Source organism: Octopus sinensis, linkage group LG5, assembly GCF_006345805.1.
Source record: "Octopus sinensis linkage group LG5, ASM634580v1, whole genome shotgun sequence".
NCBI lineage: Eukaryota > Metazoa > Mollusca > Cephalopoda > Octopoda > Octopodidae > Octopus > Octopus sinensis.
In genome coordinates this window covers 66,308,267-66,380,355 of record NC_043001.1, presented here as the reverse complement: position 1 = coordinate 66,380,355, position 72,089 = coordinate 66,308,267, and the positions used below count along the sequence as shown (strand labels likewise).

General features: G+C 36.9%; 1 protein-coding gene across 3 annotated transcripts; it reads right to left on the bottom strand.

The window, feature by feature from the left end:
- Nucleotides 1–24,637: 24,637 nt before the first annotated feature.
- On the bottom strand, nt 24,638–46,884 carry LOC115211952 (zinc finger protein 492-like). 3 transcript variants are annotated; one of them, XM_036502716.1, is made up of 3 exons: nt 46,872–46,884; nt 43,269–43,278; nt 24,638–26,135 (listed from the first exon to the last, which is right to left on the bottom strand). In XM_036502716.1, the coding sequence occupies exon 3, from the start codon at nt 26,110–26,112 to the stop codon at nt 25,180–25,182; it is 933 nt and encodes a 310-aa protein (XP_036358609.1). In that variant the 5' UTR covers nt 26,113–26,135; nt 43,269–43,278; nt 46,872–46,884; the 3' UTR covers nt 24,638–25,179. The 3 variants fall into 3 exon arrangements, with proteins under 3 accessions (XP_036358609.1, XP_036358610.1, XP_029636577.1); XM_036502717.1 differs by lacking the exon at nt 46,872–46,884 and adding an exon at nt 36,364–36,366; XM_029780717.2 differs by lacking the exons at nt 43,269–43,278; nt 46,872–46,884 and adding an exon at nt 35,380–35,441 and having other exon boundaries at nt 24,638–26,466.
- Nucleotides 46,885–72,089: the final 25,205 nt, after the last annotated feature.

Here is a 72,089-nt window from a genome sequence, read left to right as displayed (position 1 = left end):
GAATGTTTTGTTTTTGAAGGTACCTTTATACTGTTGTTGTTGTTGTTGTTGTTTAACACCAGATCTAACTGTAACCACCCTGTCTTATCTCCTTCATAGTGTACGTGGGACTACATTATCCAACGTATCCATTTCTCTTTCTCTTTTTAGTTGATTTGAGGGAAATTTGGTTGCTGTTTCTAGCTGGTCGCACAATCACGTACTTGTGTAGTCTTGTTATTATTGATATTAGACATGTTTAATAAAACTTACTTTGAAGGAATAAATTGAAAGGAAAAACGAGAACAAAAAAAAACAAAAAACATTTCCTCAGGTGTGAAGTTGGAATATAAGGAATTTTTAATCCATGATACTTCTAAACACTACTATTTTTGCTGATAATATGTATGTACACACACACGAGAGAGTGAGAGAGAGAGAGAGAGAGAGAGAGAGAGAGAGAGAGAGAGAGAGAGATAAAGCGTGTGTGCAATTATTATTACAATTTAAGTTTATATATATATATATATATATATATATATATATATGTATATATGTATATATATATATATATATGTATATATGTATATATATATGTATATATGTATATATATATATATGTATATATGTATATATATATATATATGTATATATGTATATATATATATGTATATATATGTATATATATATATATATATATATATGTATATATATGTATATATATGTATATATATGTATATACATATATATATATATATATATATATATATATATATGTATATATATATATATATATATATATATATATATATATATATATGTATATATATATGTATATATATATATATATATATATATATATATATATATATATATACTTTATTTAAAGCAGCAGAAAATTCAACAAATTGTTGAATTTTCTGCTGCTTTAAATAAAGCATATTACTCTACCACTGGTATTTGAGTACTCTTTTTTCCACCTTGTTTCACATTTATGTGTTTACTCCGGTATATATATATAACGTAAGGTGTACTAGCCATCTGAATGTGGCTAGCCACTGGGGGTGGGGTGTTACTGATGCTTTTAGCCCCAGGCGATCTGGGGCTAAAAGCATCAATAACACCCCACCCCCAGTGGCTAGCCACATTCAGATGGCTAGTACACCTTACGTTGTCGAGCGGTTACTGTTTATATCTCGTTCAGAGATTTATTATTGCTTTATATATATATATATATATATATATATATATATATATATATATATATATATATATATATATATAAAATCGAGTGATTTCAGAAACTCGGCTGGTTCGCCGTCATCAAACTTCGAAGTAGCTGTCAACTTTTTACTTGCTAAAATTAATCTGTACTCTCTTTAAAAAATCAATCTTTCAGTTTAATGTTGTTTTTACATATATTACATCACATAAAAATGAACATGTATGTATGCATGTATGTATGCATGCATGCATGTCTGTATATATGTATGTTGTTAGAAAAGCATTTAAAAATGTATTTTTCTTATTAGTAGTTTGAAATAACTTTTATACTTTTTTATTTCGTAAGATTTAGGACAACCATGTTGGAACCAGTTGTAATAATAATAATAATAATAATAATAATGATGATTTCAAATTTTGGTATAAAAGCAGTAAGTTTGGGGGATTACTAATAATGGATTTATTGTGATTCAATATTTGCGTGCACTGTATTGCAGTAAACCTTATAATAAGGCAAGCACCTTTACTTTTGGGTTACATTAAGCACAAATGGTGATTGTTCAATTTAATAAATAGAACAAAAACTTCTCACAAATGTTTGTTATAAATATTATAGTTAGTCTTTGGAAAAATGTTGTTGTTTAACCCCAGATGAAATACCAAGCCAGCAGAACTTCTATTAGAAAAAAATGTTCCAATTATAATCAACCCATGTTTTTCTTTTCTGTATTTTTTTTTGTCAAAGATTACATTATTTTAGGTATCCTTCCATTTTTTAAACTGTTAAGGTGTGGTTTGAGAAATATTTGGCTGCTACTTTTAGAAGGTGGTGAGACCATTTTTGAGTAAACACATAGGTCTCAGAGGCCAAGTAAAAACTACCTTTGTTAGTTTGGTCCCCTATCTTGATAACTATCCTTTGATCATTTCGAGCTCAATACTTCCACATCAACTAGTTTTCTTCCATGTTTACTAACCCTAATATCTATATAAAGTTGATAAGTTTAGCTGTGATGTCAGCTATACAGATTTGTGGGCATTGCTTCACTAAACCACACTGCTCACTTTACTGCTATCTTAGTCTGCATTCAGCTACACTGCTACTCTAGCTCGTGCCTATTTTATCGATCACAGTTATCTATTCACAAAGTCCATTGCTTTTTATGTACTGACTTTAAGTTGCGCACAAATTGACTGTCTTTTATCTCTCCAAGGTCTTCTCTTTCAATCCTTTTCGCATCTGGAATCCCTTGTAGAAATATACTAGACTATGTAATGTGCGTCTTATGTCTTCTAGACTTACAGTGTTTATGTTCTGAGTTAAAACCCCATTAATGCCAATTTACTTTTCTTCCTCCTGGGGTTGACAGAATATGCATCTCCCAAGTAGTGGGGTGATTAAATTGTTTATACGGCCCCTCTCTAAATTTCGTTCTAAAACAGCTTCAAAGTTTGAGTAACAAGATATTTTGAAGAGGCCTGAATTAGTAAACATAATAAATATGCTCTATATCAAGAGGTGAGTTCTTTTTAATTTGTTAGTAAAATTATTTTGTAAATAGAACTACTGTAAATGTATGTGTGTGTGAATCAACAGACATACATATGTATATATGTACGTGATTATGTGTATATATATAGATGCAAACACACGCACACACACACACACACACACACACACACATATATATATATATATATATATATATATATATATATATATATATATATATATATATATATATATATATATATATATACAGACATGTATAGAATGTATGTATGTATATATACAGACATGCATACATGCATATGTATACATGCATATGTATACATGCACACAAATGCATGCACATGTATAGAGAATGTGTATAATAGATAAATACATACATTTACCTGCACATATGTAGTATATCTTGTGTGTACAAATAGCTATATGACTGCTACTGTTGAGTTTAGAACTTCACAAAGATTACCACCATTCTGTCTGCTTCAAGTATAGTGGTTTGGGTACTACTATATTTTGTAGTATTATTAGTTATGATATACTGAGCAACTGTAGCAAACATTGCAATCAAAATAAATTTATATAATTTGTTCCTACATATGCTTCCTCGTTGTGGTTGTTTACAACTTTGTATTTGATGTTGCAGTTGCACTTGGGACATCCAATGCAGAATTCCAAACTACCACAGTGATGAGACATATGTAGGAACAAATGACATAAACTTATGTTTATCATAATTTCTTCTACATGTTCACATATATACATGTACATGTGTGTATGTGTGTATACATGCATGTGTGTATGTGCATTGAACTGGACAAATATTTGTCAATCCATTATTCAGTTTTAAAAAATAACAGTCGCAAAAAAAAAATCTATTCTTTTCAGATGAAAACTCCTCTTTCTCACCCCATTCCTGCAACATATCCAAACTCACACACTTCACTCAACAAATATTACTGACACACAACACCATCATCACCGTTTCCAGTGTTCTTGCACTTTTATTATAGCCAGTTTTGTACCACAGAACCAGTGGTAGTCTTCATTAGATTTCTATTAAAAGGTTTAATGAGATGTATCAGAAAGTTTTGATATATTTTAAATATTTTTAGACTTTAAATATCTTGTTACTGTATTGTTAGTCGTCACCATTATATTTTAACCGTGTTTTGCTCCAACATTGGTAAGAAGGTTATTCCAACAGCTAGATCATCATGATCCAGTCCTGAAGAAATAAGTTAACATCTAATTAGTTGCTAATGTTTTAATTTCACTTCTTCATCCACTGTTTAATTAATAGTAAAGTGTCATTGAAGTAATTACATTAATGAAATAGTAGAAGATGTGAGTAAATTTCTATAAATATTGGCCAATCTATGTAGGAGAGATGACTGGTATAGGCATGTGGCAGAAAATAGAAGTTGAGACAATTGGGTGAAAAATTGTTGTTTACTTGAGTGTGAAGGTTGTCTATCGTTGAAGTTGGGAAAGGAAAAAAATTGGATTAAATAGTTAAATCAGACATTGAGACTCTTGAAGTTAAAAGGAATGCTAAGAGAGGGATATTATACCTAATCAAATGTTTAATCATACTAAGTTTTATCATTTTCCATTCTTGCTCAATTTCAGGAAGGGTTTGTCCTTCCAAAATCAATAAGGTAAATACCAGTAAGACTGGCTTAATTCATACCATATCCTGCCTCTTCTACAAATACCATCTCTTTCAGCTACATTGTATTGAAACATGTAGATCAAGCCAACCATACTTACTGATAATGATTGAAATGGTGATCATAATTATGTTAATAATTATTATGATAATTATAATTGTGATGATACATATAATAGTGATTACTATGATGTTCATTACGTTCATTGTTAAGATATGATATTGATTATGATCATAATTAAGATATGATGTTGATTATTATGATGATGATCTGTAAAAAATTCTGTTGACTGTTGAAACTGATTATATTATCTTATTTAACAGTTTTGTAGAGTTTGGGTTTGAGGTTTTCTTTCTTCTGTTAAGCAATAATTTGTGTGATTTCACCCCAGTCTTTTCTCTTTTTATTATTATTTTGTTCCTTTTGTAAGATTGTTATCAGTGCCACAACTTCCCACCACCACCACCACCGTTATCATCACCACCACCATCATCATTATCATTACAACCATCATTACAATCATCATCTACACTACCATTATTGTCATCACCACCACAGATATAAACTCTTTTTTTTCTACTGTTTTTAATTAATGCACCATTAATCAAAATACAATCATTAATTACTCCAATCTTCACCTTGTTTACTTTCACATTATTCTAATTTTTATTCTTTGACATTTTTATCTTCAAAGTAACTATAATTACAGTATCTTTGTTTAGAGTCACACTTTCTTAGAAAATATTGCATGTAACTTTATCTAGAGATGATGCTAACAGCAACAACAAAATAATTCCTTTTTTGGGGACTTCAGAATTAAGAGGAAGAGACTGTCATGTTTATATCTTTCAGAAAGTATTTGTATTGTCAATGAAGTTTCAGATGTGACTTGAAACCTGGTTGTGGGTTTCATTCATCAAACAACTCACCATTACCACAATTCTTTATACATTCATTGATATAGAATGGACTAAGGCTGGTTATTCGATAACAACAACAACAACAACAACAAAATAATAATAATAATCCAAAGATATCTTATCGTTGGAATTTTTCTAATTGCAAATACTTTTTTAAGTACAGATTTAAAAAATTTTCTTTTGGTACATATTTTGGTTTCTTTGCTTTAGTTGCTGCCTTAAATCTGTGATTGTGTGTTTGTTTACCAATTAGAATAACATGCTACAATTATCTTTACATTAAACACTTAGACTATGTCTGATGGAATAAAAATACTGTTTTAAAAGTGCATTGGTTGTGACAAATTTAGGCAAAGGATTTTGATAGCATTATCAAAGCTTTGTTTAATGATAAGAAAAAAAAATAATTTAAAATACTGGAAATGATTTAAAATACTTTTAATGTGATAATGGATTTGGTGTTGATTGGACCAAATTGAAAATTCAGTATTTACTTTATTTGTTGTGTATACAACCAGTTCATACTTAGATTAATTTGTGTCTTAGTTTTACACACACACACATAGCCCTTCATCTCCTTCTACAGAATTAATAATGATAAAATATATCGTCATCATACAATACTAGTTACATTATAGTAGTTGTACTATTGTATTTAGTTCAGTTGATAATTCTAACCTTGGACATGTTCTTGTAGTTTGTTATTCTATGTTGTGTGAAAGCATATTTGTTGAGTTACACAATATATGTGATTGCATTATGTTGTGTGCATGCATGTAGTGTGTTTGAAATATCTCAGAGTAGCATCAAACCATTTTATATAGAGTGAAAGAGGATGGCTAACCAATGGTAATCTAACATAGATATCCTATGTCTCCTGCATTTAGCTTGCTATATAGTTTTCATTCTGTTACTGGTGTGTCCTAATGTCTCAAGCAGGGTTATTTAACTGACAACGACACAGTTCACCTTGAAGTAAATATGTAGCCTGAAGAGCATTTTGTTTAGCTTGCAATTCTGAATTGTAATCTGTCCATTGTCTTGATGAAGTGAACCATAGTGGAGTAGCTAAATATTTCCTTTCTGAAATCACTTCAAGAGGGAGGAGTGTTTAATACTTCAGTGGTACTTCATCTATTCCAATGTAATATAAACATTGCTGTAAGGCTTGAGGGCCATGTGACTAAGTGTGTGTTTAATGTTACAATGTATATTCTAAGTCACAGAGAATTTACATATATATTGCTATGAAGAGCTTGGAATAAAAATAATTTGAGAGCTTTTAATAACATTTTTTTAAAGAGTAAAATAAACTAACCAATAATTTTATTAAGAGTGTGTTGTGGCCTTCCAAGATTTCTTTTTATTTTTATATTAGATACAAATGTACTAAACCATTTCATATGTTATATTTGTAAATAAATGTACAGATAAAAAGTCTCTGTTTTTGAGTATTTCTTCTATTTTTTAACTTTATTTTCTTTTGCATTGTTTTCTTATTAACACACCTGAAACTTCTAATGTTCCAGTCATGGTATTTATAAAAGAAATTTCATATCCTGAAGAATCAAATATAAACTTTTAATAAATTTCATTACAAAAGAAGGCATCAAAGTTATGCTTGTGTATGTGTAGGTTATATCTAATTATTGCCCATAAAATTTAGTTACATGTCAATATTTTTCTCTGAATTTTCTAGATAATAAACTACCATGTTCTTTTTATTTTACATATATATCAATCTGTTTAAAAATTATTTTCAGGTGCTATATTTAAACGCGCGCATACACACACATGCACGCACACATATGCACATGTGTGTGTGTAAAAGTTATAGCTTAATTAATTCAGAAGACAGTTAACCACTTAACCAAGATGTGATGTAGTTTGGTTTCATGCTGGGGAGAAGCACTACTGATGCTGCCTTCATAATTCATCCACTGCAAGAGAATTATTTAACAAAAAATAAACCACTGTACTTGGCATTCATCAACTTGGAGAATGCATTTGACAGGGTGCCTTGCTCTCTCATCTGGTGGTTGCTACAGAAGCTAGGAATAGATGAACGGCTAGTAAGAGCCATTCAAGGCATGTACTGGTATGTAGTCAGAAAAGTGAGATTTATCTATGAGTACAGTGATGAATTAAGTGTAGGAGTTTATCAGAGTTTGGTTATTAGTCCCCTCTTATTTATCATAGTCCCCTAGTCCATAACAGAAGAATTTAAGCCAGGCTCCTCATGGGAACTACTCCATGCTAATGAACTTGTGCTTATAGCTTTGATTTCCCTTTATGATGAAACCATTAAGAACAATAGGAAGATGACCTCAATGCACCCATTCTTTTATTTCTTATGCATTTCTCCAAGACTGCCATCATTTCTATGTTACCTTGTCTTTGCGCATGTTGAACAGGTGTGCCTTGTTTGTACCCACCAACCTGCTGATACCTGGTGGTGGTGTCTTCTCTTAGAGTTTTCTTTGCCACTTCTTAGCCTTTTCCATTTCTGATGTCTTCTTTCTTCCTTTATCCTTTACTATTCTTGAGTTCCTTTTGTATCCATAGTATATATATGTGTAGACAAAACCACAGCTTGTCTGTTTGTCTGTCTATATAAGCAAGTACTGTGTAATACCATAATTGTTTCTAATTTAGGCACTATGCCAGTAATTATGATAAGTGGGTGTTAGTTGAAATCATCGATCCTAATATTTAACTGGTACTTTATACCATCCAAACGGTTTAATGGCAAAGTTGAACACTGTAATAGTGAAATAAAACAAAGTTGCCTCCCTTACCTGCTGTGATCTAGATATGGCTACATCATTTTATGTGAAAAAAGTTTTATGGAGAACAAAAACTACACAAATAAAAGAGAATTTTTTAATAACGATACTGATTAATGTATGTATTACTATTTCTCACAGGAAAAATTATTACTGGTGGTGTTGATGATATTGGTGGTGGTGGGTTAGAGACGACAATAAATAAAAAAAATAATAAAAGCTTGCAGTTAGTTGAGTTACAGGTGACCATTATTACTCCAAAAGCTACTCAAACTGCTTTCCAAAATACTACTACTGAATCTTTCCTCTCTGTGACTCTTTTAATGTTCACTTTTCTCTATTTTTGTATTTCATTCTATGCACTGTGCATATACTTCGAGCTACCATTGCTGTCTTTCTATATTTTACTTATATATCTGCTGCCCTTTTAAAATTTTTCTGATGAGGTTTTGTTACATGAGCCATGTATACATTAAGCTCGTTATTATTGTTATTATTTCAGTTGGAAGATGTAATCATGGAACGGCAGATAAAGGTATTTTTCAAGGTCAAATATGAACATGACAAAACAATATTATTTTAGTGTTACTCTCCATTCACACTTTTAAAAACTTAACTAACCAACCAACCTTCCTGCTCCTCTGTCCATATTTTTTCTTACACAAGTCGAACTGCAAGGAGACCTGGAGTAGAGAGGTTGGGTCATTGATGAGGTTGCAAATGGTGATGAAAGGTATAGCAGATTGATTGATTAATTGAACAATTCATCAAACGATAAAACTAGTGTGTGCATTTATTATTGGCATAAAGATCCACTTGAGACACAACAAAATCTGTTTCAGTTCAAAAGTTCACTTCAAGAATCTTGCAAACCAAATACAAAAACTCTTTATAGACCGGTTGGTGTGTTGTGTTCTTGAGTAAATTACTTCTCACATTACTCTGTAATCACTTTGATGCCTGATGTGTGATACACCATGCACCTGTTCAGGCAATGTCAATTTGAGGGAAGGTCTTCTGCTTCATAAATTCTTTACTTTATTTCCTACATGTTTACCCTTTTTTAATGGTAGTACTTTCTGTATGTGTGTGTGTATATATATATATAAACGATGATGATGATGTCATCTATCTCAAAAATAAGCACATTCTAAAGCATAGAGCAGTAATATATTTATAAATAGTTCAGTCTATGTCTAGTCATAGAGTGACCAATGGTGACAAATGTAACTCTTCACCTCTGGGAGGCAGGAATCTGTTACAGTCATTTGGTCAGCAGGAGGAGGCCAGTTGCTGTTGCAAAGTGTATAATGACTGTTCAGTTTGAGGCTGAGAGAGTCATCTATGAGACTGTGGTAATACCCAGACCTAGAGACCATAGTAACAGCAGCAATGGATCATCTAACAATATTGGCAGCAATGACAGTGGCAGAAACACCAGCACTGATGCCAATGACTCCAGCACCAGCATTATGGCCAGAGAGGATGACCACACCAACACCAGCAGCACTAGCAAGGCTACTGGTCCCTCACTCAACATTACCAACTACAGCACCCTCATCACCATCAGCAACAGTAGTGCCAGTGCCATGACCAGGGATGACTACCACAATGACAACAGCCAGCCACAGCAATAACACTCATCATCATCATTGTTCGACCGTGGTCGAGACAATGGAATTTACCATGTTGCGCCAGACTTCACGGTCCATCATAGCATTACGGAGGTCCTGTTGCTGGATGCCTGTATCCCTGGAGATTACATCAGGGCAGGAGAGTGTGCGCCCTCTGGTGTTGCGAGTAGATGGCTTCCAGAGGAGAAGAGTAGAAATTACTTCTTTTTCAGCTCTACAACAATGTCCAGCAAACTGGACTCTCCTACCCTTCACAAGAGATGACACAGGTGGTAATTTCCCATATATTTGCATTTTAGTTGGATGGCGCCTCCACGAGAGATTTTGAGCTCTCATAAGGAGGCGAGTGTAGGTTCCATCCAACCGCCTCTCAAGCTTCTTTGATAACGTCCAGGTTTCTGAGCCATATAGTAGGATTGGTTCGACTGTGGCTTTGAATATTTCAAGTTTGAAGTCTCTACTTAGATTTGATGACCAGATCTTATGCATGTCATTACAGGCTGACCAGGCCATACCCTTTCTAGTTAGAAAGTCTTTTCCAGATGATGATATGTATGACCCAAGATATTTATAATCAGAAACCATATTTAAAGGTGCACTGTTGAGAGTGTGGATGATGCAATCACTGTTGGACAGGCACTTGTTTATGTATTCAGTTTTGGTCTCATTAAGGTAAAGACCTACACAATTTGAGGCTTGTTCAAGAGATTGTAAAAGAGACTGGGCATTGGAGAGAGAATCACTGATAAGAGCGATGTCGTCAGCAAAGTCAGTGTCTGTCAAGTACTCAGCTGGGTGTCTGGACCCACACCTTGTAATGATAACAGCTACACTGGTGGCAATAAAACTTCTCCAAGCCTGGAGCCAACTGAAGATGCACCAGTAATGTGAGCACAACCAATACTCAAGCCTAGAAATATATTGGGTCAGCCAGGACAGCCTTCAAGCAATGCCTGTACAACCACAGGTCCTCTTTCAAGATTTTTGAAAGATGGTTTGTCACATCTCTATCCAGCTGTGTGTGGTGCCTTAAAGATGAAGGGAGCCCATATGATATCAAATGGAGGATCTTAGAGTAGCCGGAATCTTACATTCACAGGAGCAAACACTGTAAGCTTTGTATAGCTTAGCAAGCAAAGATACTCAAAGAATCCCCGAAACCTGATCACTGAACACTCACTAGGAAATTTACAGTCCTTGTATCCATTTCAAACACTACCTGCTACAAGCATAGGATTCCCTGTTCTCTGATTAGATCCAGAAGGGTCCTTATGATCCAAAAGCATCTTTGTTCCCCCTCTTTTGGCTCACAAAACACTGGTCTAAGGGAGATAGCCCATCCTCACTGATCCCAGACTGTTTAATCTTTGGTAACTAACTGACCAAATGACTGTAACAGATTCCTGCCTCCCAAAGCTGAAGAGTTACATTTGTCTCTGGCTTGCCAGAGTGGCTATCTGGCCTCTATGCCGGTGGCACGTAAAAAACACCATTTGAGTGGGATCGTTACCAGCATCGCCTTACTGGCACTCGTACCGGTGGCATGTGTAAAAGATTCGAGCGAGGTCATTGCCAGTGCTGCCTGACTGGCCCCGTGCTGGTGGCACGTAAAAACACCCACTACACTCTCAGAGTGGTTGGCATTAGGAAGGGCATCCAGCTGTAGAAACTCAGCCAGGTCAAGATTGAAGCCTGGTGCAGCCATCTGGTTTGCCAGCCCTCAGTCATATGTCCAACCCATGCTAGCATGGAAAGCGGACATTAAACGATGATGATATATATCATCATCTTCGATTAACATCCTCTTTCCATACTGGCATGGGTTGAATGGTTTGACAGGAGCTGGCCATGCCGGAGCCTGCACCATGCTTCTCTGTGTGTTTTGGCATGGTTTTTATGGCTGGATGCCAACCAACCATTCTGTAGTGTGGGCTGACTGCCTTTCATGTGGCACTCACACAGGTGGGGGTCAGTTTGGGCGTGGTTTTTACAGCTGGATGGCTTTCCTAAAGCCAACCACTCTACAGTGTGTACTGGGTTTTTTTCTTAGTGTGTGTGACTTCAGCACTGAGGTCATCAGAGTAAAGGTTAAGAAAAAACTTTGCATCTGAGTAGGAGTGTATTTGAGAGAGGGTGAGATAGGTTTATGTGAAATATTGAAGGCTAAAGTACACCCACCCACCCACACAAAGGTATACACTCACACATATATAAGATAATAAAATAAATGGTTGATACCTTGTAGCTTACTGGTAAAGCATGACACTTTCTCAGTGTTCATTGGTTAATGAGAGATGAAAGACAGAAGGTAAAAGAATTTTTATTAATCACTACAATTGTTTCAACTCATCTAGCATCGATCCCCCACAGGTGGGATACTTAACAACTGGTTCAGGAGCATCTGACAATGCAGACGTATCTCTTTGGATGATAAATAAATATAACTTGTTAAAATAACAGCTCCACAATGTATCTTCTCAGGTCACTTAAGGAAAAGCAGCAAATTAATTATCCCAACCATGAGGGATCGATGTTAGATGGGTCAAAACAGTTGTAATGATTAACAAAAATTCTCATATCTTCCATCTTCTGTCTTTCATTAACCATATGTGTGTGTGTGTGTGTGTGTGTACATATATTTATAGAGAGAGAGAGAAATTAAAAAGAAAGATAGTAAGAGAGAAAGAGAGCAGTGTGACATCCCATTCACCCAAATACTACTACAAAACATCAAACTGAAGAGATCATTGCTAACTATAGTTTTATTAGGGCAAGCTAAACTATCTAACCATATATTACATTACAAATAAGTATCTAAAAGTCTATTAAAATACCAATCTTCATGCATTCAGCTGTGTGCCAGAATTTTAACTTTCATGACAGACATCATGGTGATTAATGATCTTCAGAAGTATAACTAGTCAGGTATGACATGACTCACTTGTAAAACCTGTTCCATAAGTAAGGTGCATAGGTAATTACTAGATGTCTTATGTCTATTTATATTCTAGCAATGACAACATTAAAATAAAAGAACATACAGGGTTGGCCAAAAGTCACCTGACAGTAAATCAAAACCATTTAATTCCAAGATTTATTTATGTTTAACAACTGAATGAATTTAATAAAAGCTTCTAAATATGAAACATCATGAACATTGTTCAAACTGAAATCCTTCTTGAATGACACACTTTTCCATTCGAGTATAGATAGTATTTATGGAATTTTGATTTGCTGTCAGGTAATTTTTGGTCAACCCTGTATATTTGCATGAGGGATTCACAGTGTCTAGTCATGGGGGTGTCATTATATAAGTAAACTAAGGTTTGACACTTCAAATCATCCAGTCAGCAGTGGTGTGTTGCATTCTTGATAAATAAACTTAATTCTAGCTTCTTCAGTTCCTTTAGCTGTAAATAGGTACCTGGAGGAGGTACTCCTCTTTATTGCAACTACCTATTGCTTTATACAATAGGTTTCATAGTTTTTGATGATCTTTCCTGGTAATTTCACAGATGTTATACAGTAAGAAAATACACCCCCAAAGCCAGTCTTCCTCTTCAGAACCAGAGTACTTCAGTTCTTATTAATTGGCCTTTTACAAAGTTACATTGCTCAGATATCTGGGCTAGTGGTACCTCCCCACACACATTCTGGACCACATTCCAAGGAAGGCAAATTCCAATGAATGGCAAGAGCATACCAACAAATTTTAACCTCTGATCCACAGATGTGCATCTTGCCTTCCAGGAACCACATTAATCCAGATAGAATACTTAGACTAAATAGAACAAATCAATTAGAGCTGTAGGACAAATAGTTAGACAGCTGACTAAATAGATAGACCTCTAGTCTAAATACAATACAGTAATCATGTCATTTTGAGTTCACTTCTAACTGCTATCCACTTTGATTTTCAGTATTTTTATTATCAATAATACACTAATGTTGATTAAGTTGGTTACAGTCATTTTCCTAAAAATATTTTCTGCTTAAGGAATAACTCCTTGTAATCTATCACATACAGAAGATGTTATTTAAAAACTTTTGGAGTTATAGGAACATTAAATTAATATCTGGTTTTCTGAAAAATAAAATATGTAAATAAATATTTGTTAAATTAACAAAAATAAGATAAATTAATTTCAATGAAACTATGAAATACTACTAAAGATACATTTTATTATAATAATTCCTTGTTTTAATTGGCTACAGGAACGATATTCTGAGTGGTTGACATTCTGATGAAGAAGGACTTAATCTGGAGTAAGGGTCACAATATGAAAAAGTGAGTGTGATTTGAGAAGGCCTGAGGAGTTATGTAGAAGTTATGAGAACAGCTAGCTCTGAGGAGCAGAGGCCATTGTTGTAGTGATAGAAAAGGTAGAGGTGAAATACAGCTCATCTAAGTACTAGAGAGTGGAATGCCAGTTAGGTGGACCATCTTTGGATGTGGTCAAGAATATTCATGTGTGTAGCAGCAGCACTTTTTCACAGCTTTGTAATGGATTAGTAGTTGATGGATTATGAAGTACCTTCTGGTCCTGAAGGAGAAAGATCACTCTTTGTACTGCAGTTTTGACTATGTTTGAGGATGTGTTTTACCAGAAGAGAACCTGAATAATAATGAGACATAAGTATATGAAGTGACCTTGAGTGGGTTTTAATTGTGTGTTATTTATATTTGTAGAAGGTCATTAATGTTTTCTTGATACATGTTGTGGTTGTGTTTAAGTTGTTGAGAGAGACAATATGGGCATGACATCCCTGGAGGATGTTTCCAACATCTCTGTGTATGAAGTCAGTAAGGTTTGGTGTCAATTGTTATGTTGCCTGTGGATGATACTTGTGGGTGGAAAGTTAAAGACGAGTGATGGATGGGCTCATCTTCATAGAAGAAGGCATTCTTGGAAGGATAACAAAACCAATCATTGCATAACACCAGAATTAATAAAGTGTATATCAGAGAGAGTTTCATGAGTATATGCCATGGATAGTTTGATTCAACAGAAAGCCACTGATCCAAAAGACAATGGAATCCATAAATGGGAAATTTTACTTGGAGATTTGTGTGTGGCAGACTATCAAAATGTTTTAGTTGTCATGAATATTGTTTACACTAAATTTTTCAAGGACAAGAACCTATTAATGGGTAACAAAGGTGAATATGCGTCCAATAGGTTAGACTTTTGAGAAGCTGTATAGGTGGGGGTGGGGCATTAAAGAAGGAGAGATTTGTATTATCAGGGTGTTGATGGTACAGATCTCAAAATAAATAGAAATTCAACAAGAACAAAAGAAAAAAATTTCAAAATACCACAAATTCTAAGATTATAAATTTTCAAATCCTGGCTAGTACTATATAGGCCTACATGAATAAGACACCTATTGATAATTGGAGATCAAAGTGATTAAAATGTTGTCTAGATGATGTAAATATTGAACATTTTTTAATTTGTGAAGATGAGGTTAATTGTCCAAAAGATTATTCATGTCAGATATTCAACCATTTAAAACAAATTTATTAAACAAAGATTATTAAAATAACTAAAAAAAATTTTTCGAAGTAGATAAACAATATTTAAGTTACAAAAATCAATATTTTTACCGTTATACTTCAAAATTACAAAGAAAATTATTTGACTTTTTTTTATGTTAATCCAAATGCAGATAAATTAAGTATAGAGGAATGACAAGTTTTGGTATATTTTCCCAAAATTACAACAAAGAAGTAGAGATGGAGCAAATAATTTGTGAAACAAAAAAAGATTTATCTCATGAGAATTAACAATAATTTAAACAAACAGAAACAGTGACTTATAAACAAAGAGATACAAGGGACAGGAAAAGTGAAATGAAATGCTACAAAAAACGCAGAAATCTTAATACAATAAGAGATAATATAGCAAAATAATTGGTCTTTTGAAGACACCAGGTAGGTACAGCTTATAAGTACATGTCATAATCACAATTGTTATCTTTTCGTGTTTGCTTTTCCATACTGGCTTGGTGTTCAACAGATAATCAATGTTCAGGTTGGCTTTTATTTGAAATAAGTCCCTGATGCATCAGAAGCTACATCTCCCTTCCCTCCACCTTTCTCTCTCTCTCTCTCTCTCATACATTTCATTTTTTGGCATGGCTTCTGACCAGATGCTCTTTCTAACATGAACCATTTCACAGGGTGTACTGGATACATTTTATCATGGCACCTCACCATGAGAGAGATTGTCCTGTCTCTAGCAAGACTGAAGAATCCCATCTGTCTTACCATGTCTCTGTTAATTTATTGATGCCAGAAAGTTTGTCTTGTCCTCAACAAAACTAAAAAAAAAAACACTCCCTTCCTTGTCTTGTTCCTTTCTTTTCCACATATCTGCATGTGGCTTTATGTCATAGGGAAGTTAAACTATCAGGAAGTAGTAAAGAAAAGTGGCTGCCTCTATTTTTGTGTATAGGGGTAGTCTGGTATGGTAGGAAATTTTGTTGAGAGATAACTCCGAGCCCCTTCTGACACCATACTTTAGTTGTATGGGTTGGCCTAGAGCTAATCAACAACAACAAAGAAAATATAAATTCTAAATTCTCATCCTTTTAACCTTTTGTTTGGCACAGTTCATGATTTCCATAAAGTAATTCAAAATAAATAAAAACATTAAACATCCTCATGAATTTTTTAATTGTTACACATCATATTTTCTCCCAGCTAACTAAATAACAACAAACACAAAGTGATGACATTGAAACTTTGGACAATGAATTAGTAATAGTCGTAACTAAAACAGCTGAAGACAACAGGGAAAACATGTGATAGAAATAACAACAAACAAATTGTTTCAGGAAACCCTGGCTATGACTGAAAAAGAAAAAAAAAAAAACTGGAAATAAAGTGAACTAGACATAAGATAGAAATAGCAGTATAAAAAGAAAACAATGTGATGACATAAAAAACTATAACATGAACATCTAAGAAACAATAATTCAAGAAGGATGGAGTGAACTTAATTTTGTAAAATCGAAAATAAACCAATTTGATCCAGGGCTGTACTTTGAGTTGCTAATATAACTCCATATCTAGATTCCAATCCTTTATTTTTCCCTGGTAAAAGACTGGTACACCAAACTTCCTGTCTTAGATAAAACTGCATGTATCAGGTGTCCATCTTGTATTTGATTACCAATTATTTTTTTCAATAAAATACTTAAAGGAAAAGTGACCATAACTTTTACAGAACTACTTTCATTGGTGAGGATAGTACACTTGTTCTTGTGATGTCTATTGAGAAAGCGTGGGTTGGATTGTTTTGAGATTGATGAAGAGAAAAGTGATGTATGAGGGTTGGTTGAAAAGTTCATTGGCTGACCATGATACTCTCATGGAATGTGAGCAAATGAGGTTTATTTTTCAACATAGACCCCCTTGGCAGTCTACACTCTTCTTCCATTGGTGTTGAAGTACTTGGATCCAATTAGTAAAAAAGTCAACAGCATATATGACATCATCATTGCTGTGATGCTGGTTCCCAGCCAAGTGTTATTTCATGTTGGGGAACAAATGATACTCAGATGGGGCCAAGGAAGTGTGATAAACCAATTCAAAGACACAGTCAAGCACAGCAGCCACTGAAACCAAGGATTTGTGTGCTGGAGCATTTTCCTGATGAAACAAAACCCCTTTCATCAGTTTTCCTCGGGGTTTTATCTTAACTGTTTGTAACTGCCTTGGCAAGTTAACATAGTACTATCCATTGATAGTGTGGCCCTTTTGAAGATAATAAACACAATTACTTTTGTATCCTAATAAACTGAAGCCATCACCTTCCCTGCTGAAGAAACGACCTTGGTCTTCCTTGGAGCAGGTGTGCAAAATATTCTCAACTCTTTCACAGGATACACTAATAGCATTGGCTATTTCATTATCTGTTATCCATCACCAAGTGGTGAACACAATCAATGCTTTCCTCAGTGGTGGCAGTTGCAGGACGTCCAGACCTTGGGTCAGCTTCAAGACTCTCCCTTTGTCTCCTAAATTCAGCTACCCACTTTTGCACTGTTGATAAAGTTGAAGCATTATCCCTTAATGTTGCAACCATATCAGCATAAATATCCTTGGAGGCTAAATCCTTTTTCTGCAGGTACATGATAAAACCACCATGCTAAATTTTGTCCATTTTCAAGAGAAGTCACTACTAGTTACATTTGAAGTGTTCTTTGAACAGTCAGATGTCAGTTTACCTGGAAAGAAACAATGCTGTTATCATTGAGAAGGGAGTTGAAATGAATGTGCAAGGTTTCACAGCTCTAGTATTACTCCTTCATAGTCAGCCTATGAACTTTTCAGTCCATGGATGGACTTGCTTCAGAATGTTAATGAGTGAAAGGCTTTCAAGCTGACAGGAAAATTTTGTTTTTATGTAAGCTAAAATATTTATGCAAGTAGCAGCTGTTCTGTTTCAGCTAATGCAAACAATATTCTAATACACGTCAAACTGGGTGTGATACTAGTAAGTCAGTAACTATGTCAGTGCATAAATAATTTCTAACCTTACTGAACAAGTGTCTGATCTTTCAGGTGCAGTTTTAGATACTATTAATGCATGTGGTTGCTGTGAAAGATTATCAGAGGAGGTCCAGGCTTTGTTTCAATGTTGTAATACTTGCAGGTTATTTGTAAACAAGGACAGTGTAGATTTGTTGATGTGTTTCATTAACATGTCTAACGACTGTGACATGTTGCAGAATGAGGAGGTCACCAATATGCTGTAAAATTATATGGCTTACAATGCTGTCTTCTAATATGCAGTAAAGTTATATGGTTTACAATATCTTCTTATGGGCAATATGGTCAAATGGGTTACAAATTACATTCTAATAGGTGGTATCCTTATATATGGTTCTGAATGACACCTTCTGATGGGTACTGTTGTTAGATATGTTAAAATGCTATCCTCATCAGAAACTGTTAATTACTGAATTATTTGAACCCATTTTATTTCAGCTATGGTAACTAATGCCCTGAAAAAAGACAAGAGTTTCACAAGGTTATGTTTTGTCACTCCTTTCTTTGACTTTGTAAAAATAAATTTGCAAAATAAAGTCAAGGAATAATCTAGGCTAACTTTCATTGGAAGGGAAGTGTAGGTTTATAAACTACAAAGAATTTGGTGCTTAATACAATTAAGAGGACTTTGGCAAAATAACCTCTTGTTATAAAGCTTTTGAGCTTCTAGGCCCTAATTATAACATTGCAAAACATTTTAGAAGTGACCCTCAGGTTTTGGATATGAAATTTTATCACACTCAAATATCTCAATATATTGACATATTCAAGTTATCTTGACACTTATAGGAGGGTCCATCTTATTTTAGGAATATATTTTTTAGAGCTTCCAATATGCTGACACATCTGTGGCAGAGTGGGGCTCAATGATACAGATCATTATGTTGTGGAGTCATCAATGATCAACTGTGATCACTTAATAGAGGATTTCCTTTTACCAGTTCCTGGAAGTAGTGTGTGTGTGTGTGTGTGTGTGTATGTATGATGTATGTATGTGTGTGTGTGTGTGTGTGTGTGTGTGTATTTATGTATGTTTACAAGCACATGTTGTCATTGCTATCTCTTTTATTAAGAATAGTGGTCTTTTTTATTTTATTTTTCATAGTTATTGATAGATTCTGTGGTGACTGATGAGACCAGTTCTTGCTCAGAAGTTCGTTCTTTCCACAAGTGAAGCAGGTGGTTTCTGGATGGAAGGTTCCTTCTTGGTTGTTCTTGTCTATCTTTTCTGCACTTCGTTTTTTTTTTCTTCTCGTTTGACAGTCCTACTGGTCTCAAAATATTTTAATCTCTCTCTGATGATGGATTTCAAGCATTTTTGATCCCGAGCATTTCTCTTCCTGTTCTGTATCATTACATTTCTTGAAAGGTGGCAAGCTGCAGAATCATTAGCATGCCAGGCAAAATGCTTAGGGGCATCTTGTCTACCTTTACATTCTGAGTTCAAATTCTGCTGAGGTTGACTTTGCCTTTCATCCTTCCAGGGATGATAAAATAAGTACTAGTTGAACACTGGGGTCAATATAATCAACTAACCACCTCTCCCAAAATTGCTGGCCTTGTACAAAATTTGAAATCAGTATTACATTTCTTGAAGCTGGCTTTCAGAAAATCTTCCAATCATTTCTTTAACCCTCCTCTTCTTCATTTTCCTTCTTTTAGTTGAGAGTAGAGAAGCTACTTTGTATTTTGGGTTGTCTCAAACATTTTTAGAGAACACCAGTTTTCTCTGCTGTGGTGTGTAATTGAGGAAGTGTATATACCTCTTTTGTGTTTCTTTATTTTCTGATGTTCGTTTTTTTTCCCCTTATTTTTCCTTTCTGCCTTTGTAAATCATGTTGTTTTTCACTGCATTATTATATTTTTCTATTGTGAAGGTGAGCGACTTAATGGTTAGGGTATTTGGCTCATGATCTGAAGGTCGTGAGTTTGATTCCTGCTACTGCATTGTGTCCTTGAGCAAGACACTTTCTTAAATTTTGCTCCAGTCCACTCAGCTAGCAAAAATGTATCTGATATTCAAAGGTTTAACCTTGTCACATTCTGTTTCAAACTGAATCTCCCTGAGAACTACGTTAAGGGTATGCATGTCTGTGGAGTGCTCAGCCACTTGCACTTTAATTTCATGAGCATGCTGTTTCATTGATCAGATAAATCGGAACACTTGCCATTGTAACTGGTGGAGCACCAGTTAATTCTTCTCTGCAACTTGTAAGCTGGCATGTTAGCACTGAATTTTCTTTTATAAATTTTTTATTTTTGTTTCAAGAAATTAATATAGATAAAACGTTTTCAAAAAATTTCTTGGAAGTTATTTTCACATACAAAACTATGTTGTTCATACTTCTTTGATTAGCTTATAATAATTATTTTGGAATTAATTTAAATAAAGGTCTGATGTTTTTGCTTTTCATTTATTACAGACAGTGTAATATGAATGCCAGAATAGGGCTATGACCTATCAGTTCCGAAGTTCCTTTATTTGTTTCTTTTAGGCAGGTAACCACCATCCACTACTTGTCAGGTCTGTTGTGATGTCATCATATTTACTGCTAGCAACATGAAATAAAGAATTTTGCTCAAGAACACAATGCATCACATGGTCCAGAAATCAAAACCACAATTTTATGAGCAGGAGTCCAACACCCAAACTACTATGCCACACACTTTCACAACAGTCAGTGGCGATGAAAAAATAAATGTGTTTCTTTATTTAATAATCTAAATCGAATCTTTTAAATTAAAATTACTACTTTTTTGGGACAAGAAAATAAAATAGAAGCCAGTGAAAATTATTTGCAACTTACAACAAAAAGGTTGGGTGGTATTTCAAGAATTTAAGATTCTGTTTCATGAAATGAAATTACTGTAATTACTGGCACATAAGATGTACTCTGATTTTACAAATCTATATATTTGAAAAACCAACATAGTATGTTTCATCATACACTTATGAAAGATATTTTAAAGTGGTTTTGTAGGGGGAATGTTTGATTCTATGCATATAAATACAAAATTGTTACAATATACTGAAATAAAGTATGGGAGCATCGGCCCTGCTCGAGCTGTAGAAAAGGCGTCGGTAGAAACTCTATAAGATGTACCCAGTGTAAGCTATGGAGACATAAGAGGTGCAGCAATATCAAAGGAAGACTAACTGGGAAAATAGTTTTTGTATGTAGCAGATGCTCAGGAGCAATAAATAACACTGAAAATGTGCAGAGAACAACTTCTGTCACATTCCAGGGAGAAAAACTAGAAGTAGTTGATAGCTTCTGTTACCTAGGTGACCAAGTCAGCAGCGGGGAGGGTGCGCTGAAAGTGTAGCTGCTAGAATAAGAATAGCCTGGGCAAAGTTCAAAGAGCTCTTACCTCTGCTGGTGACAAAGGGCCTCTCGCACAGAGTAAAAGGTAGACTGTATGACGCATGTGTACGAACAGCCATGCTACATGGAAGTGAAACATGGGCCGTGACTGCTGACGACATGTGTAAGCTCGCAAGGAATGAAGCCAGTATGCTCCGATGGATGTGTAATGTCAGTGTGCATACTCAACAGATTGTAAGTACCTTGAGAGAAAAGTTGGACCTAAGAAGCATCAGATGTGGTGTGCAAGAGAGACGACTGCACTGGTATGGTCATGTGGCGAGAATGGATGAGGATAGCTGTGTGAAAAAGTGCCACACCCTAGCGGTTGAGGGAACCTGTGGAAGAGGTAGACACAGGAAGACCTAGGTTGAGGTGGTGAAGCACGACCTTCAAACATTAGGCCTCACCGAGACCTTTGGAAATATGCTGTGCTTGAGAAGACCCGGCAAGGCAAGTGAGATCATAACCTCGTAACCAGCCCACTTATGCATACCTTTCCTTCACTGGACACTAGAATCTGCTTGCGAAGACCTGTTGAGGCAAGTGAAATCAAAATCAAATTCGATGACTGGCATCCATACTAGTGGAGTGCTAAGAGCACCATCTGAGCGTGATCATTGCCAGCGTCGCATTAGTGGCACATGAAAAAACATTCAAGCAAGGTCATTGCCATTGCTGCTGGACTGGCTCCTGTGCAGGTGGCATGTAAAAAACACCATTTGAGCGTGGCCATTGCCAGTACCGCCTGACTGGCCCTTATGCCAGTGGCACGTAAATGCACCCACTACACTCTCGGAGTGGTTGGCGTTAGGAAGGGCATCAAACTATAGAAACTCTGCCAGATCAGATTGGAGCCTGGTGCAGCCATCTGGTTTGCCAGTCCTCAGTCAAATCATCCAACCCATGCTAGCATGGAAAGCGGACATTAAACGATGATGATGTTGATGATGACGATGATACTGAAATGGTTGGTCAGAGGCCATAAACCTTGTAGTCCAGTCCATATTTCAAATTTAACCTCTTGCAGATCACTTGTAACAATTGTTATATCCTGGTCAAGGGAATTGCCATACAAGATGTAAAACTTGTATTTTTGGCCATGATGTTTTATATTACTGCAATCAGTCACTAGAATGGTGCACTAGCACTCACTGCAAATAGTTAACAAACAGATGGAAATTTGACTTCCTTTTCATTTTTCTAGGAAAATAGAATTCATTTAGATAATAAACAAATTTTCTTAAAGGTAACACACACATTAAATAATGTAAGTTATGAAAAGTAGTCAGTACAATAATGTGATCTAACAGGACATTTTCTTTTCAAAAGTTGAAAGATGAATGGTCAGCTAAGTTACATGATTCTTATACCAGACATTATCACAGGTTTGGCTAATGTTAGCTGTAACAAAGTCTCAAGTGGGAGCACTACTGGGTGACATAGGAAAGCAGTTCTGTAGCAGGTCAGTGTGTACAAAAGATGCACTGGTAGTCAATTAGGTGGGAGAGAAGGACTTAAGATATTGGAAAAGGTGGTTGATGACAATTGTTATCATCACTCTCCAGATGTTCGAGGTAACAATAAGATACATATTGTAGCTTGCATCCAAAGATCATGATAGATCCCTGAATGGAGGGTGGGGGGAGAGAGAGAGAGAGAGAGAGAGAAGAGTTTTGTATGGATATAGGATAGAGCTGGAGTGTAGAGTTTGTGGGGTAATTGAAAATACATTGCCATAGCCATTAGTTTCTAGTGAATAGAAGTGTTTCCATACTTGGTGTGTATGTTTGGGTTGGAAAAGGTAAGAGTGTCACAGAGAGAGAGAGAGCGAGAGAAAATGAGGACGGAAACAGGTGTGCAGCTGTAAAGTAGACACATGATTACCCAGCCAGAGGAAAGAGCAAGAAAAAGACTGTGAAAGACAGCAAGAGTGCAAGAGAGAGCTGGTGGCCAAGTGCCAAGGCATACTCACAAGGGACAAGGATCAGAACATAGATGAGATAGTAGAGAAAAGGAAGAGAGAGATAAATGGTGGAAAGTGCCAAGGCGTACCTTCAAGGTACAGAGATAATAATATAAATGGCAGGGTATTGCCAAAGAAACACGAGTAGTGAGTGGGGATGGAGAATGCAGTGACTGGTGAGGACCTGGATATATAGAGGGGGTGAGGGACTACAGGTAAGCAATGATACATTGAGCAGGGAAGTGAGAACAGGATTGCGGAGTGGGAGATAATCATAGTGTATGACAGAGGAAATATGAAGAAGAGAAGAGATCCAGTTCGGTTTGAGTGAAAAGTTTTATTATTATGTGTGGATAGGACACACAGTGCTTCTAGAACTCAGTATAACTGACATGGGCAGGTCTTCTCAAGAACCTCATATCACCAGACATCTCAGTCCATTGTCATTTCCTCTGTGAGCCCCAACATCTCGAGATTGGTCTTCACCACTTCATCTCATGACGTCCTGGGTCTCCCTGTTCACAAATACTATCCACTTCCATTGACTGGCACTTCTTTGTACAGCTGTCTTCTTTAATAAGCACCAAGTCCAAAGCAACATAGTTTTCTCTTTTGCATGCTGCTTCCTGAGCATTTGAAAGAGTCTAAATCCCATGTGCTCTTAGTGTTTATTGTTCCTACATATCTGCTACATGCAAAGTTAACTTTATCTGTTAATCTACCTGTGATTCCACTGCACCTCTTATGTGTCCATAACTTACACTGGGTGAAGCAAATGGAATTACTTCCAAATTCTTTCCCTACATATTGAGCAGCGCCATTTACCCGAAAGAGAGTCTTGTCTGATTTCTTAGCAACTTTGGTCTTTGCTAGGTTAACTTTAAGGCCCTTGGTTCCAGGTTTTGCTTCTATATCTGGAATTTCTTCTCCAATTTTGCAATAAATTCTACAATAAGAGTGAAGTTATCAGCATATAGTAGTTCCCACGGGTATATATATATAAAATTTGAACAAACAAAGAAATGCAGATTACATCATTACCTTTATTAATCAGTTGCAACTGTCTTGAAAATTGCTAGAATTATTAGGTCAATCATCAATATAATGGGTTATAGAAATAAAAAAATTCATGTAAAACTACATAATTTTAAATGAAATTTCCCAAGTCATTTCGTTGGACTTAGTATAATAATAACACCAAGATGTGTGTGTGTGTGTGTGTGTGTATATATATATATATATATATATATATATATATATATATATGAGAATGCTCCAATCAAATATATCATAGTGGTCAGTTATCTAACCAGTTTAGAAATAGTTGTGATAAGATTGTTATTGGAGTGTTATCCTTTCCTGTGTGTATACATATATTATGGTTACACATGTTGGCATTAGGAAGGGCATCCAGCTGTAGAAACACAGCCAGATCAGATTGGGGCCTGGTGCAGCCTCCTGGCTTCCCAGACCCCAGTCGAACTGTCCAACCCATGTCAGCATGGAAAACGGACGTTAAACGATGATGGTGATATTTTTTCATAAAACTTTTGACATCAATTCAGTTACCGTTCAGTATAAATACATAAATGTGTAGTTAAACGATGTTTTTGAGAAAATGACTTCCCACAGATATCATAGCGATGTGGTTTTTCTCCTGTATGAATGCGTTTGTGTTTAGTTAAGGGACTACTGACAGAGAATGATTTACCACAGATATCACAGCGATAGGGTTTCTCCCCTGTATGAATGCGTTTGTGTATAGTTAAGTGACTTCCTGCAGAAAATGATTTATCACAGACATCACAGGGGTATGGTCTCTCTTCTGTGTGTATGCTTTTGTGTGTAGTCAAATGATCATTTGGAGAAAATGATTTACCACAGACATCACAGTGAAATGGTTTCTCTCCTGAATGAATGCGTTTGTGTCTAGTTAGGTGATCATTTTTAAAGAATAACTTATCACAGTGATATGTTTTCTCTCCAGTATGAACATGTTTGTGGTCGTTTAAGTGACCTTTATGAGAGAAAGATTGACCACAGATATCACAGTGATATGGCTTCTCCCCTGTATGAACGCGTTTGTGAGGAGTTACACTACTTCTATCAGAGAATGATTTACCATAGATATCACAGTGATAGGGTTTCTCTCCGGTATGAATACGTATGTGTATAGTTAAGCCATTACTTCGACTGAATAATTTACCACAGATTTCACAGCGATATCGTTTCTCTCCTTTATGAATGTGCTCATGCTTAATTAATTGACTTTCTTGAGAGGTTGACTGATCACAGATGTTACCCTGGTACAGCTTCTCTCCTGCATGAATTTGTTTGTGAGTTAATAAAATACTTTCTTTTGGAAATAATTTATCACAGATATCACACTGATAGGTTTTCTGTCCTCTATGAATACGTTTGTGAGTAGTCAGGTGACTTTTTTGAGAAAAGGACTTTGTACAGGTATCACAGGGGTATATTTTCCCTTTCTCTTCCATTATATCATCAGGAATATTTATTTCTCACATAATACATTTTCCATAATATTTCTTCTCTCACCACAATTTACATGTTTTTTTCTTTTCATTTTATATTTTATTCTCAACATCTGCCACATTTCCATCAAACGTGATCTTTGACACTGTATCATTCAAGTCTAATTGAAAAGCAAAATTAGCAAATACACATTACAAATGATGAAGTAGAGAAATTTTGTTATTCTTCAGCGGCAAGATTTCATAGTAAATTCACCATATATTTATATAAACAGTTCTAGATGAATTCTCTCCCTGAAGTAATTTGATAAACCTTCAGAAGTAATCAGATCTTTTATTCCAAAGTCATATGATGTTCTGAAATGATAAAGAGGAAATAATTAAAAGGCTGAGATTCAACACTAGAAATTTTATCATATTTCTATATTAATATATTGTAGATATTAACCTTTAGCTGGATATAAAATTATATTCTACACTATACCTTTCTTCTATTGCCTGTTCTCTCTTCTCCTTCAGTAGCCAAATCTTTATTGCTATCCTTCAACCCTCCACTTCTCTCTTTTACAGGGCACTCTGCTATCACTCTGTTCATACCATTTTTCTACTTAGTCTCAAAGCTTCCTGATACTATCTCACTTCTATTATTGCCTACCACCATCATGCTCCAACCAGTTACTTCCATCACATTTCCTCCATTCACACTCTCGATGACATTTACATTAAACAGAGACTTTTTAGCCTTGCAAGGAACAATGCAACCTCTCTTGTCTGATGCTATGACAAAATGTAACTAGTATACTCTGTAAAGCCATATGAACATATCAAAATAGAACATGTGACTGAGGTATGTTCTCCTATCTCCTAACCCTTTCAGAAGAGTAGTGACTTTGAATAAGAATTCCAAGGGTCCTGTAATTTATGTTGTGAAAGGAAAATTTATTCATAGAAAGTAAACTGTTGGATTCATTTCAGTTTTGTGCTAAAGTACATCCAGTAATATAGTATATGTGTATATAATGACCAACGTATACATTTCCACAATTCACAACCGATTTTCACCAAACTTTACACACACATTACTTATGTCCCAAGGATGGCCATGCACTATAAAATTTTGCCCAGAGCTCCCACATAAATGGACATAGTTTTTTGTATGTAAGTCTTTCCATACCTTTTTAATCTTTTTATAAAAGTGAAAGGATTTTGTCTATTTATTTCATCTGTCCAACTGCAACGGTGATTAAATTAATTAGGAACACTGAATGCATACATTTCCACAATTCTCAACCGATTTTCACCAAACTATACACACATATGTCCCAAGGATGGTCATGCACCATAATATTTTGCCCAGAGCTCCCACATAAATTAACCTTTAGCTGGATATAAAATTATATTCTACATTATACCTTTCTTCTATTGTATGTAGGGTCTTCCACACTATTTTAATCTTTTTATAAAAGTGAAAGGATTTTGTCTATTTATTTTGACTATCCACCTGCAACAGTTATTAAATTTACTAGGAACACAGTACATGATGAATATCTAATACTAAACAATCTTAATTTCCATATTTAAACTGCATTAAACTTTGGCAAGCTTACCTTTACCTATTCTGAGTTACTTGAAAGATGATGTTCCCTTCCCTCTCTTCTATTTGTTGATACCTTTGTTTACCTACTTTAAGGATGCTTATTTACCCATCCATTATGATATTTCAACTGTTGTCTATTGTTTCAAATACATTTTAGCATTGTCATTCTAGCTTTTTTATGATCTGTCCCAAAGAATCAACCTTTAAATAAGAGTTTTGCTTCCACTAGCGAAAGCTATACATATCTTTCAGAAAGCTCCATACAAATTTAACTCTATGTGGCATCTGCTGTTAGTTTATGCACAGGCTATGTGGGAAGACAGAATAAAGGGGCTTTAGTGAGCTTATCTCTCTGAAAAAATAGCTCCCTTTCCTGTTGAATGAAATAAACTTGCAGAGGGGAAGTTTCAACATCTTCCTTCAATTTCCTTACACTATTTATGTAGCTGTTTCTGACAAGAAATTTCGTTTTCATGTAAAACAACTATATTTTGTAGTCATTATCCATAATCTACTCCCCAAACACTTTAGTAGCTCTACTTTGCATCACTTATGAACTTATATGTTCTATGATCATTTAAGTGCAACAAGCTCCAAAATAACCAGCTTTCAATTTGATTTTCTGTTCCTAGGTTAATCAGAAACATAGATTGCCATGCTACTCATAAACCTTCTCAGTAGTTCAATTATTTGGTGGAAAAAACCCCCATTAAAGCAACTTAAACCATCCAAAGGACGGGTGTATATGCTAGTATCCAATAAAATTCTACACAGTTTATGAAACACATTATTGGCTAGGGTTAAATTTAAACCTTTGAACCCATGTGTACACTTTAACAGGCATGATTTTGTTTGACCATACCCCTGGAAGATGCAAAAGTAGACAGTCACATGGTTTTGTGTGTATGAGTCATTAATTAGAAGAAACATAAAATTTTCAGGTGTAAACACAAAACCATGTGACTGTCTACTTGTGTGTCTTCCTTGGGTATAGCCAAATGAAATCCTACCTACAAATATGTACTCATGGGTTCGAAGAATTTAGGGTTAAGGGAAAGAATAGTCATGATTAGAAGGCTGTAGTTTTGTTCAAATTCCTTTGCACCTGACTGATTCTTAGCTCATGCCCAAAACCCCAAATAAATAGGGACTGTTAACTTTTTTGTTTAAAAAAATTTCCATTTTAGACCATTAAGACCAAGATACTCTAAGTGACAACCCATCCAAAATGTACTAACATAGAAATTTAATCTAAATTATGATAATAAACTTACAACTTTGTGTGAAGTTTACATATTTACAGACTATAGCTCAACCTTCACATTGTGTAATATTATATGTTAAACAGCATAATGTATGATAAATCTTCTCTACAGATACATAACTTCTTTTTGTTGTTTCGCCATATGGCACTCCTAAGTGAGCTGACTCAGGAAGAAAGGTATTGGGCAATGAACACCCTAGTTATCTCTTAAACATTGTATATCTAGAACTACATTATCCAGTGCACTTTTAAAAACTTATGAGGTGTGACAGAGAGAGAGAGTTGGCTACAATTTCTAGTAGGTCAAACATAACAAATAAAAGCTCCCTTGGTGGTCTGTTGTTTAGCCCAATGTCAGTCCTGATTTAGATAATTGTGATCAATAGCAGGAACATTATGGCAAACCAAACAAGAAGAAACCTGATATTAATGAAGAAGGAAATGGCAATTTAACAAAAGAAAATACTTCGTATAATTCTCCTTTAGTGAAGAATGGCAGTTAACTAGTGAAGTGCAGTGATTTTTAGAGAAGCACAAAAAATGTAAATGCAGTCACATGCACATACATACACACACACACACACTTATACAACAGATTACGTACTTTCAATTTCTATCACTACTCACTAACTCACGACAATAGAAAACACTTGACCACCAAAGTGTCATGTACAGAAACTGAACCCAAAACTTCATGGTTGAGAAGTGAGCTTCTTAATAACACAGTGAGTGTATGTGTATGTGTAGTAGTACATGAGATTCAGTAGCAAATTTATTAACATATTGTGTCATACAATTTAGCATTCAATAACATACTAGATTTACTTGTTTCGGTCATTAGACTGTGGCCATACTGGGGCATCGCCTAGATGAATTTTTAGTTGAATGAATCAACCCCAATAATTAATTTTTTGTTAAGTCTGGTACGTATTCTATTGGACTCTTGCTGAACAGCTAGGTTACAGGGCCTTAAACACACCAACACTGGTTGTCAAGCACACACACACATATATATATATAATGGGCTTCTTTCAGTTTCTGTCTACTGAATCCACTCACAAGGCTTTGGTCAATCTGAGGTTATAGTAGAAGACACTTGCCCAAGGTGCCATACAGTAAGACTGAACCAGGAACCATGTGGTTGGAAAGCAAACTTTCTACCACACAGCCATGCCTGCATGTATATAAGATTATGTATCAACATTTACATAATGTTCTCACATCTTCAGTTAATATTCTTTATATGCTATCATCATTCCAGTGGTGCATATCACCTAATAAACTTCAAGTGTAACAACAGTTTCAAATTTTGACAGAAGGCCAGCTGTTTCAAGGAAAGGGGTAAGTTGATTACATTGACCCATGTGCAACTAGTACTTATTTCATCAACCCCAAGAAGATGAAAGGCAAAGTTGACCTCAGTGGAATTTGAACTCGGAAGGATTAGAATCGAAGGGCCTCAGAGTCAATCTAGCTAAAACCAAAGTCGTAATCAGTAGGAAGGTAGACAAATCACAAACGCCTTCAGGTAGATGGCCCTGCTCGATCTGTAGAAAAGGTGTAGGTAGAAACTCTATAAGATGCACCAAGTGTAAGCTATGGACACATAAGAGGTGCAGCAATGTCAAAGGAAGGCTAACTAGGAAGATGGTCTTTGTATGTGGCAGATGCTCAGGAACAATAAACACTGAAAATGCTCTGAGACCAACTTCCGTCACTTTCCAGGGAGAAAAACTAGAAATAGTTGATAGTTTCCGTTACCTAGGTGACCAAGTCAGCAGCGGGGGCGGGTGTGCTGAAAGTGTAACTGCTAGAGTAAGAATAGCTTGGGCAAAGTTCAGAGAGCTCTTACCTCTGCTGGTGACAAAAGGCCTCTCGCACAGAGTGAAAGGCAGACTGTATGATGCGTGTGCATGAACAGCCATGCTACATGGCAGTGAAACATGGGCCGTGACTGCTGAGGATATGCGTAAGCTGGAAAGAAATGAAGCCAGTATGCTCCGATGGATGTGTAATGTCAGTACTCATACTCGGCAGAGTGTAAGTACCTTGAGAGAAAAGCTGGACCTAAGAAGCATCAGTTGTGGTGTGCAAGAGAGACGTTTGCGCTGGTATGGTCATGTGGCGAGAATGGATGAAGATAGTTGTGTGAAAAAGTGCCACACCCTAGCGGTTGAGGGAACCTGCGGAAGAGGCAGTCCCAGGAAAACCTGGGACGAGGTGGTGAAGCACGACCTTCGAACTTTAGGTCTCACTGAGGAAATGACTAGAGACCGAGACCTCTGGAAGTGTGCTGTGCACGAGAAGACCCGGCAGGACAAGTGAGTCCATAACCCGTGGCCTTCTACATGGGATGGAGCCAGCCTACGTATGCATACCTTCCCTTCTTGGGACACAAAACTCTACTTGTGAAGACCTGTTGAGGCAAGTGAGGATCAGGATCAGAATCGATCAATGGAAATTGCAGATGTGTTACCAGTGCTGGTGGCATGTAAGAGAAGCTTCCGTTTCGCGACCGTTACCAGCGCTGCCCCGACTGGCCTTGTGTCGGTGGCACGTAAAAATCACCATCCGTTCATGTCCGTTGCCAGCCTCGCCTGGCCCCCGTGCCGGTGGCACATAAAAAGCACCATCCGTTCGTGGCCGTTTGCCAGCTCTGTCTGGCACCTGTGCGGGTGGCACGTAAAAAGCACCCACTACACTCACGGAGTGGTTGGCATTAGGAAGGGCATCCAGCCGTAGAAACACTGCCAGATTTGACTGGGCCTGATGAAGCCTTCTGGCTTCACAGACCTCAGTAGAACCGTCCAACCCATGCTAGCATGGAAAACGGACGCTAAACGATGATGATGATGATGATGATAAATGTAAAGATGGATGTAAAGCCACAAAGTTTGCTGCCTTAAACTCAAGTGTAATATCACCTGAAAATGTGGCAATGTTAAGTAAATAACTTTTTGATATAGTCTTATATAATCTTGCATGTTATTGAATGCCAAATTGTATAACACAATGTGGTAATAATAATAAGTATGCTACTGAAACAGATGCAGTAATACCTATGTAATCCATCCTGTGTTTATTGTTACAATTACATCATGTTAAATGTACCAATAATACTTGGATACTTGTGGATTGGCTGAATACCAGATACTAGTGAAATATCATTTCATCTTAGCCTTAACTGCTAATCTAAATGTTTGTCTACCATTTACTTTGATCTCTTCACATGGAGTGCTCCTGATAGAGCACTTCACCTATTTCACCATAGCAGCCCTAGCCAGAAGTCTTAAAAAGGTTTGGTTGTGGACTCACTGGATAAGCGAGTTTAGTGCTGCTGATATCTGGGCAGGAGTACAAAGGTTTGGGTCTCACAGGGCTTTATACACTGAGGGGTTGTATAGGGTGAATGCATCTAGCACTACTGTGAATACTGTGATGCCTGCCCGGCCAGTCAGCAGTGATCTGCTGCATATATACAAGATTCATACAGATAAATCAGCTGGTGTTTGTGGCATCCATGAAGAGATGATCAAGAAAAGTGGGTTTGTTGCAGTTTTGTTCTTGTAGCAAATCATCTGCTCAATTTGGAGCAGTGGCATCATAACCACCTGATTCAAAGAGGAGCATAATTTATTATGGAAAGGTAGGTGACCACCTCTCACTGGAAAGCTAGAGGTGACCACCATTGCTGCAACAATTATAGGCTATTACATTCCTCTCAGTTCCCAGTAAAGCCTTTGCCAATGTTATTCTAAACAGAGTGTCAAATTATCTGCTTGCCTCTCAGTGGCTGGAACAGCCAGGGTTCATACCAAAGAAATCAGTTGCTGACAAGATTCTGTCTCTGAGTACTCATCAAATGCAAGTGGAGTTTTCAGCAGGGGCTGCTTTTAGCTTCTGCTGACCTCCACAAGGCACTTGATTCATCAATGGACAGGGATATGCTCTGGAAGATACTGGAATTGCAATGTATACCTCCCTAACTGATGGGGTTGATGGCAGCTTTGTATACTAAAACAGTAAGTGCAGTTCAGATTTATTCAACACTTGACCTTTTCATAGTTAGATGTGAGGCCTGTCAGGGTTGTGTTTCAGCTCCTACTTTGTTCAATGTCTACATGAACTGGATACTTGGCCAGATGGTGGCTTGATCTAGTTGTAAAATGCATATCAGTGTAAGTAGGATTTTGCTGATGACACAGTTATTCTTGCTCAGTTTCTGTATGTCTTAAAGAATGCTCTCCTTTCATTGAGTGAGGAAGTGGAAAGATTTGGCCTTTGAGTTTCTTGGGTCAAGACAAAGATCCAGTCTTTTGTTGGCTTCCTAGAGGACTTCATCTTGTCTGTCTCTGTTGTGGGTGAGAATGTCAAAGTTGTTGATCACTTCACCTATTTCACCATAGCAGCATTAGCTGATAGTCTGAAGTCTTAAAAAGGTTTAGTTGTGGATTCACTGGATAAGGGAGTTTAGTACTGTCGATATCTGGGCAGGAGGACAATGGTTCGGGTCTTCTGGTCTCTAGCTTTCTCTGTCTTGCTCTATAGTTGCAAGACTTGAGACACACTGTTGGGGCCCTTAGGATCCGCATGAACTCATTTAATTCTAAGACACACCCCAGGATTACAGGCTACCATTGGTGGAGTTTCGTATCCAAACAACGACTGTACTCAGACACTGGGATGCATCTTGTTACTAGTATGATTCAGGGGCGACAGCTCAGACTGTTTGGTCATGCTGCCCGATTATCCGTGTTGGATCATGCATATCATATTCTCTTCTCTGAAAATCAGGCTGGGGTGACGGCCTATCTTTGTTGGCCACATGCCACATAGTCTCCGTGAGCAAGGAAGTATCTAGCAGAGATCACAACTGACTGGAGCCTCATTCAGAGGGTTGCCAAGGACAACCTGTGCAACTCATGGATGCAACGATATGTATATATATTAGAAAAAATAAGGTATTCAGAAATCTGGATGGTTGTACATGTACAGATTTTTATTAATATGTCACGTTTTTATAAATCATATATAAGCGCATGCATCTACTCTAGTAGATTCTTCAGTAGGAATCTCTGTGGTTCATAAGCAAGCTATTTACCACACCGCCACTCCTTATATAGCAAGGGAACTAACTCACCTCCACTGAGAGATAAGAAAGAATATTTGTGAGAGAAAAAAGAAAATGCAATTTCCCCCCCCAAACCTGTATTTCAAGGGTAATTCTTAACATGAAGATAGTTAAGAGCGGATGCAATGACTATTGCCAAAAATTCTTAAATAATTGAAAATCTACCACTTAGTCGGCGAAACCAACAAAAACGAACAGGAATGGTTAGAGACTATCAATGAATAGCAAGAAATTAAAACATTTTGTATTGTACACGCCTCTCATTTGTTGCCAGCTATTGATTTTCTACTCATAGAGTTGGTATCTAAAAGTATTTAGCTATTGTGTGTGTGGTGGTGGTGATAGGGGGGATAGTTGATATGAAAGTGTTAAAAAATAAAATGAGTCAAAAGCGGAATGTCCCTAAAGTAAACTTGTCTATTGTACAAAATTGTACAAGCGTCGAAAAGAAGTCCATACTGTTAAAACTATTCTATAATTTGCTCATGGTCATAAAAACATCTATATCATTATTCTGATTGATATTATTCATTATCAATATAAACTTAGTAGATAGGATGCAATGTTTAATTAACTACACGACAAAAAGAAATTACTGAGAAAAACTATAATCTAGCTTAGAAAATATCCCGGACGATACCCGTCAATGGTCTTCGTTCCTCTTATCTGACATCATTAAGTTGTGCAAGAATTATGAGCAAGTTATTGAACGGTTAATAATATTGGCTGTCGACATAATTATAATTGATATCGTTGAAAACGTATCTCAGAAACTAGGGTGCTAAACCTAGTAATTCCCTTTTACCAACATAGTCATTAATTTTAAACAGTTTCATTAATTTAATGTGCTAACACTAATATATATAGTGTTCATATAGAATTATTCTATATCTAAAAAAAAAAATATTTTCAGTCAAACAAATCGTGACTGAAAAATCCTGCTTCAGCCAGTACAGTGAGCACTATGTGGTGTAAGTTATAAGTAATATAATAACTTTAGCATAAGTTATATTATTACAGACGAAGCATGAATAAGTTTTATGATCCTGGGTGGTTAAACACATAAACATTTCAGTTTCAATTCGAGTACGTAAAAAAATAAAGACGAAGCAAGGTATTATACAGGAATTAAGTATATTTCTCTGTTTACGTTTAGGTTTTTAATTTTCTACGCAATATAAAAATGGAACAATCAAAATACAGTTTTCCCGACGTTGTAATGTATAATTCCTGTATGCTCAAAGATTCTAGTATTAAAACAAATCGTTGTCTACATACCGTTTTCAGAAATCAATGCCCGACATAAGCTGCAACTTCGTCATTACTTGTCGACATTAATAGTTATTTCCCTTTATACTATTTATTTCGCCAGTTATCCGCTAGGCGAAAAGGGAACTAGGAAATTTTTTATTGATCACGTAAAATTATACAACTTTGAATATAAAGGTCATCTCACATACTTCATATTACAACATTGGTATGTATTAAAAATATATTGAATTATTATTAGATAGTTTACTTTAATCAGAATGTATCTACAACTAGATCATCTAAAGCGTAAAAGACTGTGATTTGTGTGATATTTGGTTACTAATTTTGCAGGTCGACTAGCTTGTTACCTTGTTGCAGGATTTAATGATTTCTGTACAAGATTTAAACTTAGCATTTGACTTTTGGCAGTTACAAACGAATTAAAAATGAAATTCCTACTTGTCAATGTTTTTCTATCTTCCTAGTAAATAATTTGTTTTAATGTGCAAGTTAGAATTTGCCTGAATAAATCTATTTTACTTGCTGGTACTTCTTAAATACATTCTTCTGGTGTCAGAGTCTACAAATTCTGCTGCATAATTTGAAACCAGAATTATTTCATATCAAGAAAATTTTCAATAAATAGCTACTGGATCTTCTAAAGTCAATGATGGCACCATGAAAAACTAACCAATGATGTCGAGCAGCTACCCATCAAATTTACTGACTGGCATCAAGCTAACTCATCTAGAAGTAGACAGACAAGGTCTGAAAGCAAAACAAAAGAAAAGGCAATCAAGCATTATGTTAGCCACTATTTAGTAATCAGCCGTTGCACTCGACAATTTGACTTGTGAACATGAGGTTCGGTAAGACCTCTTACCTGAGCAGTAACTCAAAAATTAACCTGTGACAGTTGACACTTGCATTCCCACTCTCTCAGGACCACATAACTAAAGAACCAGTCCATTGAAAACAATGACTACTCTTCTCATTTATCTGACTTTCAACTTTCTATTCATCATAATAAATTGGGATCTAGTCATCCTAATACCAACCACTTTACTGAGTGCACTGGGTGCTTTTTTCACACTACTGGCACTTTTGAGGTTACCAAATAGCTCACAAGAATATGACAGAGGAATAGGAACAAGTAAATGCCTTCCTGTAGAGAAGATACATAGCTACCCCATGTATCCTACTGTGGAATAGGAGAGATGAGGTGTTAGGACATAGCCTCAATGTACAAGAGGGTGAAAGTGAGAGGGAGGAAGATAGAGGAAAACGGTAAGACGGAAGAGGATCAGGTAAGTTCACCAAAGTGTGAGGTGAATGGCAAATTGTTAGAGGTACAAAATATAGAAGTATAGGTAATACTGTAAATGTCAAACAGCAGAGGGTCATGGTTATTAGTGAATATTAGTTTGGTGATGAGTGAAATAAATAGGAGTGGATCAGGGAGAAGGTGATAAGTGACAGTACAGGAAGGAGATAGAGAGCAGCTTGAAGAGTAGGGCAAAGGGGGGGTTACTCAGGAACAAGGGCAGAGATCTGAAGTATGTAGGAGTGACAAATAGAGGTGGGGTGGGGGAATGATGGCTGATATGAGATGGTGTTCAATGGTTGTATGGGATGATATTGAGAATATGAAGTGGGTGACATGGGGAGGTAGATCCAGGGAGAGGGGAAAGTGGCAGCACAAAAGTGTTGGTGCAAAATATGTGCACCTCTACTTGTATTATTTATATTGTCTTCACCAAGAAGGTAATCATACCACATTTTTATGAAAACCATAGGTAATCTTATAGGGTCATAAAAGCCATGTACAGAGATGCTTTCAATAAAGTGAGAGTTGAAAATAAATACAGTGATGAGTTTAGAGTGCAAGTAGCAGATCATAGTTCCCTCCTATTCATCGTAGACTTCTAGGCTGTAACAGAGGAGTTTTAGATTGGTTGCCCTTGTGTGGAAGGAAAACCTACAATCAAAAGACATCAAAGTTAACTTAGTAAAGACTTAACTCTTAGTCAGTAGGAAAACATACAGATTTCTGCTTTCATCAGGGAAATGGCCTTGCTTAATATGTTCCCGATCACTTCTGCTTCCCTTGTATCAAGGTGTCCACCCTGACACCTCATCACATCCTTTTATTATACGTGAGACAAAGCCCAAAAATGCTTGCATGTAAGTAAAAGCTGACTTTAAGAATATATTCACCCACTACCTTGGGTGAATGATAGAGATATAGCTTTCAATTCAGTTGAAAACTGATTTAGTGATGAAGCCTAGAAGGGCTTTTAAGTGACTAAAATTTGACATTGAGAATAACCTTGAGGGGCTGAGTGAGTTGGTATTTTATAAAAAATAAAGGAAATCTCAAATGGAGAGGTGCTTTGAAAACAGCAAAAAAGATCAGCAAAATACCCTTAGAAAAAAAAAGAAAAATTGGAAAGCAAACCACCTGTTAAGCAAACCCCAGTTAAGCACCCTGTACCATCGAGCCAGACTACATTTGACATAAGAAATCATATCTTAAAATGAAAAGAAAATTTTAATTTGTTAAAATGATCATGGTTTTTCTGTCAATTAAACCCACATCAGTGCTTTTGTATCTGATATTTTTTGAAGAGGTTTTAACCATAATATTCATCTCATAGAGCTCTTTCATTTGAACACAACTGTTGTATAGTTTTCTTCAATATTAGCTGTGACATTTTCATTCAAAATTAATTTTGGGGTTACTTACCATTTTTTTCATCACTTTAAGCCAAACAAATTTTTCATTGCGAATGCATTTTTCTTCCAAGCTAATACTTTTTAATAAGGTTTTCACCACAAGCTACATTTCAATGAGCACAATCTTATGAACACAATAAACTGATTTTTTTCTTTTTTGATTCAAACTCAATTTTTTTTTTTTAATGAACCAAATTTCAATTATCTAAAAGTTGAGCATAAGAATATATTCACCCACTGCCATGGGTGAATGAGAATGATATAGTGTTCAAACTTGTTGAGAACTGAATTAGCGAGGAAACCTAGAAGAGCTTGTGAGTGACTAGAATTTGACATTAGGAATAACTTTGAAGGGCAGGGTGAGTTGGTATTTTACAAAAAATAAGGGAAATCTCTCTACCAGCTGCTTTGGCACAGTTTTTACAGCTGGAGCAGACAGTGGAGTTTGGTGCAGACATCATGCTTACCAGCTTCTGTGAAACTGTCCAACCAATGTTAGCATGGAAGATAGATGTTGAATAATAATAATAATAATAATAATAATAATAATGATGACAACGTTTTATGAAAACCATAGGTAATCTTATAGGGTCATAAAAGCCATGTACAGAGATGCTTTCAATAAAGTGAAAGTCTTCCTCCCACTCAGGCTTCTATTTACATATTCATATTCTTTACATCTTATAATTTGATGATGCCATCTTTCTTTGCAAGTTTTTCAGATGCTTGTAAACAAAACTTGCATCCAAAGTCTACCACCTAAGCATTAGAATGGCTTGTATTACATTATGTTAATTTGCATAACAAATGTATAGTCAGGGCTAAACTCATAAAGCCATCTGTGACAATCTCACTCTTACCTTTTCACACCCAAATGTTTAACCTTCATACTTACAGGCTCACTCTTCTTGATATTTTTCTGTAACCTGACGCTAAATCACTTTAATCCATCTGTCTCTTGCCATTCATACCATCAACACTAAAGAACAATGTCTCACTCAGATCTAACATTACTATTTAGAATTGTTTCTGCAAGTAATTTTCTGTATTGAGGGTGGTAGTTTTCTACATGAAGTAAAATTATATAAATTATTGAGTTAATAAATGATGGCAATATTATTCTAAGCAGATTTTTTTTTGGTGGGGAAGCACTCTGTCGGTTACGACGATGAGGGTTCCGGTTGATCCGACCAACGGAACAGCCTGCTCCTGAAATTAACGTGTAAGTGGCTGAGCACTCCACAGACACGTGTACCCTTAACGTAGTTCTCGGGGATATTCAGCGTGACATAGAGAGTGACAAGGCCGGCCCTTTGAAATACAGGTACAACAGAAACAGGAATAAAGAGTGAGAGAAAGTTGTGGTGAAAGAGTACAGCAGGGATCACCACCATCCCCTGCCGGAGCCTCATGGAGCTTTAGGTGTTTTCGCTCAATAAACACTCACAACGCCCGGTCTGGGAATCTAAACCGCGATTCTACGACCGCGAGTCCGCTGCCCTAACCACTGGGCCATAAGCAGATAGTGCCACATTGACCATTGTGAAAAGAAAAATGTGACAAGTAGTGAAAGTTAAAGAATGGAAGGAACATCAAATAAATTTTCCCATTTGCTGTAGCTTTTTCATGAGTGTGACACACTGTAGCATATTTTGAAAAAAGTGTTGGAAATATCCACATACAAATAACATCCCTTTATATACCTATATGCATCTACTTGGTTACAGCTTAAAAGAGAAGCAGGTAAGAAAGAGTAAAATATTTAAATAGGTGGGAAATTGTTTTAAATCATTACAATTTCATATTTGAATTTGTTTGAAATGTTGTTTCCCCTTCATGTAAAGTAAAAAAGAAAAGCTATATATCATCACTGCCATTTAACATCCATTTTCCATGCTACCATGGGTTGGATAGTTCAACAGGAGCTGGTGAACTAGACTGTGTCAAGCTCCAATGTCTGTATTGGCATGGTTTGTATGGTTGGATGCTTTTCCTAATGCCAACTACTTCACAGGATAGATTTGCTGCTTTTGATATGGCACTGGTATTGGTGAGATACCAAGTAAGTTGCAAGACAAGACTCCTCAACTGAAGTGGAGTGCAATATTGAGAATATTATGCCAGGTGATGAAAGGTTAAAGGATAATAGAAGGACAGGAACAGGTGTTTTGCTGTAGGTGTATGTGGGGGTGTGTGTGCATGGTTACCCCTGTTGAAAAAGAGATATGTTAAAGATGTGTCAGGGTGTTCCTTCAAGTTACAGAAAGGTGGATATAAGAGAAATGATACAAGGAGTTGGATAGGGTAGGTGGGTAGATAAGGGGGAATGTGGTAAGTGACAAACACGGATGGATGCACAGTCAGTCATGAAAATCAGTTGGAAGTTAATCTAGAGCAAGTGGGAAAGGGTCAGAAGTAATCGGTGGTAGTGTAGATGATGTGAAGTGTGGGGTGTGTTGCGAGAGAGAGAGATGCACAGTGTCAAGGACTCAGTGTTTCTTGACACTAACCCTTTCCTGTTTTCAAGTAAAGGATCTTTTATTCCACACTGCTTTTAAAGTATAAAGTAAATGGACAAGTTACTGACAGAAGTGCCAACAACACTGCTCAAACATCTTGACTTTTAACTAAGCAAGTGCAGATATTCACGTCTTTGGTTGTCACTTGCCCAAGGTACTGTGCAGTGGGATTGAACCTGAAACCATATGATTGGTAAGTCAGCATCTGAACCATGCCACCATATTTGTACCTACATCTCCCCCATTTAACTTGTTTTGGATGGGGAATTAGTTACCACTAACTGACACATAGTATTGGATAGTCTGCAGAAAAAGGAACATAACTCAACCCACTGAAACGATTTTTGTTTGTAAAAACTTTGTTGTTTTTATAGTTTAAACTAGAAATTATTTAACAAGTATGTTTATGACACATTTTCATTCCTTAAACATAAACACAAAATCACTCTTAACAAAATCCAGCAAGAGTCAATGAAACAAGCTCTACATGGTTAATTGACCTGCTAGACAGTAGCGAAATCAGCTGCTTAAGAAACAGAGTAAAGCCAGTTTTAATTGCCATCACAGAAACATGAGGTAGGACAAGTTTTGGGGGGATCAGCATCAACCTCCAAAATGTTAATGTTTGATGGAATGCGAGGTGGCAACAACAAAATTTAGATGATGACCACGTTTTTTATTGTAACCTTTTATGCATTTAGTAAATGATGAGGAATACATATTACCTTATTATATGCATTCATATAACAAGGTTATATGAATACATATCTTGTATGAATGCATACCTTATCACCAATTAATACTCAATGGGACATGGGGTGGCTAAAGCTAAATTTATATGATAACCATACATTTTTTCTCTAGGTTTACATCAATTATAATTTTAGCATTGCTAAAGCTTCTGTCAACTGAAAAATCTCTACAATGTAGATCTATTTTGAATAAGATTGTCTTGATATGTATATCACTTCATCTAATATTTATCATTATTAGGTTGATTCTTTATAATTTTTTATCTAATTTATTAGCCAATTATAATAATCACATTGAGGACATGTGAACCTGTGTAGTGCTGGAGCCATAATAAAATGCATCCATTTTGTGGTTGGTAGTAAGGAAGGACATCCAGGTTTAGAGATTATGCCAAAAATGAAAAGTATGAGTGAGACCTGGTCCTTTGACCTGTCTTAGAGGGCAGTAACTTTGAGTAAGAACTTACTCAGATTGTGATGACCCATCCAACCTATACAAGCTTGGATAAAGTGTTGCAGTGCTTTTGGATTGTCCAGAATAAACTGTGACAATTCATCCTGGATATAATTTCTTTAAAAAAGTGGCCCAAGAAACTTCTGTTTTTATTTCTTCTTCTTCTTCAGTGACACAACATCTTGATGGTCCATTTGCAGAAGAAAGTAGTCTTTAGAAGAGATGAGACTTTACTTTTCATCCTCAAGAATTTCCTTCTCACTCATTACCCTGCAGCTCTTTTCTTTTTTGTTTTGTGCTACATTTTTATGGTCTTCTGAGATCTCATTATCATGGCATGAAAATATAACAGTATAAAAGTGAAAATATCAATGTGAAAGCAGTCTGTATATATTTCTTTACAGGTCTTTTTTTCTACACTAGCAATATCTTATTGCAGAATTCGGATACAGTTGGGTGCTATTCCTGTTGCTAATATCGGTTTTTGAAGATATTTGTGTATATGTATTTGTGTGTGAAGATATTTTTTTTAAAATATGCATGTCTACATGGAAGCTGAAGCAGATACATGGATATACATGCATTGAGAGGTATATAAATACATAAAAATTAATACTTTAAACAAATATATAAAGAAAAAACAGAGATGACAGTAAAAATGCTAAGATAGTGATGTTGAAAGTAGGTAAATAGAAAGTCACAGTTAGAGGATAGCAGTCTTGTAAAATTATATAGATCTAAACCAACATTATATTGGGTTTGTGTGTCTGTCTTTTGACATACATTCACATGTTTATCCCATATCAGCTAAAGGTTTGAAGTTAGCTTCACTGCTTCAATCTAAAACAGGAAAAAAGCTCCATGAATGCAGATGTCATTAAATAGAATCTTTGAAAACCTCCAACTTAATGACAAGATTATTTGTTTGGTTGTTTAGTTAAAAAGAAAAAAGGGGTATTACAAGCTGATAACATTTTACGGGTTTGTAATATGTCATAATTTTAATATATTACAACAAATTCTGCAGATGTTTCTCAGTCCCAGCAGATAAAAGAGCAAGAGAAATGTGGCTGAAAAGAGTTTTCTTTGGTGCCAGACAGGAACCCTGACAGATAAGGTACCACATTTGAAACCACCATTTTCTCTCATGTTTTTCTCAGCCAACCTCCTCCTTATACATTACATTCCTGTACTTGTACAACCTTCTCTGTTGCTCATTACATCTAATTATTCTTATATTCAGTTTTTCTCTCATCTCATTTGCACTGTATAACATTACACATCCAGTAAAGTATTTTCATTTCATTTATTTCAAGACATCACAAATTTTCTGCATTCAAAGCTTACATCTTGCCAGCATGCAGCTTCACACTTTGTATACAAGAATCATACAATATACTTCTTGTTCTGAGAGAGAAGACCTTTGTTGTCAGTTGAAGTGGTAGTTTCCTGAACTTTTTACAACCTGTTCTTACTTTACCTACTGCACTTTCAGAGCATCCACCCCTTCTGTTAATTAAGTCTTCTTGTTAGCAAAAGTTCTCAACTACTTCCAAGCATTTGACAGGGGTGTTTGCGCATATATTTTTGCTACTAACTACTCCTATACCCTACCATATGTATCTATCTCTTTTGTCAGTCTGCCTGTGATCTCATTCCTCTTCTTGTGTGCCTGAATTTCTACATATATTTTCCATGTACTAAGCACAACCATTTCTTTGGTGGTTGCAGGGTTTTACATTTCCTACTTGAAACTTTTTATCTTTGCTAAATTTAATGGAAGGCATTTTGATTCCAGGTTTTGCTGTAGAGTCTGGAATTTCTTCTCTAAATCTCTTACAAATTTGACTGTAAGAACCAGTTCATTAGTATATAGGAGTTGTCCTGAATAGCTAATATGAAACTCCTGTTATGGCCTATAATCCTATAATAAATGAAAGAGGGCTTAGGACAGACCCCAATCTATATGCTAAAGTTATTACTAAGGTTAATGCTGACTGCACCTCTGTAATGTACCTTCATCTCCATTTAGCTTGCTTAGTGACCATCAGATTAAAGTATTGGACACTATCAAAGACTATCTCCAGATTGACAAATGCTGATTGTAGTTTACTCTTAGTTAAGTACTTCTGCAGTTGTCTCACTTGAAAGATGGCATTGACAGTACTTCTACTCATGAAACTGAACTGCTCCACATTCTTGCAACTTACCTTACTGCATTATCCCTCTCTCTCCCTCATCTCATATGTATCATTAGTCATCATCCAACCACTTATTTACCATTCACTACATCTGCCTTTCAACCTCACCCAGTCTCCACAATTGTCATCTAGTTTTCTCTCCATTCGTCCAACTCTTGTTCATCATTCATCTTATTCATCCTGTCACCTATTCCTTATCTCTAACCACCTCTCATTCTCCCATACACTCTGGCAATCACTATCCAGCTACACCCTCTGTTCTGTTCCCACTCAGTTCTACTCATATTTTTCTCTGATACCCACTCTTCTAAAATGTGAGTTGCCATGTAGCTTCTCCACTGTAAGAAACTGAGTTCTAACCCTTTCTTTAATATTTTAACCCCACATGTCCTAACATAAAGTTGCTTCCCTCTTTACTGTAGTCCTACTCAGTCAGTCAAAAGAAACTAGTGCTCGTGCCACAAAAGTCCTTCTCCAAGAGCTAAAATGTCTTCAGCAAATGCTGCAGACGTGCTATCACCAAGCAAGTGTGCATGCATGTTTGTGCTTAGGCTTAAGGTCTTAATCTGGGGCCACAACGTGGATAACTTAAGGCATGTGCACACTTCATCAGCCCTGCTCCCTTTAGGGATGACAGGAAGGGTTTGCTGGAAATCTCCTGAAAGCAATAGAGTTACACCACCCATAGAAGCTGTAGAATCCCTGGTACCTTTCAGTGACCGGTCCAGTGCTTCATGGGCACCCTTATTGGTCATTATGCATTCGTCCCATACAATGAGATGGCACTGTCTAAGAACTTCAGCTTCCTCTGAATTTTTGCCAATGCTGCAAGTAGGAACCTCAGCCCTCACCAAATCTAAAGGCAGCTTGAATACCGAATGCGCCGTCCTACCTCCTGGTAATAACATAGCAGTTGATTCCAGAGGAAGCAACGGCTAGCACAATTTGTTTCTCGCAACAAATCTTATTAAGTGTTAATTGTGTTACAAAGATTTACTGGTACTTCCAGGAGCATCGAGGAAAAAAATGCCGCCCGCCTGTTTTTCAACGACACTGACGATAGTTTCATACACCAGCCTCTGATCAGGGAGCAATTTCAGTTTATTTACTCTCAGTTACTCCACAAAGCTATCAGCGTCATATGATAACTCCATAAGTAACTTTGGTGGGAGCATGTTAACATCTTGTCGCAATGAGGATGGCAAATCGAATGTGTTCAACACTGCCCCACCCATTTTGAGCAAGGCATCCTTGATGTCAATCAACGCATTATTGTAGCTCAGGTCATTGTATCCAATGTCAGCATTAAGACACTTGGCTTTGCCAGTCATCATTTGCTTGACCACCAAGAAAGCAAAATTATGTACAGAGAATTTCATAAACAGAAATGGAAAAAAGGTTGGTAAATTTTTAGATTAACACTTGCACGATTTCAACTACCCTGGTCTCCTAATATGCTACAAAACCCTTTTGTGGTCTCAAAACCAGGGTGGGGTGGGGTGGAATCCTCAGAAATTTTGCTCCCTACACCTATTGATCTTTTCACCATCTATTTTTCAATGTACATGGACAAATACGGAGATTAAGAATATGGAAAACATTTTTTTTAAATCTCAAATTTACCATTAAGAACTCCAGGCAAATTTTTAGATAACACTCGCAAATTGGATTTTTTGCCTGAAATCAACTACCCTAGCTTCTTAATCTCTCTATATATAAACGGCAGTTTGTCTGTCTGTGTGTTTGTGTGTCTGTCAGGTTGTACCCTCACCCTGACCACGGCTTTCAACCGATTCTGATGAAACTTGACACACACATAGCCCAATGTCATAATTCAAAACTAACGCAGCGAAAATTTTGAAAAGTTCCCCCAGTTCTGAAAAAAAATCGATAAATTCGACATGGGTCGAGAATCTAAGCTTTTTATATGCAATACATTTTCTACAGACTGTCTAGAGGACGCAACTCGACCATTTTAACATGTGGGGTAAGTATCCCAAAATGTATAAAAATGTACAAAAACGGCAAAAAAGGGGGCAGCAATGTGAGTGACAACAACGAAAAAGTCAAAAGTGACCAAACTGAACAAACGAATGGAAAAGGTTTTTTTGGTGCACATGACAAAAGCGGTTTATAATAAACCAAGAGTTTGCAAGTAGCGTCCGAGGACCCTTAGGGTACGTCAAAAATTTAAGGTAAAACGTTTGGGGTGGTAGTTATAAAGAAAGTGTAAACAAAAAAAGTATTCGAATAACTTGTGGCTGCAGCAGCTATTAGTAGAAGTGGGTAAAGTTGGGGGTAAAGTCTCGAATGTAATTTCTTCCTGGTAGGAATTGGTTGGGTTGAATAATCGATAGCTGTTTGATAGTTATTTGGGAGTGAAGAGAAGACATTGCAACCTTACTCATGCGCCTTCGTTCCCTAAAGGGAAAGGACTAGATCGGGATTAGTCGTTGCCTACTAGGGGCTCTTACATACCCGGGCAACGCTGGGCTATGCTGCTAGTATGCTATAAAACCCTTTTTGTGGTCTGAGAAATGGGGTGTGATGTGGTGGAAGCCTTGGAAATTTTACCTATTTATATTGTGTAATTCACTGACAATTTGTTTCTTTGTTGTTAAATAAATGGATTCTGAACAAAACACTTTTTTTCCTCTGCATAAAATAAAAACAAAACTCTTTCGCACCCAAAGTAATGTGTGTGTGTGAGAGAGAGTGGAGAGAAAGATGAATGATTTAAAATAAATATATTTTAATTGTTGTGTGAGAAAGTATATATAATCTGATTATAAAATATAGTGTCTTTCAAAAACGTCCTAAATTTGAAGACTATATCTCGTGTTTAAGAAAAAAAAACATTTTACATTTTTATTTTTGGTACACACTCGTACACACACACACACACGCACACAAACACACACACACACACGCACACAAAAACACACACACACACACACACAAACACACACACACACACACATCCTGCTTTTCATAGATATAATACAAATTAACATTATTTGATTCTAAATACTGGATATTGGAGGTTGTTATCAAGTAAATTAGAGATAAACTGCCAGATAACTTTGAAAATTGAATTATGATAATGGTGGTTATTTAGTGAACTTCTGATGTAGCCAGTTGGCTGATGACAGCCAAGTGAGAATCTAAAGAAAATATATTTCCTAGACACTGATATTGTAAACTATGGTACATATTGTAGAATAAATATTTTTAAAGTATGATGCTGTCTTAGTTATGATATCTAGGACAAACACTTTGTCAACAGCCAAGCTGTTTATAAGATTGCTTAACTAAGCTGTTGCAGATTTTGTCATCCACTAACAGATTTTTCTGTTAAGAAGTACTCATCCTAACATCTATAACTATAAATAAGGAGTTTGAAAAATTATTAATAACTACACTAGGGTGACATATCAGTTAAATTGAGGTGAAGCAATGTTAGACATATCTTTAAACCTCTTTTGGAGCAATGAAGTTGGTTGTGCTATAGGTAAACTTTAATATTCTATCTTATGTAGTTTAGGAATCATTGTCGCCAGTGAAATTTATGCCAAGCTAGTATTATTTTTCACTAATGTGAAATCAACAGGAAAAGTTCCAACATAACGTGATTGTGGCTAGAGCAATAGATTCATCATCATCATCATTTAACGTCCATTTCGATGCTGGCATGGGTTGGATGGTTTCATACGATCCAATGAGTCTGTAGTGTACACTTGAGTGAAATTCCTCTCCTCTCTATTATATATATACATATGAATGTAGTAGATAACAGCTAGCCTTTGGTCGCATTTTGGACCCCATTGTGTCTATTACTCTGATTGGTTAGTATTGGCGCAATTTGTCTCTTACTCTATTCACTCCAATATGCAACCCAACTAATTGCAGCCTTTAAATAAGGTCACGTATGACAGCTTGTTTTCTACCCAGCTTTGAGCCTACAACTCCTTATAAAAACCTTCTATTCCATTATAAGTTTAAGGACTGCATCATACTCCAATGTATACCCTTCCTAATGCCAAACAGTTTACTGAGTGTACTGAATGCTATTTTTGTGCCACCTGCACTGTTGAGGTCACAATGCTGCTTGCAGGACTATGAACATTGGGGGAAGAGGGGGCATTATCTTCATGCTAGGAAATGATGGCTTGATTATTCACATCCAGTTGGGGAAAGAGAGAGGGTTGCTTCTCTCTAAGGCATTATCTTTGCTCTTGTAGCAATTTCCAACGACACTACTATGTCAGTCATTGGATATGACATCCTCCTGAATGACTTAATTAACTATCTTGGTAGTAATCTTATATACCACTTCCCCAAATATTTTAAGTCTCTCTGTAACTATCTCTGATGAACTCATGGCTCTTCATATTATCTACTACACTGCTGTTAACTTGAATTGTAGATCCCTCTACTGGGTCAGTGTGGGGTAATTCCTGTTTATTCCATGTGTTCGCTGCATTCAGCAGCCTTTCATAATAGTACTTCTATGTCAGTTTCTCTTGTTCCATACCAATGGTGAGTTTGCTTTCACCAATGACATCTTGGTTCTCTCTCACATATTGTCTTGTACTTCTTGCCTCTGATCTATATGTTGCAGGACATGTGCAAATTGCTTCCTTTCTGCCTTGCCTATAACCAAGTACACCTGTGACTTTCATGCCCTTCTAGTCCTAAGAAAGTGCTTCCTACTACCACGCTCTTTACCCACCCACACGCGCAAACATATGTAGATATATATCACCATCATCATCATCATCATCATTTGACATCTTCATTCCCCCATGTTAGCATGGGTTGAATAGTTCAACAGGATCTGACTAGTTTAAAGCTGGTATTGATTTCCAATGCCTGCCTTGGTGAGATTTTGTGAATGAGTGAGCTGCAAAAACTTGCATGAGAGAGAAAATGAAATATACATATTCCATGAGAGAGAGTGAGGCAAACATATTGACATTAAGAGATTAGTGAGCTGTGAAAACTTCCATGACAAAATGATGGAGAAACCTCTACATGGTTGCTAAGTCAGCTAAAAATAGCAGTCAAAACTCTCTGACGAGCACATCACTACCATAAAAACTTTCATGAGATAAACAAAATATGTAAATTTCATGAGAAAGAAAAACAAAGTATTCAGATCCACAAGAGAGAGAAGTGGTGGTGGGTTGAAAATATTGCTATTGCAAGCACAGTCACAAGCAAGCCACTTATTACCTTAAAGAAGAAGCATATTGAATTAAGCCTTTAGCATTTAAACCGGCCATATCTGGCCCAAATATTCTATTTGTTTTATGTTTGAACAAGTCAGTTCTGACCACTCACACCTACTCTACAATGTCATTCTAAAAATATACAATCACATCATTGAAATTTTGAAGATGTAAGATGATACAGGATTAATTCAAAACAATGTGAATGAATAAGTATTACATTTGACAGAATACTCTGAATACTAAAGGGTTAAGGGCAATGTTACGTGAATGATTGAAATGATATAAATTAAAGTTAGGAACAGATTTGTGTTTAACTTGAACATCATTTTTCATTTACCACAGGAGTGTACGGTAGTTACCAAGAGTTTGAGTAATATTAAAACAAGTCACCTCTGTCTATATGAACGGGGGCAACAGTATGCAGAGAAAAGCTAAAAAGAAGTTGTGGGGATACTGTTTTGCATCACAAGCAAGCAAACTGCAGAAAAGCTTTCATGGGAGAGAAAATGAAATCTACAAATTTCATGACAGAGATGTTGAAGAAACCTCTATATGATTACTCAGTCAGCTAGAAATAGCAGTGAAAAGTCTCTCAGGGGCACATTGCTTGCTGCAAAAACTTTCACAAGAGAAAAATATATAAAGGCAAAGGAGATTTCCTTAGAGAAAAGCAATCTTAGAAGAATCAAATTACTAGATAAGGTTATGAAGGTTACAAAGAGAGTGATTAATTTGTGACAGGACAGCTGAAATGCAGTTTGATTTTGTGTCTGGAAGAGATGCTATGGATGCAATCTTCCTAGTGAGGCAACTACAGGAGAAATACTTGGCTAAGAGTAAACCATTATTCCTGGCCTTCATTGACCTGGAGAAAGTATTCAACAGGATACCACACACAATAATCTCAGGAACATTATGGAAAATAGCTTGTGAGAACTATACAAACTCTGTACAAAGATAGTAAGTAAAGTGGTAGTCAACAAAAACTTCAGTGAGGAACTCTGCATGAAAGTTGGAATCCATCAAAGCTCAGTCCTCAGTCCTTTCCTATTCATCATTGTCCTACAGGCCACCACAGAGGAATTTAAGACTGGCTGTCTATGGCAACTCCTGTATGCTGATGATTTAGTTCTCATAGCTGAATAAGGGAATTAGAAGCTGAACCTAGAAATGAGAGATTTCAAAGTAAACTTAGCAAAGATGAAGGTTTAAATAAGTAGAAAAGAAGATTGGACATTAGTATCTTTGAGGAAATGGCCTTGCTCAATATGCAGAAAGGAGTAGGTGTAAAAGCCATATGCTGTCCCCAATGTAAGCTATGGGCACAAGAAATGTAGCAGAGAACATAAGCTTCGTATGTGACAGTTGTGCTGGAGCAGAAGTACATTCTACAAACACTGAAAATAAGTTCTCTTGATTGCTGAATGCTTGGATGGTTCACTAGAAGTAGTTGATATCTTTCGCTACCTAGGAGATGTCGTCAGCAAGGAAGATGGTTGTTCTGAAGGTATTGTAGCCAGAATAAAAATGGATTGGAGAAAGTTGAGGAAACTACTACCATTGCTGGCAACAAAAGTCTTTTCCCACAGAATAATGAGCAGATTGTATGATGCCTATGTTAGAACTGTAATGCAGCATGGAAGTGAGACTTTGAACACAGAAGACCTAAGAAAACTGGAAAGAAATGAAGTGAGTATGCTCCTTTGAATGTGTAATTTAAGTGTGCATGAACAATAAAGTATATGTTGAGAGGAAAACTGGGCATTGGAAAATCAGACGTGTGCAAGAAAGGAAATTGCACTGGTATGGATATGTGAAGAAGTAAAGAAGTGCTAATCACTTAAAGTGGTTGGAACCTGGGGAAGAAGGTCTCAAGAAGACATGGAATGAAGTGGTGAAGGCTGATCTCAGGACCCTGAGCCTCCTTGAGGAGATGACAAAAAACTGGGATGTTTATTGATACTTGGTTCTTGAGAAGACCCACCCATCATAATGAAGCTGACTGGAAGCAGTGTGTGTCTATATATTATATAAATGTGCACAAATAGACACCTCACTCAGTCTCCTCCTCATATTGTCTCCCACACTGCCTATATCTCCTGCTATAACTTCCTCCACTTCCAACACCACTTTTATTTGCTGCTAAGCAGATTTATTTCACTTATTAGTCATCCTTCATCCATTAGTATTGTTCTCTAAACCCTCATGTTACATCATCTCCTCCCCCACACTAATTGGACCACCAAATTATCTTTGCCTCTCTTTTCCCCATTCCTGCAGCCTACCTAATGACATGTTATTTCCCCCTTATCACCGTACTCTACTATCTTTACTATCTTGTTGCTCTCTCTTTCTCTCTTCTTCCCTAATTCATACACCAAGACACTTATGTTAGAATTGTAATACTGCATGGAAGTGAGACTTTGAACACAGAGGAACCTGAGAAAACTGAAAAGAAATGAGGTGAGCATGCTTAAATGAATGTTCAATGAACAATAAATATAAATGTGCTGAGAGGAAAACTGGGCACTTAAAGATGTTGCATGCCTCCCCTCTCCCATTTCCCATATCTCTTGCACCCTCCCATACTCTCTTGCAAACTCCCACCCACTCACATTTCAAGTTTCTCTGTTCCCACTCACTTCTACTCACCTTGTACCTTGAAGTGCCACCTGGGCATCTCATCACTACTGTTTATCTCTTTGGATATAATACTGATACATTTTAAAGATGAGTATGAAAGCAATTACACTTTCAGAGCATTCTCCTCCACTGCTAACTTGGTAGCGTTGATACTGAGAGCTATCTATTATTTCTAAGAATCTCCCCAGACATTTGAGGAAGTCTATTTCATGTACATTCTTAGTGCTTAACATATCTGCACATCTGCCACATACAAAGACTGCTTTGTTAAATCTCTGTGATACTGCTGCAGCTATTATGTGTCTATAGCTTGCGCTGAGTACATTGTATGGAATATTTATCAATACCTTTGCTACATGTTGAACAGGACCATCTCTATGCAGAGATTAGTAATTTGTCTGCTTTTCTACTTACTAGAACGTTGGTATTTGCTAAATTAACCTAAAGGCCCTTTGATTTCAGTCCTTGTCTCCACACATGAAATTTCTCTCTAATTCTAGCAGATATTCATCTATAAGAACAAAGCCATCACCATAGAGAAGTTCCCAAAGGTAACCAGTCTTAAATTTCTCTATTATGGCCTGGGGCACTCTGGTAGACAAGAGAGGGCTGAAGACTCTTCCTTGATGGACTCCTGCCTGTACACCAAATTTGTAGCTATACTCTTTGCCAACTTTCACCTTATGACAGCATCCCTGTACATGGCTTGTACAGCTCCCACTAACCACTCATCTATCCTTAGCTTCCACATTGAGCACCAGATGAGGGAACAGGGTACCCTGTCAAAGGCTTTCTCCATGTTGACAAAAGCTGAGTACAGAGGTTTATATTTTGCTAAATACTTCTTTTGCAGTTCTTCTTTTTGTAGTTCTTCTCCCTGGCACAAGACCAAACTGCATCTCATCAAGGCTAACTCTCTTCATTATCAGTTTAGGTGTGGCCTCTGTAACTTTCATTACTTGTAATTATTTCTGTGTAAGGCACCACTATTACCTTTGTAGCAGTTGACTATAATGCTGCTACACCAGTCATTGGGGATGATTCCCTTGTGGACTACCTGATTAACTATATTCCACTCCGCCAAAAATTTTAAGCCTCTCAGCAGTGATTCTTGGTGGGTCAGGTGCTTTCCCTGCCTTCATAACCTTGTGTTATCTACCAGATAGCTGATCCCTCTGTTGGGTCCACATTAGGTAAACTCTCCTTCTCCCATCCATTCTCTACATTCAGCAGCTTTTCATAGTGGCACTTCCTAGCATTTTCTTTGCAGAATCACTAAGTGCAAATGAACCATCCACCATGCAGACAAGCTTCTCTTCAACAATGTCATGATTTTCCCTACTACAGCTCAAGTCCCTGGCCCTCATGCTGCAGAACATTGGCAAACTTCTTCCTTTTTGATTTTATATATATATAGTAGTTTATATACATATATATATGTATATATAAAGTTTCAAAGCTCATCAAGCTCCGAGAGTGTAGTGGGTGCTTTTACGTGCCACCAGCATGAGGGCCAGTTTGGTGATACTGGCAACGGCCACGCCCAAATGGTGCTTTTTATGTACCACCTGCACAGGAGCCAGCCCAGCGGCACTGGCGACGACCTCACTCGAATGTTTCGCATGGCACCAGCACAAGTGCTAGTAAGGCGAAGCGGTAACAATCACACTTGAATGGTGTGCTTAACATGCCATTGGCACGAAGGCCAGCCTGTTGCTCTGGCAATGATCTCACTTGTATGGTACTCTTAGTGCTCTACTAGCAACGGATGCCAGTCACGAGTTTGATTTCGACTTTGATTTCATTTGCCTCAACTGGTCTTCACAAGCAGAGTTTAGTGTCCAATGAAGAAAAGGCATGCATAAGTGGACTGGTTACACCCCTAGCATAGGCCACAAGGTTATGGTCACACTTGCACTTGCTGAGTCTTCTGCAGCACAGCATATTTCCAGAGGTCCCGGTCATTAGTCATTGCCTTGGTGAGGCCCACTGTTTGAAGGTCATGCTTCACCACCTCATCCTAGGTCTTCCTGGATCTACCTCTTCCACAAGTTCCCTCAACTGCTAAGGTGTGGCACTTTTTCACACAGCTATCCTCATCCATTCCCACTACATGACCATACCAGCGCAGTCATCTCTCTTGCACACCACATCTGATGCTTCTTAGGTCCAACCTTTCTCTCAGGGCACTAACACTCTGTCGAGTATGCACACTGACATTACACATCCATCGGAGCATACTGGCTTTATTCCTTGCGAGCTTACGCATATCCTCAGCAGTCACGGCCCATGTTTCACTGCCATGTAACATGGCTGTTCGTACACATGCATCGTACAGTCTACCTTTTACTCTGAGCGAGAGGCCCTCTGTCACCAGCAGAGGTAAGAGCTCTCTGAACTTAGCCCAGGCTATTCTTATTATAGCAGCTACACTTTCAGTGCACCCTCCCCCGCTACTGACTTGGTCACCTAGGTAATGGAAGCTATCAGCTACTTCTAGTTTTTCTCCCTGGAATGTAACGGAAGTTGTTCTCTGCACATTTTCAGTGTTATTTATAGCTCCCGAGCATCTGTCACATACGAAAACTATCTTCCCAGTTAGCCTTCCTTTGATATTGCTGCACCTTTTATGTGTCCATAGCTTACACTGGGTACATCCTATTGAGTTTCTACCTACGCCTTTTCTACAGATCGAGCAGGGCCATCTACCTGAAGGGATTTGTGGTTTGCCTGCCTTCCTACTTATTAGGACTTTGGTTTTAGCTAGGTTGGCTCTAAGGCTCTTCGATTCTAATCCTTGTTTCCACACTTGAAACTTCCTCTCTAGTTCTGTTAGTGACTCAGCAATTAGAGCATGGTCATCAGCATAGAGGAGCTCCCAGGAGCATCCTGTCTTGAATTCCTCCGTTATTGCCTGGAGGACTATGATAAATAGGAGGGAGCTGAGGACTGAACCTTGGTGGACCCCTACCTCTACCTGGAATTCTTCATTGTACTCGTTGCCAACCCTCACCTTACTGACAGCATCCCTGTACATAGCTTGTACAGCTCTCACTAACCATTCATCTATCCCTAGTTTCCTCATTGACCACCAGATAAGGAATCGGGGGACCCTGTCAAAGTCTTTCTCCATGTCAATGAAAACCAGGTACAGGGGCTTATCTTTGGCTAGGTATTTCTCCTGCAGCTGTCTAACCAGAAATATAGCATCAGTGGTGCTTTTCCCTGGCACGAAACCAAACTGCATCTCATCCAAACTGACTCTCTCCCTAATTAGTTGGGCTATGACCCTCTCTGTGATCTTCATTACCTGATCCAAGAGCTTGATACCTTTGTAATTATTTGTATCTAAAGCATCACCTTTTCCTTTGTAGCAGTTGACTATAGTGCTGCTACACCAGTCATTGAGTATGACTCCTTCGTGTATCACCTGGTTAACTATACGGGTGACCAGGCTAATGCCAACACTGTCAGATATTTTGAGCATCTCTGCAGTAATTCCTGATGGGCGGGGGCTTTGCTTGTCTTCATACTTTTAATTGCTTTAACTACCAAGGTACTGTCAACTCGGATAGCTGGTCCCTCTGTTGGGTCGACAATCAGCAGACTCTCTTTATCCCATTCATTTTTTTTGTTCAGCAACCTTTCATAGTGTCGTCTCCAAACCTCTCTCTTTGCAGCCTCATTTAGTGCAAGAGAACCATCATCCATGCGGACACATTTCTTTCCTACATCACGATTCTCTCTCACACTCTGTCTTGCAACACGAAATACCTCATATATATATATATATATATTATATTAAATTAGAGACAAAACCACTATGAGGCAAATCAAACAATGAAAGACTTAAGCCAATACATATGATTAATTTATATTATTTAAATATGTAACAATTATTAAAAAATATAATTAATATCCACTACGATCGTTTCCTGCCTGCTGTCTTTAAATTTTTGGTTTTGTCTCTAATTTAATATAATATAATATTACTATAAAATTGGATTCAATCCTAAATCTGATTTTTCCCTGTAAGTTTGGATTTATTCCCTAATATTTATTAGAGAGATACCAGCTGGTCTGAGTGCTCTCTACCCACAATAACTAAAAAGACTACAGCAACTCAGGGAAACTAAGCCAGGACAACCTGCCATCCTCCACACACCATCATAAACTGCGAGCAGGGTACAAATTGTTGTCCTTAAATGCTCGCAGTTTATGCAACAAAATACATTTGTTCAACGCCTACGTCGGAAGTGTTGACCCTGACTTCATCACTGTCACGGAAACATGGGCGCATTCCTTACTCTGTGATGGGGTTTTCAACATCACAGGGTACAACCTCTTCCGTAAGGACCGCACTAACCGCCGTGGTGGTGGTGTGATGGTCTACGTTCGTTCAAATTTTTTGGTAATTCCTTGTGCCGATTTGAACGAATCACAAGAAGAAGTTTTTTTCTGTGACGTACGTATGACCATGTCAACACTCCTGCTTGGCGTTGTTTATCGTCCCCCAAATTACCATCAGGACACACAGCTTTGCAACATCCTCCGAGCTGCAGCCAGGAAAACAGCCACTTATGTGTTTATTGCAGGCGATTTCAATCATCCTGAGATCGATTGGGAAACCTTCCGTTGGCCACAGAGTGCAAACGATTTTGTTGAGCTTGTGCTGGACTCAAACTGGTCACAAGTAGTCACCTCTCCAACAAGAGGCGACAACACCTTGGACCTGCTCTTCACCACAACTCCTGAAGCGGTTATCAATTGCACTACGGAGGAACCTCTAGGTGACTCTGATCATGCTATGATCATCGCCAATCTGGCTCTTGCGGGCAACAAACACCTGAACCATCTCCAATCTGCTTCCTTCGATTGGAAGAGAGCAGATTGGAACCTGTACCACACTGAACTACAGCACCCAAACTGGCGTGAATTCTACAACTCTGGAGATGTGAATACTATACTCCAGAGTATCCTGGACTCAATATGGACAGCATGTGCAGCATCAGTGCCATGTAAACAAAAAAAGAAGAACCGCCCCAAAAGGGCAATTTGGGAAACTTCAGCGGTCCGACTTGCCAGGAAGGAACGCCGGACTGCTGAACAGGAATACAAGTTGCATAAATCAGACACCAACAGGAAGAAGCGGAATAAATCCTCCAACCATCTCAAGCAAGTGACAAAAAATGCAGTGCTTGAATTTGAACAGTGCATAGCAGCCAATCCTGACAGCAAGGTTTTCTGGAAATATGTGCATTCAAAGCAGAGACCTCACTCTCCAGTGGGCCCTCTTCGCAACCCTCACATGAACCAGATCACTGACGACCCCAAGGAATGCGCAGAACTCATTGCCGAGTGCTATGCAAACATATTCACTGTACCATCTTCACCATCACTAACAGCAAACTCCATAACAACTATGGAATTTACACCTGCAATGCTGCGATGTCACCTTCAAAATAAGTGCAACTATGCCTCCCCTGGTCTCGATAGAGTTACATACCTGCTTCTCAAACGTGGCAGGCACTTCCTTTTACACCAGCTTTCTATTTTCTTCCAGTACTGTCTCAACAATAGTGCTACTCCGGAGCAGTGGAAAACTGCCAGTGTCATTCCTCTGTTCAAAAAGGGTGACCGCACATCACCTGTCAACTATCGCCCAGTCAGTCTCACTAGCTGTATTGCAGAACTGATGGAATCGTGTGTCAGAGAAACACTCTGGAACTTCTGGAGCTCTCACAGTCTCATCCGACCCTCACAATATGGATTTGTCCCTAACTCCAGCTGCAGTGACCAGCTTGTCGAGTTCCTTGAGGACATTACTCAGATCACTGACAGTGGCTCATGGGTGGATGTTGTCTACCTTGACTTTGCTAAGGCTTTCAACTCTGTGCCACACAAAAGGCTTATGGTGAAACTCTCTGCAATGGGTGTGGGGGATGACCTTTTTAACTGGTTGAAATCCTTCATCCTCAGCCGAAAGGAGGTAGTCACAGTTCTAGGACAGCACTCTACACCATATGAGATGTCATCGGGTGTACCGCAGGGATCTGTCCTTGGTCCCCTCCTGTTTGTGGCATGCATTAATGACATAGATGCCAATTTAAAGAATGCCACAGTATTGAAATATGCAGACGACATCAAGCTGTACCTTGAAATCAAGAGGACTGATCCTGATGTCTACAACTCTTTCCTGCAATCAGACCTAGACACAATGCAGCAATGGATCACAGACTGGCAACTGAAACTGGCTGTGGACAAGTGTACCACCATGCATTTTGGGAGAAAAAACCCTGCGTCCACATACTCCCTCCACAACACTGATATCAAAAATCCTCTTGCGAGCGTGACCTAGGCATCACTGTCAGCAGTGATTTGCGTTGGTCAAAGCATATCTCTAAAATTGTCAAGAAGGCCGAGGGTGTCTTGGCATCACTCAGCAAGACTTTTGTTAGCCGCTCTCCAGCCATCTATTTAAAACTGTATACAGCTATGGTACGACCACACTTGGAATTCGCATCATCAGTTTGGAATCCCTATCTTGCTCAGAACATTGACCTCCTGGAATCTGTCCAGAGACGTGCAACCAAACGCATACCCTCCATCAGACACCTACCATATTCTGAGCGCCTTGTTTCCCTGGGCATGGATTCACTGAAGCTCCGGCGTCTGGCGACGGACTTGGTAAGCACCCACAAGGTTATCAACCACCTCACCAACAACAACACTGAACACCTTTTTGATCTCCATGTGTCTAACACACGTGGACATGCCTACAAAGTCAGAAAACAACACAGCTCCCATGACTTTCGGAAACATTTTTTCACGCTCAGGGTTGCTGAAGCGTGGAATAAACTGCCTGCGTCAGTTGTTGACTGCCATGACACTGCATCCTTTAAGGCCCTCATGCTTTCCGAAATCCGCCGAAACTACACCTGATTATATATACACTTTAGATGAGTTGTAGTGCACCTGAGCACTGTACACAATTATTGTTATTATTATTATTATATATGTATGTATGTATGTATGTGGAGGTACAATGGCCCAGTGGTTGGATCGCGGTTTCGATTCCCAGACTGGGCGCTGTGAGTGTTTATTGAGCAAAAACACCTAAAGCTTCATGAGGCAAGGGTTGGTGGTGATCCCTGCTGTACTCTTTCACCACAACTTTCTCTCACTCTTTCTTTTGTGGCGTCATTTGAAGGCTAAAACAATGTGAAGCGCATTGTGACCAGCGATGTGTAGCAACATCTGATAGCCTGGTCGGTCACGGTAATATATGTATGTATATATGTATATATAGCAGGTAAGATCCAGGCTACATATGTTTCATAGCGAGCGGTAAATATACAACTGAGGTGTATACCGCTGGCCACTTGTCAGGCCAAGGGTATCTTGCTGAAATGAAAATTTATATTGTTGCAAGGAGGTACATGTTTACACACTAAAGATTCGGTCAGAATGTGTAGAGAGCATGGTAAGAGTGAAGAATATAAATATGGAGAGAAATTAGTAATATTCTTATATTTCTAATTTCTCTCCACATTTATATTCTTCACTCTTACCTTGCTCTCTACACATTCTGATTGAATCTGCCATGTGTTAACATGTACTTCCTTGTGACAATGTAATCTTTCATTTAATGAAGATACCCTTGACCTGATGAGTAACCTGTGGTATACACCTTGCTTGGATATTTACTACTTCCGACGTACTGCTTGCTATGAAACTTATGTAGCCTGGATCTTACCTATACCATTCCTTAACTCTTGTATTCTTATTTGCACACCTGGCAACCCTGGTTTCCTACTGTGAAATATAAAAAGAATTTTTTTTAGCTTATTGTACTTCTATACAAAAAATTTGTCAATAAATCATTGTTGTTCCTAAAAGGTGTTTTATACATTTACTACAGATTGCTTGAAGCTAACTTTCTTCCAACACATGCATGCACACATCAAAGGTACAACAGAAAAACACAACAAATGGACAAAACAAGACACACAGATCATTTGTAGCCAATTGCCTCTTCTGTCAGAGTTTGGAATGTCCACGTAGTTTCGCTCACTTATTTCCGATACTACTTGAAATCAGTTGGGTCAAGGGCTTAAGCTGGGAGCATGAAGCCCCTGGGCAAGGCAAATGAATATACATATACGAAAACAAATAAGTAAACATCAGAAAGGGTCTTTCGACTATCAGATGAATGTAACATATGAAATACATATACAATGGACAAGCGCCTTTTGGCTATACAACAAAAGGAAAATAATTATAGAATTACAACAAAAATAAGTCAAAACAAAACAAATGGGGTCTTTTGACTATCAGACGAGTGTAGGAAGCTAGCGCAAGGAAAATGGAAAAAATCTTAACGATATATGTGGACAGATATATAGAGATAGATATATACATGCACACACACACACACACACACACCCATATTAGTGTCCTAAGAGAAGGTTCTTATATTAAAAATATTACAGTGATCTCATTAATATAGATAAAAATAACACTGTTTTCTTTCTCTAATGTAGATAAAGTTGTATTTATACAAAATAAAGGTTGGAAGATTGTTTTCACCCTGATGTATCTTATTTCTGGTGTGATTACATTTATGGCTATATATTTCCTTCAAAGAATGATTTTTGACATTAATACAGATACTCTCCTCTAGTGTACTAAAATATTTTTTGTGAGGGAAATATTTACCAAACAAATTAGCAATAAACTTTTCTCCTGGGAGCATACATTTGTATCTCATTAAGCTACCTGTCTTGGAGAATGATTTACTACTAATATCACAATGATATGGTTTCTCTCCTGTATGAATGGAATTGTGAGCAGTTAAGTTACTTCTTCAAGTGAATGATTTATCACAGATTTCACAGTGATATGGTTTCCCTTCCGTATGAATACATTTGTGTTTAATTAAGTGACTTGTTTCAGAGAATGTTTTACCAGAAATATCACGGAGATATGGCTTTCTTTTGTATGAATGCATTTGTGTGTTGTTAAAATACTCTTATAAGAGAATGATTTACCACAATATGGCTTCTCCTTTGTTTGATTAGGACTGTGTGTAACTAAGGTACTTTCTTTAGAGAATGTTTTACAATAGAAACTACAATTATATGACCTCTTCTGCATGAATGTTTTTGATGTAGTTACTTAAAATCTCTGAGAGAATGATTTGCCACAGATATCTCAGCAATATGGTTTCTCTTCTGTATGAATGCATTTGTGAGCAGTTAAATCACTTGTTACAGAGAAAGACTTACCACAAATATCACTGTAGTATGGCTTCATGGCTTCTCCCCTGTATAAATTTGTCTGTGAGTAATTAAGTTAATCTCTTGAGAGAATAACTTTTTACAAATATCACAGTGGTGTGATGTTTTTCTTTTCTCTTTCCCTATCTTATCTAAATAATCAGTACTTTTGGATTGCATTGCATTTAACCTGGTTTTTGCATAATTCATTCTCCATAACTTTTTCATTCACCATTATATATTTTGTTTTTATATTTTATTTCAGAAAAATATTCCCATCAACTGTGAACTTTGTCAATAGCTGAAGATGCTGCAAATTCCTTAAAATTATCTTGTATATATTCCTGACTGTGAAGCAGAGAAATGTTGTTATAAATCTCAGATGAAATATTTTACAGCAATTCTGCCGCAGATTATGTCAATTCCGTGTAATATCTTCTTTTGGTATTTAAAAGGTGGCACATATTGCTAATGTAAATCAAGTTAAAAATTCTTTTATGCCAATGTCATCTTATATTCTGAAATAATATAGAAATAGTGTAATATATAAAGGATACTTAAAGTGTGGAGGTGTAGACTTGACATTTTATAACACTTTTATATTGATAAACTGAATATTTGAACTTTTAATTTGTTATTTGTCTAATTTGTTATTAAAATTATATTATACAGGATGGCCCCAAAGTCACTGAGGGATTGCAGTTTTTGATAATTCTTTTATTTTTTGACAATTTTGTTTTCTTTTCAGGGATAGGGATTTTATGGACTAGATACTGGAAATTAATTATGGAAAAATATGGCACCACACACTGCTCCAAGTGGTGAAATTGTTCTTTCAAAATTAGGGGGCAATTATTCAAACCCAGAGAGCATGTCATTGACATTTTTAAGTGAGCGATGCCCCAAGTGAAAACACAGTTAGGAACTTAGTTTGTTGTTTTGAAAAACAAGGGGCAGCAAGTGATCTCCCACAATCTGGGTGACCTTGCACTGTCAGAACTGATGAAGAAAGGGAATGAAGGTGAGAGAGTATTGCACAGAATCTGGACACATCAACTTGAAGGTAGTCCAGACAGCATGGTATCTTTTGTCAAGAGTACAGGTGACAGTCAGATTGCTGATATTTGTAGTGCACCCTGCTGTTGCAATTTGATTGCTGTTATTCCGTGCATCTGCGTGAAAGATCTGTTGTGTTTTGCAGGGTTGCCTTATTTTTACCCTTAACTTAGAAATGGAGGAAGACACAGTGCTAGATATAAAAGAAAATGCCATTTTGGGACTAGAAATAAAGCAGAAAAATGTGAAATTCTTTGAGCAGGCATGTGTCTTATGTGAAATTTGTGATGAGCCTGAGTGACGCTGATGACCTGGTGTTGCCTCTGATATATATATATATATATATATATATATATATATATATATATATATATAAATAGAGATGAGTGTGTATTCACTTTTCATGTGAAAATGGTTTCACCAATTACTTCCATACTTGTGATGCAGGAAAAATCTGATCATTGATATATGTTAGGCTCTTCATTTGAATTTTTAATTAAAAATAAAAAAATATTGCTTTTTATATTATATTCACGTCTTTGAAAATTTAAAAAAAATATTTACTTCTGATTTTCTAGCATCAGTGATGTTATAACTACAGGTAAATAAAGGAACGTTTAAATTTTTTGGAACTACGTTTTTTGTGTTTCTTCAAAGGATTTCTGTGACTAAATCGAACACAAAAGAAACAACTTAAGCATCCCACAAGAGACCCAATATTACTTTTGGTTTTAGTACAGTAACTGCTGAAATATATATGAAAAATATGAAAAATATAAAGACAATTGACAAAAAATATATACAATAAAATTCTAATTGTTAAATATAAATTTTTATTAAAACAAAACACGTGGGTGAAGTAAATCTCGTGGTGTGAGGAATCAACACAACACAATGTGCAGTTGTCATGGTAACAAGCTGTTAATGTCTAGCTGTCTGTTGACTGGCTAAAATTACTCAAATTTTCCAAACTTCAATTCCAATTAACATCAGATTTTTTAATTTATGAGATAAAGTAATTGGTTGATCATAACCACAATTCAGAATTGCATCAATACACCAAAATTGAAAGCAGTTTGAGCAGAATTAAAGGGGGATGATTTTGTGAATCAATTTAACTAGATTCCGTTTTTCTGTTGTTCACGGTTTTTTTCTGGTTCCTTTGATACGGCTCTTTGGTCCACTAAGTGACAAATTTCGCTCCAACCCGTACAATTCTATATTTTCTGTAAAAATTTCTTATTTGCTTCTGCCTGTCATATTAAGAAACATAATTTCCATTACCAAGTTATTTTCATTGTTTACTATCTTCTGCACCCACATATTTCTGTATACGTATATAACCATGCCTAGAAGAAAAGTGTCAAATTTGTCTACAATGTTAAGGCCAGCCAAAAGTATGTCTCTGTCCAGGGAAAGCAAGACAGCTGCAGAAAGGGAAGCATGCAAAGAAATGAACAGATTGTGCACTACAAAAGCCAGAACATCTCAAAGTGATGAACAAAGGTATGCACAGCTGACAAGGAATAGGATCTCCACTGCAGAATGAAGAGCAGTTGCAACAGCTCAGAGAACTAACTTCTATGAAGCAGCTTTCAATTATGATGACACTACAGTTTCCATTGGTGCAATGACAACTGAGTGCCTACATTATAAAGCAGGGAAGTGACCTGGAGAGACACTTGCACCGTGCTACAAGCAGTTGAGACCTATATAATCTAGACAGCGTTTTTAAATTTCATTATTTTCTTTTACCCGGGCAACACTGGGTATTTCTGCTAGTGTGTGTGTATGTGTATATAAATATATATATATATATATATATATATATATATATATATACATATATGAGGGGGTATCCAAAAGAAACCGGAATTTTGCAATATTATTTTATTTACTTAGTCTTATATGTTTACACTTTTGTCACCTTTAAAGTATTCTCCATTTGAAGCAATACATTGATCCAGGCATGTTTTCCACTATTTGCAGCAGTGTTGGAATTCTTGTGACTTTTAACACCACCATCATTTTTTTCTTCACCTCTTCCACATCTGCAAATTCTGCAGCACCAACATTTGTCACCAGTGAGGACAAAAGGTCTGGATCAACTTCCAACTGTTCTTTCAGTTCACAACATGCATTCAGTAATGACTGCTTTTGGCCTTCTGTGAGTAAGTGAGGCAGGAATTTGGTTGCAACTCTTTTTATACACAATTCCTTGCTCAAAATTCGTTGGCAGGAACTCCAGGACACACCAGTCATGTCAAGTTTGTCAATTGTTTGGTGACAGTCCTCCAAGATCAGTTCATGAATTTTCCTGTTTTCATTCATTCAGGAGGTCAACGGTGTCCTGAATGAGATTGGTTTTCAAGTGACAAGTGACCATTCCTAAAGCATGGAAACCACTCATAAACTTGTGTTTTGCTCATGGCAGCATCCTTGTAAGCTGTTTGAAGCATAACAACTGTTTTGGCTGTTGTTTATCCCAGCAGAAAACAACTTCATGGAAGCAAGCTGTTCCTTTGTTTCAGTCATTGCAAAAATTGATGAACAGGGAAGAAAAACTGCAAAACAAAGATGCACCACATGGTAGTAAACCACCGCTGATCAGCAGACAGATGCCTGAGGGTGGCATCAAGTGGCACCTTGCAGCAGAAGCCTGAACTACAATGGGTTTGTCCCACAGAGAACGTTTCTGGTTACTTTTAGATACCCACTCTTATATATATATATGCAGGATGTGATGGGTAAATTGTCACCATTTTATATTTTTAACTTAATGCATAAATTGTTTTTGATTTTGTCGACTACACAGTATAGTAGGGTCAGTTGGGCACCATCTGTGAGAAAAACAGCACCATGATGCAATTCACTCAGCCAGAAATTTGGAAATGACATGCTGTACTGCTTGGCATTCATGCTGAAAGCTCCAATACAAACATTTCAGAGTGTTTGGGGTGTCAATCTGAGGACGGTGCAGAGGATTCAGAAAGAGTTGGATGAATCTAATGGTGATTATGAAGGTATGGCAGCTCGGAAAACTCACTCTGATTATTCTGAATTTGCTGGTGAGATCCAGGCCATGATTGACAACAATCCCTCCAAATCAATCAGGTCCATCGTCAGGGATATGGGAATGTCTTTCTTATCAGGCAGGTAGTGCATGAAGACATTCGGTATTCTTCTTACAAGATGAGAACGGGCCAATTTTTATCCCAAGCCATCAAGGACAAATGGAAAGACTGTGCTATGAAGCTTTTGAATAAACTCAAGCATCCTTTCCAACTGAACATACTTTGGTTTTTCTCAAATGAGAAAAATTTCTACCAGGATCAGATAGTGAACACACAAAACAACCGTTAGCTTGCCGTGTCCCCAAAACATGTACCAAGAATGATAAAAATCAAACATCTGGTCATCATCGTGCAGTGACCCGGGAACAAAATTTGCTTAGGGGGTGCAAACTCAGTTCCAAAATTTGGCACTACTGGAGAAGTGTGGATCCGAGTTCTGAGAGTGTGCATGTCACAAATTTGTGCATGCGAGCGCATTAGTAGTAAGTAGTTGATTTTAGCACACAGGTAAACAACGAGATGTGCGCTACTTGCTGTAAATAGAGGGTGGGTTATCCATCTAATACAAGAAGAAAATTGCAGATAAATTGAATAAAAACATGAAAAATAACAAAATGATATTTCATTGAAAAGTAAACCATTCTGAAAGACAGTTCAGAATGTTTTCAAAACATTCATCTCCAGCTTTTCCCATATTTTATTAAGGGTTAGGGTTTAGGGTTTAGGGCTAGGCTGAGGGTTAGGGGAGATGAATGTTTTTTTCAGTATTCAATGATTATTTTTCACTTTTATACTCAATTTATCTGCAATTTTCTTTTTGTATTACATGGATAACCCCACTCCATTTACAGTAAGTAGCGCGCATCTGTGCATCTTGTTGTTTGCCTTGTGAGCTAAAATCGACTACTTACAACTAATGCGTGCACGTGCAAATTTGTGACATGCACACTCTCAGAACTCAGGTCCATACTCCTGTAGTACTCAAAATTTTTACAAACAAGGTGAAATTTTCTAATTTGGGTATCAAAGCAAACAAATGTTCAATAATAATAACTTTTATTATTATGAGGATTGACTGGAAAATTAACAGGCTGACTAATATAGTCTCATGGAATGTGACCAAATGAAGTTCATTTTTAAATATTAGGATCTTTTCTGCTTATTTCACCTTCTGAAATTTTTTAATTAAGCGAAAATTTTCAAATTTGATACATTGGTGTAATTTTTTACGTTGAATCTGATGCTATTCATTTATTCCAGAAAAATTTTAGAAAACTGTGAAAGAGGTTTAAAGTTGGATCATTTTACCCTCAATCAGAGAACACAATGTGGAACCTGGCATTTTGTACAAGGTGACAACATTACAATGTTAAAACATTCAACGATGGAAGTTTTAATAAAGTTTTGTGAAATGTTGAATAAACATACTGTTGGTTTAGTTCATGTGAACAATACACATTTTTGAAATTGGAACAAAATTGAGGCAATTGAAAAGTGAAAATCAAACAGAAAAGATCATCTACATACTTCTTTCAGCAATTCATTGCTTTGATTGCCTTGGAAAAGAAGCTATCCTGTTAGTTAAACAAGTTTTCAAAAGCTGATAAGACATCATCACTATGATATTGGTTCCTAACCGAGTATTTTTCTATATATGTAGGGGATATAGATAATAAGATGAGGTCAAATCACTAAAGTAGGGATTATCGGCTGGGATTCTCCCCAATGACTTTACTAACGTCACCCGGGGCCCCAATTCGCCGTGAAACCATTTGGTAGCTGGTATCGTTACAAGGTCTATTTATATTTATATATATATCGTATATTTATAAAGAGGGCAAATTTAGCTGGTACTACTTAAGAAGAGTGGTTCCGGTGCGTGCACTCACTTACTCGCACATCTGTGCTAGCTAGTAGTGACTAGTCGATCCTTATTTTATGTTTTTGTGTTTTATTTACTTTGTTTTTAAAAAATTATTTACTTTGTGTAAAAAAATTATTTATTTTGTGTTTTATTTACTTTGCTAGGCAGTCGTTGTAGGATCGACTAGTCACGACTAGCTAGCGTGGATGCGCGAGTGTGTGCACCGGGACCACTCTTCTTAAGTAGTACCAATTTAGCCATTTCTCCGTAGATTGAAAAAAGGATGAACAACCTTAATCGATTTTTGAACCTTCTTGGGTTCTCATCAGAGGCGTAGTGGTTCAAACATGAGAAATAAAACTCATGTTGAGTCAGACTCAAATAATAAGTATAGATTTATTGGTAAAACTAAAGCGTTTGACCCAGCCATAAAAATATAAAAAAAATTGTGTAATAGGTGTAAAACAACTTGCTCTAAACGAATATGATCAAAAAAATGCGCGCTTGCGAAAGGAGGGTGGGGGAGAGGCCTCGGAAGCGTCTGACCCGGGCACAAAAACAAAAAAAAATAGTGTAAATAGTGGCTAAACCACAACATGGAAAGATCAATGTAGTCCATAGCCAAACAACCTCTCTTCTTTTTGTTAGGGAGATTTTAAACACAACGGTTACTGTTTGGGGGAGGTCTTATTTCATTACTGTTATGGATATCATATTTTTCTTTTTTTTTTTTCTGCTGACTTGTATTATATAGTCTTTGACTCAATTCGGCAGTGCCAAACCAAAAGTATAGAAACTATTATTTCACTTCAATGGTGTTGGTTAATGTATTGATATTGATATTAATAACTTCACCACACACACACACAGACACACACACACACACATTCAACTCCTTATTATTATTAATAATAATAATAATAACAACAGATACTAAAGATGGTGCTGTGGCCTTTTCTTTGATAATATCTTTCTTGCTTATTTAAATTCAGTTCAATGCACACTTGCCTTGAACCAACCATTTCTCTTTGTGTGTGTCTATTCTTGATAATCATTTAGAGCAAGTAGTTTTACACCAATTACACTATTTTTAAAATTTTTTTCCGGCCCGGGTCAAACACTATAGTTTAAAGGCCATGGACTGAAGATGTGAATTTTCCGAGTCCTCTCCCCCACCCCCCTTTCTCAAGTGTGAATTTTTTTTTGTCATATTTGTTTAGAGCAAGTTGTTTTACACATATTACACTATTTTATTTTGCTTTTGTGCTAGGGTCAGACCCTCAGACGCTTTCGGAAATTCATGATGTGAATTTTCCGAGGCCTCTCCCCCACCCCCCTTTTGCGAGCGCGCATTTTTTGGTCATATTCGTTTAGAGGAAGTTGTTTTACATCTATTACACTATTTATTTTTTGTTTTTATGACCGGGACAAACGCTTTAGTTTGGCCGATTTATTGATCGGTGAAAGTTACATAGTGACTGAAGGTTCGAGAGTTTCGTGCAGAGGCACTTATCAAACTAATTAAATCCGTGTTTTCTATATAAAACGAAAAAGCAAGACAGTATCGGAAACAAATATGACACAGATACTATTTAATATATATGCAGGAAGACTTTTGATTGATAATACGACAAAATCAAGGCAAGATAAAAAATGAAAGTCGTCAATATATAAGGCATTCTGCCGAAACTACGTCTTTAAGATACGATTTGTTAGTAGTAACGCGAAAAGTAAACTATTTCCTAATGAAATCAAGAGAAGGATAAAAGGAGCAGAGAGAGAGAGGAATAAAGACAAAAGGAAAGTAAAGATTGAATGAAAAATGAAAAGGAGAATCAAGTCTGAAGTGAATGCTAGACTGGAGTTGAAAAAAAAAAAAGGCACTTATCCAGGCAGTGGTCAAGCAGATAATGGTATGGGATATTGAATGGTCGTTTTGCACCAAAAAGGTGGACGTGGGGAAGACCCATTGACCTGGGAGTGCAGGTAGAAAGGACGAGGAAGTGTAGAGAAAGAAGGCAATAAAGATAGATAGGAGGTGGTTATAGAGATAGGAAGAAATGAAAGGTAGTAAAGAGAAAAAAGATGTGTAGAGAGAAAAAACGATAGAAATAGATAGGGAATGTTTTACAAAGAAGAGGATAGGAAAGGTTAGAAAATGGAGACAATGTCCACCAAATGTTGAAAGCTGTGTGGGGTACCACTGAGTAAGAATAGATGTGTGACTTTACAATAAGAATAGAATCTATTCTTACTTTACAGTAAGAATAGATGTGTGACTTTACAAATTTATTTCGTAATTTCGGTTTGCAATTATTTGTAGTTAAATGTTTCCTTTCAAAGTTTTTACTTTCAAACAATCTTTTCATGCACATTTTGGACCTAACAACCTATATGAGAAAATCGTTTTGACTGAAAGAATTTTGAAAGGGTTTTATTTTTAGACTGGGGTCAAACGGTTGAATCCATTCAACCATGTTTTAAATCTTTAGCAACACCAATTACAAAGAACTTGGGAGTGGTACTGAACGATGGAGAGAAGTATTGACAGACAGAAAGAGAGAGTTACACATTTTAACTGGGTGGCAGCTGTCTTCAATAATTCAAGTAATGCTATATATTCAAATATAACCTTACATGCTGGTTTTGTTGTTATTGTTGCTGCTACTGTTGTCATTGTCACTTATTTTTTTTGTATTTTGACACTACTTTCCTTCAGAAGTTAGTGGTCATAAACTCCATAGGGAATTTTATGCCAGCTTCATCACTTTTATTTATTTATTTATTTCTTGTTTTGAAACGAGATCAAACTTAAGCATTTTATACCGATAAATTTTAGACACTTTTCTGAAACTGGTAAGATTATGTAGGGGGTGCAAATTTTGATCTTGCACCCCCTGAAAATTCTAGGGGGTGCAAGTGCACCCCCTGAAAATTCTAGGGGGTGCAAGTGCACCTGCTGCACCCCCTGTTCCTGGGCCCTTGTCATCATGGTGTTTGGAGTGATCACTAGTGATGGCGATGTTATGCCTCCATTCATCTTCCCACACAGCCTCACACTCAACACGGAGGCTTACATCAAGTGCCTGGAGGAGGTAGTGCTGTCCTGGGTCAAGAGGGTGATTACTGGAAGACCCTGTCTGGCAACAGGACTCTGCACCATGCTACACAAACACGAGAACCCAGTCATGGCTGTCAGACAATTTCTGTGACCACATCACTCCTAACATCTGGCCACCTAACTCGCCAGACTGCAACCCCTTTGATTATTATGTGTGGAGTGCAGTTGAGTGTGAGACCAACAAAATTTCTTGTAACACCAAAGATGAACTGAAGGCAAGGATTATGGCGATATTCACCAACTTAAACAAGGAGACCCTTCAGAAGTGTTGCAAGAGATTCAAAAGTCATCTGGAGGCTGTGGTTGAAACCAATGTCAATTTTATTGAATAAATTTTCTGTTTAGTATTTTAAGGTATTTTTATGTAATTATGATAAATAGACCTGTTAAAATGAGATGTCAGTGTTATTTTCATTTTTGATCACATTTGATCACAACCTTTATACGAGAAAGCCAAGGATGCTATTTGGTTTGTAGAATGTATAAATTCTGTCGTATTTGCAGAAATCCACTAACCCTGAATGAACAACATCAATGGTAACTAGCGTGTAAGATGGGTACAACAGATATTGTGGCTCTACAAGAAACTAAACTATCTGATGATGGCATGATAAAAAGCTTGGGCTGCTCAATTTTCTGATAAGGGAGAAAGGTGGGAAGGTAGTGTAGGTTTTGCAATTTGATCTTTTTTTGCAGGTTGTTATGATCAGTCTCTTATAGCAAGTGACTGGTTCATGATAGTTCATATACCACTGGAAAGGGAACATTTTACGACAATTATATGTGTGAATGCCCCAATGTTGGATGTTGATTATGAACTGACAATTGGCTTTTATCAAGATTTGAAACAAGTAATTTCTTCTACTTCAATAAGTGATAAACTTCTTATCTTAAGAGGTCTCAGTGCCTGAGTCAGCAAGATAATATGGACTGGGAATCTCTTGGTAATCATGGGCTAGATCAAATGAACAGCAATGGCCTTCTTATCCTTCAGCTTTGTATAGAATTTAATCTAGTTATTGGTAATATGTTCTTTCAACAAAAGAACATTCAGAAAGTGACATGGATTCACTCTAGTTCAAAGCATGGACACATGTTGGACTACGCAATCATCTGAAAGTGTGACTTAGCAGATATGTGTTCAGTATGTGTTAAATGAAGCACAGAGAGTGGTACTGACAATAAATTAGGAAAAAAAATAAGAATGAAAATACTAAAATGCATAAACGTTCAAAAGCTAAGGGAGGATAATTATGAAGCATTACTATTGGGAGGATATGCTGGGGCTAATTTTGATGATACTTGGGATAATTTCAAAGAAAAAATATACGGCATTGGTGCAGAAATTCTTGTTTTTCCCAAGTATGTGTATAAAGACTGATTTGATGACAATGATGAGGACATAAAAGTTCATGAGCACAGGCATTCTCTTTACTAGCTTCTGAGGTGAACATAATTCTGTCATAACCACTTTTAAAACAACAAATCATCTTTTCAAATGAAACAGTTGGTACTCAAATATCTTCAAAGAAACATAAAATGCATATGATTGAAAGAATACAAAGCAATTGTATAGCTTACTGAAGCAAGCTTTTACTCCTCAAACCTCAACTATTGCACCTATAACATCTAGGGATAGAAATGTATTGTGTGAAGATCCCAATCAAATATAAAGGAAGTGAACTAAACTGTACACTGAACTTTTTCATAATCAGTCTACTGAAAATGATAAAATCAGAAATGTTCACCCACAGATACTCTATAAACAAAATGATGGTGACACCTTACATAGATGGAATAAAATT

Excerpts from the sequence above, each read along its gene's own strand:
- LOC115211952 (XM_036502716.1), bottom strand. The coding sequence starts at position 26,112 with ATGGAAGAGAAAGGGAAAATATACCCCTGTGATACCTGTACAAAGTCC.